The sequence below is a fragment of the Coptis chinensis genome, chromosome 9 (genome assembly GCF_015680905.1).
Source record: "Coptis chinensis isolate HL-2020 chromosome 9, ASM1568090v1, whole genome shotgun sequence".
Lineage (NCBI taxonomy): Eukaryota > Viridiplantae > Streptophyta > Magnoliopsida > Ranunculales > Ranunculaceae > Coptis > Coptis chinensis.
The window spans coordinates 29,738,510-29,810,598 of NC_141464.1; the positions used below are offsets into that span (position 1 = coordinate 29,738,510).

At 36.4% G+C, this 72,089-nt stretch overlaps 3 protein-coding genes and 1 pseudogene across 28 annotated transcripts; 3 read left to right on the forward strand and 1 right to left on the reverse strand.

The window, feature by feature from the left end:
* Positions 1-12,648: 12,648 nt before the first annotated feature.
* LOC147475497 (putative LRR receptor-like serine/threonine-protein kinase At3g47570 pseudogene) lies at positions 12,649-13,143 on the forward strand (annotated as a pseudogene).
* Positions 13,144-15,634: 2,491 nt separating this feature from the next.
* LOC147475498 (uncharacterized) lies at positions 15,635-20,471 on the forward strand. 6 transcript variants are annotated; one of them, XM_086581861.1, is made up of 8 exons: positions 15,758-15,908; positions 15,978-16,120; positions 17,349-17,510; positions 17,792-17,936; positions 18,048-18,101; positions 18,315-18,383; positions 18,468-18,571; positions 20,201-20,471. In XM_086581861.1, the coding sequence occupies exons 5-8, from the start codon at positions 18,058-18,060 to the stop codon at positions 20,212-20,214; spliced, it is 231 nt and encodes a 76-aa protein (XP_086437987.1). In that variant the 5' UTR covers positions 15,758-15,908; positions 15,978-16,120; positions 17,349-17,510; positions 17,792-17,936; positions 18,048-18,057; the 3' UTR covers positions 20,215-20,471. The 6 variants fall into 6 exon arrangements, 3 of the variants coding, with proteins under 3 accessions (XP_086437986.1, XP_086437987.1, XP_086437985.1); XR_015207336.1 differs by having other exon boundaries at positions 15,759-15,908; positions 18,186-18,383; XR_015207335.1 differs by having other exon boundaries at positions 17,349-17,936; positions 18,186-18,383.
* A 1,779-nt stretch (positions 20,472-22,250) lies between these two features.
* LOC147475499 (uncharacterized) lies at positions 22,251-49,590 on the reverse strand. Of its 12 annotated transcripts, XR_015207326.1 has the most exons (13): positions 48,669-49,590; positions 48,427-48,576; positions 48,243-48,311; positions 46,387-46,543; positions 44,892-45,211; positions 44,592-44,703; positions 44,134-44,301; positions 43,855-44,020; positions 43,271-43,338; positions 42,560-42,687; positions 41,653-41,777; positions 41,325-41,421; positions 39,677-40,402 (listed from the first exon to the last, which is right to left on the reverse strand). XR_015207326.1 is itself a non-coding variant. In XM_086581857.1 (6 exons), the coding sequence occupies exons 2-6, from the start codon at positions 43,898-43,900 to the stop codon at positions 22,895-22,897; spliced, it is 465 nt and encodes a 154-aa protein (XP_086437983.1). In that variant the 5' UTR covers positions 43,901-44,040; positions 44,134-44,341; the 3' UTR covers positions 22,251-22,894. The 12 variants fall into 12 exon arrangements, 4 of the variants coding, with proteins under 4 accessions (XP_086437983.1, XP_086437982.1, XP_086437980.1 ...); XR_015207328.1 differs by lacking the exons at positions 39,677-40,402; positions 41,325-41,421; positions 41,653-41,777; positions 43,855-44,020; positions 44,134-44,301 and adding exons at positions 22,251-22,983; positions 23,904-24,000; positions 24,232-24,355 and having other exon boundaries at positions 42,560-42,697; XR_015207330.1 differs by lacking the exons at positions 39,677-40,402; positions 41,325-41,421; positions 41,653-41,777; ... (1 more) ...; positions 43,855-44,020; positions 44,134-44,301 and adding exons at positions 22,251-22,983; positions 23,904-24,000; positions 24,232-24,355 and having other exon boundaries at positions 44,985-45,211.
* LOC147475500 (DNA (cytosine-5)-methyltransferase 3-like) lies at positions 33,024-37,891 on the forward strand. Of its 10 annotated transcripts, none has more exons than XR_015208424.1 (7): positions 33,024-33,315; positions 33,385-33,527; positions 34,754-34,915; positions 35,454-35,507; positions 35,592-35,790; positions 35,875-35,978; positions 37,621-37,891. XR_015208424.1 is itself a non-coding variant. In XM_086583582.1 (7 exons), the coding sequence occupies exons 3-7, from the start codon at positions 34,890-34,892 to the stop codon at positions 37,706-37,708; spliced, it is 342 nt and encodes a 113-aa protein (XP_086439708.1). In that variant the 5' UTR covers positions 33,030-33,315; positions 33,385-33,527; positions 34,754-34,889; the 3' UTR covers positions 37,709-37,891. The 10 variants fall into 10 exon arrangements, 3 of the variants coding, with proteins under 3 accessions (XP_086439708.1, XP_086439710.1, XP_086439711.1); XR_015208420.1 differs by having other exon boundaries at positions 33,025-33,315; positions 35,397-35,507; positions 35,862-35,978; XR_015208418.1 differs by having other exon boundaries at positions 33,025-33,315; positions 35,397-35,507.
* Positions 49,591-72,089: the final 22,499 nt, after the last annotated feature.

Here is a 72,089-nt window from a genome sequence, read left to right on the forward strand (position 1 = left end):
GGCTTGGGTGAGGTCGCCAGGCCGACGGATGGATGCACCGTGAGCTTCTAGTTGGTTGCTTTCGAGCTCCATGATGCCTCGGGATCGGAAATCACAGACTCCAGTGTAGGTTGATGGAATTGCTTGAATCTTGGGAATCCATCACGGCCCTAGGATGGCAGCAGAGGAATCGACATCGATCACAATCGGGCGAAGTTGAAGTTTTGACCATGTCTTCCTTGTCGCCAATAGAGAATGGTAGATAACGCTTCCGATGGCATCCCGCGGCGACTCGGGCTGAACCCATAGAGGGTGCATTTGACTCTATCATCACCGAAGTCCGGGCAGTGCATGTTCTGTAAGTTTGATAGAAAAGTATGTCGACGAAATGCCTAGATCTATAAGGACTCTTTTGACCGCCTACCCATTGATTTTGGCGCAATTACTAGTAGGGCATCATCAAGGGGTAGGCACAACCTTGTCTAGATCCTCTTTAGTGAATGAAATTGTTGTTATTATTTGAGGGTTGGTGGGATTGATGCGCTACTCCAATGCTGCTCGACGAACTCCTAAGAGTTGGTAAACATCGGCCCAACGGATTAAGTCATCTCAGCCTACTCAAGTATATGAAACGGGTTGGTCTCTCGATGCCACCTTCCACAAACGCTATAGACCAAATATTGTGATCCCGATGTTCAGATACACCTAAGACCAGAGCACAAAGCCGGTCCTTTGAAGCTCCACGGAAAAGTAGAACGGTCACGAACACTTTCTTCCTCGATATCCCATTGTACCAACTTGTTTAGGTGCCCATGGCACTTCAACACCCCCTCGCCCACTTAAAGCAACAAAAACTTAGTATTAATGTATGCACAAGTTTCAGAATACAAAATTTAAATACTAATAGACACTATATGATAATATTAATACCGCCTCCCCAAACATCAAGCAGCCAGCCAAGTAACGCGATAGTCATACAACAGATGTGACACACAAGGGCCACCTCCATAAACACCTCTCTTGAACTCCAAGTCATTGTTTAGACTTTCTCACAATATTCACCGGAGGTACAGTACATGGACTTCGGCCATCCTCCTCCTCCTCCGCCCTCCGCCCTCCTCTTCCTCCTCGTCGGGTCTCTTCTTCGCATCATCAACACCTCTTCTTCACTATCAGCATGACTTAGAACTACACTCATCCCAATGATCCATATTTACGCCATTGTCATCTACATGTACATGTACATGTACATGTACATCTACATCTAAATCTAAATCTAAATCTACATCTACATCTACATCAATTAACTGCCCCTTTCTTCTTTTTTTGATTTCTAACTCTACACCACTTACAACATTACTAGGATCATCCGCTTTCCGATCCCTCTACGAACTGATGCCGGCGGTTGTTCTCCTTCTTCTTTTTCTCGGTTCCTCATCGCGAATCCAACTACTACTCCCCCCACCTAACAACTTCTTAGCACCTTGTGGAAAAACACTTTTTTGCTGCATTCTTCACATTCGTGATTCTTTGTTCGGGCATTGCTACAAAATAAATAGGAGTTAAAAATAAGACATTCAACTAATTCAAATTGTTGCAATACCAACGTGAAAAACAAAGAACGAAATAAGGCGTGCATGCCAATCTATATCTAAGGTGTGCATGTATCTAGGCAAACTATAATCCTCTATTAAATCCCTCCACACACACTAACAAAACCCAATCTAATTCAAGCATGCTAAATCGACTAGGAAAACTTTGGCAGAACGACTCATGTAAAACTTTAAAGCCGCCATGGAGATAATGAACATCGAAAAAAGAAGCACATTTGTAAAAGCGAAAATAGTCGACGCGGCAAAGAGAAAGACAATATAAGACATCGTGATTCGAAAACTAGCAAGTCGGGTAACCTCTTTTAGTTTGTACGGCAGTGAGTTGAAGTTTTACAACATCTAAACTTAAAAGAATTTCTTAGGCCATAAGCTTTTTATTAAGGGGGGGACTTTTTCAAAGCCTTTAAAGCTTTGTGGAATACTGCGCTAGCAATCAAGGTATGTCATCAAGCATCAATAAACCAACTTTGAAAGCCCAAGGGCGAAGTTCCGGTTATTTCTTTGAAAGCCTGCCTAATCACTTGAGATGCCGGGGTGCCCTTAGAATAGAATTCTAAACCAGCGTGGCGCTTTTGATCAATAGGAAGAGGATCACTCCGCCATGGTGAACGTAAACTCTTGGAAACTTCCATCTGCCGAGCAAAATGACCTTCCAAGACAAGATAAGAAATAGGGTCGGCCAACATCGCCATTCCTCTTAATTCGAATGGGACTATACTTGGTCATTGCAGACAAAAATCGGATGGATAGAACATTTGTCTACCCCCGACTCGGCGAAAGTGATAAATGTTAAAGCGAATCTCGATTCTAGATAACATAAACGACGGTAAATAGGCGCGTTATTTCGAGAAGCATGGCGACGGTCGAAGCTCTCTCCAACACGAACAACCGGCCTCCCCGAAGGACTTAAGGACAAATGCCCAGCCTAGGTCGAGAGGCATATGTTTATCTAGTCCAAGTAGGCTATATGAAAGAAGGGAGAATGCCACTTGCCGTTACTAAGTAATATACCTTTAACGCCGCTGCCGCCGAAAACCCAACCAATTCTACAAGAACCCGCTACCTATCTCAATCAAGATTTATCTCTCCAAGGAGGAGCCTACTAGGCCCTTCACTCCCCGAATGGGTATAGAGATGTCTTCAACAAAGCATGTCCCCGAAAAGACGACTTTCTGCACCTACCCGCCCCTCGCCTAAATTAGATATAAGTTCGGCAATGGTTGGGGGTAAGGCTAAGCCAAACTACCACCTACCCCTCGCGAGGGATGTTGTGAGAGGTAGTACCCTTCTTGGCCGAGCCGCACATAAATGATGTGGTCCCCGGATTACGAATATTAGTAACAAGAGATTGGTCTTTGTAGTGTGATGAGTAACTATAGAGATCGAGGTTGAGATAAAATCACATACTATTTTACTAAGGCTTGGCTTTCAATCGAAAAAGACAACTCTTTCCCTCTTTTGTTTTCATCCCCGCTTGCCGGGTATGTCGCAAGACCCGGCTAAAAGCGAATATAATCCTCATCAAGTTCCCTCGGGGACTCTCTTTACTTGTAGTTTGTAACTTTAAAGGCAACGACAACCGCCGGTGTAAGCACCGGTTCTAACCGTGACTTAGAATCAGACCTTGGTTACGTTTTTGGAATTTTTGTACTTAAATCATACAAAAATGGGGTTTATTCAACAATTTTGAGTATATATGCCATCGTTTCCAGATGCAAGCTCATGACCTACGAAGTCTCGAAGCTCGAAAGTCGAAGCTTCACTCGAGCTCGCTTTGTAAAACGAAGTCGAGTCGAGCTCGAGCTAATTATAATTCAAATCGAAGTCGAGTTTGAGCACAAAGTGGAGCTCGACATCGAGTTTGACCTCGCTCGAACTCGACTTCGAAACTCACGAGTTTAATATGAGCATGCCAATGCTCTCGCCGACTTGATGACCACCCCTAATCAAAGGGGAACAACCGTCGATACTGATCTTAAGTCTCTAACTCAAAAACTAAATTGATTTATCAAGATACATTATTTTTATTTTTATTATTTTGGGTAAATTTTATCAAGAATTTAGTATACATGAGTATGTACTGTTTTGCTATTGATGTTGTTCCAAAGGATGTGTAAGCTAATAAATCAAAGGAACACTTATATGAAGCTCAACATCATAGAGTTACTCATGACTTTTGGTGAGGATGATCTACACATCGTGGTCTCGTGGAGATCGTCGTAGCAAAAACTTATTACTTACCTTGTTTTGACCTGAAAGGTGTCAGTACTATTAACATGAATTCTATAAGAATTATTTGTACTTATATTATATATATTTCTTATAATAAAAGAACAGATTGGATGACATGGATTCTATAATAAAAGATACCATCTTGGCATCTTCCATATTCCAATCATTAACGACTTTCATAGAGTTCAACCACCAGTAACATAACTAGTTCAGAACTTTAGATAAGTGAGAGCAAAAGTAAGAGTCAATTGAAGCTCCGCATATCATTGTTTATTATATTTTTCTTAATAATCAGAAATTAGATGTTACTTGGTTTGTGACAAACCGCCTCCGGCCCACATTACATCCTTTCTTGTGAAGTGTGACTGGAACACTACTAACAAAGTTCCCCGAGGAAAGTGCAACATGAAAGCCCTATAACTTAATGGAGACTATGAGCACCTCAGAAAGGATTATGGGATGGATGTGGATCTTACTTTAACGATCTATATATATCCGCTTATACTTTCTTAAAATATAAATTTTGTTATACTCGAAATCTTGTGAAACTTGTGTTAGATGGATGACCACTAGCTAGGTTAAGCTTTATTTTGGTTTTCATGCATTCTTAACTTCATTTTAAGAATGGGTGATATCAACAGGGAAAGTACAAAATGGGTGTCTAGAATTCAAAAGAATTGAATTAAACATAACATTATATATATAAAAAAAAAAAAAGATAGAAAGATAGAATAGTTACCTGAAACAGAGCTATATATTTATTTTGAATCAAGCAAGCAGTACTCCAGTCGATATGGCCTCAAATAAAAATCTAGTGATACACATACACACACAAAAGAGAAAAAGGAAACGAATAACTCTTCTATTAATTAGTGTATTTAGCTACTTTGAAAACTCAATTTTCTGCACTTTGTTGCTAAATAGTGGGATATTATGTATCAAGATTGTATTGTGTGGATAAGATTTTGGGGTGTTTGCTTAGTTGGATCTGCTATTGGATTTCTCTTGTTCTCTATGTGTGAGTTACCTAAATCTACTTTGCTTAACAAACGCTTTTTTAGTAATAATGTACTAACATAAAAGAATGAGTGTTTACATTTGGTGTGTGAAAAGGATGTTGTTCTATGATATCCTTCCTTTTGCCATGAATGCCAGCCTATAATCGTCAAGGCTTTGCTAGAATGCTACCCTACATTACTGAAAAATATCCCAAATAAATAATATATGTGATGTCAATTAGTGCTCAAGTGGTGTCTTGTCATCTTTTCACCTTTGATCGATCCGTATGAACTCTATGTTGAATTTGGTATTGTTTCTACATTTCTCTTGATCACATCTTTGTTGGAAGATTTAGACTTTGATTCGGTTAGCTTTTGAGAAATATTTCGAATAAGGTTTGTGACTTTGTACAACTTAAAGATTTAATTTAGTTGACCGAGATCGGTACCATAAACTAGTAATCGATGAGAATTTGAAGAGTAGTAACTTCGATTAGTTACCTTTGAGAGTTTATCCGACGTTGAAGTGTTCGATTTACTATGTATTGGTGCCGATCGGGTTAACCTAAAACACAATAAGCATCTAAGTATATTGGTTGTATATAAAGCACGACGCTTTGGCTTGATTCGGGATAATGAATTGGTCATTAGTTCACATAAGGGTTTGTTGTACTTTCGTGAGTACCTAGCCTTATTCACCGCTCCTCGAAGGAAGTACTTCAAGTAGCAGGATTGACTCCTCGCGATAAGCCAAAGTGATGATGAAACATTCAATCGAACGCCCAAGATATAGCCCAAATAAGTCTAATTTGGATTGGCAGTCCAGTTTGACAACATACGACAAAATGATCATAACTTTCTCTAGAAACCTTTGTTTTGCGAACCGTAAATTTGGTTGGAAACTAGACTTCATGAGCTTTCTAGTGGTGTGTGTTATGTATGGAGAAACGTCTTGTTCATATTCAAGTTTGACTTTGAACTTAGAAGAAAATCAGGAATAGTTTTAATGCTTGTCTCTTCGCATCCGAAGTTTGTATTTAGCTATAAATTCTCTAAGACTTGTAATGGAAGTAGAGCAGTATTTGAATGAAGATATAGGACTTTTATTGAGAAGAAGTGGTTCTTCTTGGTGAAACAACTCTTATCTCTTTGGTGGATTCCATAGAGTGGTGAGTTCTAGTAACACAACTCTTATCCCTTTGGTGGATTTCCATAGGCAGGCGAAGTTCTTTGTTTTCTCTTAGTTTGTGCTTGTATTTACTTCCTATTACACCATTCTAAATGGTGTCACAAAGAGCTTGTCTAACTTCACTTCTCTGATTATCAACTGATTTATCCTTCCCCGAAATTGGTGAATGCAAAACTTCGATATCATTTGATGTGGATCTTACGAACGATATATATATATATCTGCTATACTTTTGCGAAAATATAAATTTTGTTATACTCGAAATCTTGTGAAACTTGTGTTAGATGGATGACCACTAGCTAGGTTCAACTTTATTTTGGTTTTCATGCATTCTTAACTTCATTTTAAGAATGGGTGATATCAACAGAATGGGTGATATCAACAGGGAAAGTACAAAATGGGTGTCTCGAATTCAAAAGAATTGAATCAAACATAACATTATATATATAAAAAAAAAAGATAGAAAGATAGAACAGTTACCTGAAACAGAGCTATATATTTATTTTGAATCAAGCAAGCAGTACTCCAGTCGATATGGCTTCAAATAAAAATCTAGTGATATCAACAGGAGAGACAATAAGTTCATAACTTCATTGTTTGATTTAATGATTTATTTATTTTGAACTTGGATAAACATAACATTGATGTCTCTGTCTCCATTTCTATAAATCAAAAAAATTAAAAATATAAATAACTTAAACAGTCAAAAATCCCAATGTACATAAACAGTGTAAATAACTTAAACATCAAAACTATGACAGAGTTCACCGAATATGCTACTTCACCGAACTCTGATAGAGTTCACCAAACTCTAACAGAGTTCACCGAATATGTGTTTGTCACCGAACTCTGATAGAGTTCAAAACTCTGATAGAGTTCGGTGAACTCTGACAGAGTTCAAAACTCTGATAGAATTCAAAACTTCGACAGAGTTCATCAATATGCTAGTTCATCAACTCGGGCAGAAGTTCAAAACTCGATAGAGTTCATCAACTCGATAGAGTTCAAAACTCGAAGAGTTCACGAACTCCTCGACAGAGTTCAAAACTCGATAGAATTCAAAACTCGACAGAAGTTCGTGAATAGAGTTCACCGAATATGCTAGTTCACCGAACTCGACAGAGTTCAAAACTCGAAAAGAGTTCAAAACTCGACGAGTTCACCGAATATGCTAGTTCATCAACTCCGACGAAGTTCAAAACTCGATAAATTCAAAACTCGACAAAGTTCACCGAATATGCTAGTTCACCAACTCGACAGAAGTTCAAAACTCGAAAGAGTTCAAAACTCGGGCAGAGTTCACCTAATATGCTAGTTCATCGAACTCGACAGAAGTTCAAAACTCGAAAGAGTTCAAAACTCGAAGAGTTCAACTCGACAGAGTTCAAAACTCGATAGAATTCAAAACTCGGCGAGTTCACCAATATGCTAGTTCACCTAACTCGAGAAAGTTCAAAACTCGATAGAGAGTTCACCGAACTCGACAGAAGTTCAAAACTCCCACAGAGTTCACCGAATATGCTACTTTATCGAACTCCTTCAGCGAGTTCAAAACTCTGACGTAATCACGGCATGAAGAATATTTTTTCGGCAATTTAGGATTTTGATTGCATAGCATAAAAGGTTTTCCCAAAGATAGATATATGATGAACGAAAGTTATCATGCTTATGTTGGTTGTCGCTCTATTAACTTTGGTGGTTGCCCAAAGCAAGCGTATGTCTCTCTTGAACATAGTGGATCCAATGGTCCGACACTCAGACTCGAATTGTATATATGGTTCTACTTTTTAGAACCCCAGGTTGCATACACGAAACCGCCTAGAAGAGGAATCAACTCTAAGGGTACCTCTACCATGTTGTTTGCTTTATCGCTTAGGCACCAATCAAATGTGCCAATTTGCTACCATATAAGCATATAGGTAGATTGGCTGCAGTTTCTTTTCCTCATCGGCTGCTAATGTTCCTCAAAATCTTAGTTATTACTTACTACTACGGATTTTCACTATTGCAGTTTGATGGACAAATACTGGCCAAAATCATCTATCCGCTTAGTATACTCATACGTAAAAAAAAATGGTTACTCCAAATCCTCAAAATGCACAAGTCCGAAATGACTTACAAGTTTACAAGGACTAAAATACTACAAGATACAATGCACTTTTTTCTGAACCAATTGATACAATGTACATCAAGTAACTAACCAATTTATACAAATACGATTTCCATCGCCAAAGTAGAGAATAAAATGTGTTAATGGAAGCATACCTTAATTGGAACTCGAGAGAGAGTGAAGTTTAGAGAGCTCAGGTGGTCGTTAATGGCGATGGAAATATGTAATTACTATAGTCGATCTGTTTTTTTTTTGCTAGATCTGTTTTTTTAGGTGGTTGTTAATGGCGATGGAATTGGGTACTGATAAAGTCGATCCCTCTTTTTTTTTTACTAGATCTGTTTTTTAGGTGGTTGTTAATGGTGATGGAATTGGGTACTGATAAAGTCGATCCCTCTTTTTTTTTTGTTAGATCGGTTTTTTTTTCTTTTTTTGAGAAGATGATGAGGAAAATACGTTTTTACCCTTATTGAGATCTTCAGATCTTGAGGGCGAGATCCGACGGCTCAAGAGAAGAGTGAGATAAGAGTGTCACTATAAGAGTGGCACTCTAGACAAACCGAGACAAACCGTATATATATATATATATATATATATATATAAAATAACAAAATAAGAAACATAAATATGGGTACCAACATTCATTCAAGTATTCATTTCATTAAACACATGATAAACTTGATTGAATAACAAACATAAACATAGACTTCATTGAACATGAAACAACATAACATGAAACATTCATTTGATTACATCAAGTCATTTGATTGAACTTCATTGAACATGAAACAACATAACATGAACTTTCATTTGATTACATCAAGTCATTTGATGAACATAAAACAAATATAAACATAGACAACATCAAATGAAACATAAGCTCTAGCAGCCATAACCTCATCCCTTCTTTTGCCTTAGACCCTTACCAATTTTAGCCTTTATACCCAAACCAACCTTCATTAACTCCTCCTCTTCATCTTCTTTTTCGAAATGAACATGGTAGTCCTAGCCTACATTAAATTTGTCTTTCCATTCAAACAAATATAAGATAATCCCTATGCTTATCCATTTCATCCTTAGAGCAATTGTTATAAACCCTTGGAATCCCTTTAGAGAGCAAATTGTTATACCCAAACCTTCACGCGACACATTAAATGTCTTGATAATCCTTACCTCTCCTATGATGTGGAGATTCTCCAACATTACTAATCTTACCATTACCCTTAGCATTACTTTTTCCCATCTGTGTGAGACAAGTGATTTTCAACATTGAACAAAAATTAGATAACAACAATTAGGGTACGCATGCATGGTTGGGTCAAGACAATTCAATACAAACTGAACACAAACAAAAGTTCAGTTGAACATTTATTTCATGGGTATTTCATTAAAACAAATTAAAAAACCCCAATTTTTAATTAAAAATTAGGATTTGATCACAATTTTTAATTAAAATTTAGGGTTTGGTCCAATATTTGAATTTCAAATTTGAAAGTACATGCAAAAAACGAATAAAGTACAAACATTCAAAAAATAGTAAGGAATCAAGCATGGCAGAAAGGGAGCCGATGAAATATACCAGCAAAGCAACTCCTTTTCGTATTCAAACAGATCGATCTTCAACTACTTCAGTACTTCGTTCTTCAAACTATCATCTTTCACTTCAAGTCTGCTCCACCTCCACCTTCTCACTCTCTAAACCATTTTACTGAACTAATGCAAGATGATGATGGTTTAAGTTTACTTCTCCAACCTTTTAACTTAAAACCTTAGATTATCAACCCTAATTCTTTGAAGATAAGCAAGAGAGAGAGAGACAAAGAGTGATAGTTTCTGTCTGAAGTGAGGTGAGAGAGTGGTTAGGGCTGTCAATTCCCGCTAAAAGATCAATGACCAAGATTTAGACACGCGTAACTAATCTACGGTCATCTCGAGCACTCGTGGGCGAACATGAGCCATCAATCTAAAATGAAGAAGTTGATATATGATCAAAACATGACCGTTGATTAGTTTCATGTGCAATACTGCGTTAAAGGGGTAATTTGGGTATTAAGAAAGTATAGACGGACCTCTCACAATTTGGGACCAAACTACAATAAACGATTAATTGTGGACCAAATCCTAATTTTGCTATTAATAGTAGGACCAAAATGCAAAAGACCCTACAATCTAACCAAATTTTTATTTTGTTCTCTCTACAAATCATTCAATTTTTTTCTCCACAAATCTTTCATTTTTTGTGTTTCTATAAAAATAAAATATAAATTTCAATTAAAAATTGAAAAGTTGCAACACAAAAATTATTATCAAAAAAAAAAACCAACACAAAATTATAAATTATAAATAGGATCCAAACACCCCTTATTATACTAAACTCATAACATCTCACGCCAACACCTACTAAATTTAAAAGCAGCTTGTTGACAGCTTTTGACTTTTTGGGAATGATTCATTAGCCGCAAAATGGGTCATTATCTAAAGAGATAGACAGAGTGGCAAGACCAAATTTGAAGTCCGCTCCTAAACGCTTACATGTTCTTCCTACTGAATTAGCAAAGATGATTTCCAATTACTCAACTTTTACATCATCTTCCTACTCTTTAACCAATTGTCACAAACAAAACCTTCTGCGGCCACCTTAGGAAATGAGACAGATCTCCAGTGTCTAATGGCCATTAGAGATGGAATTGAAGGTTTAAGCAATCTTTTCATTTCTGCAGTGGCAAGGCATTACATGCGGCAAGCGTCATCAAAGAGTTGTAATTTTGAATCTGCCCAGCCAGAGTTTGGTTGGATCGATGTCGCCTCATATTGGAAACCTCAGTTTCCTTAGGGTCATCAACCTACAAATATAATAAACTTTTACGGTGAGATCCCCACAAGAAACCGGTCGGTTGTTTCGCCTTGAACAACTCAATCTGTGGGATAACACTTTCCAAGGAGAAATTCCAAATAATATAACTCAGTCCATTGATTTAAGTTGGAACAAATTGTCGGAAATATTCCGCAAAGCTTGGCTCATTGTCAAAGCTTGTATTGTTGGTTATTGAAAAAACAATCTGACAGAGTGCTACCCCCTTCTTTAGGTAATCTTTTCGTTTCAAAGCTTCTATACACGAGAAAAATTGGTTGGAAATATTCCACCCAACTTTAGTACACCGCAAGCTTAATATACCGATGTTGCAGTTAATAGGCTGTCTAGTGAGGTCCCTTTATCAATTTTCAACATCTCATCCCCTCTGAATAGATTACAAATTGCCATTAACCAATTTAGAGGTAGTCTTCCACAAGACATGGGCATCACCCTTCCTAATCTTGTTGATTTCTTTGGGAGTGGAAATCAACTTTCTGGACAACTCCCAGCTTCATTAGCTAATGCTTCTAAACTTCTAAACTTTGCTATTTCAACAAACAATCACTCAAACTATCGAAACTATAAGTTTTGAAAAAGAAATTGTCTAGGAACAGGAGAAGCTCATGATTTGAGTTTTATCACTTATTTGACCAACTCTAGTAATCTAAAGTCATTGGCCTTGGACCAAAACAATTTTTGGAGGTGTTTTCCCCAACTTAATTACCAATCTCTCCAACCAAATGGAGAAGTTGTATCTAGGAGGCAATCATATATCTGAATTATCCCGAAAGGGATTGGGAACCCGTCAATTTGTTTGTATTAGGTCTCGACTCTAATAACTTTTACGGTAGTATTCCATCTTCTCGTTGAAAAACTCCGTAGTTTACTGAGGATTAGCTCTGTCTGAAAAACAAATTGTCCGGACGGATCCCATCTTCTAGCAAACAATACTAAATTGAATGAATTGTATTTGGGAAGGAAATGACCGAAGGAAACATTCCTTCCGGGTCTTGGTGCTCTTAGCCAATTGCTACAACCGGATCTAGAACAAAATAATCTAAATGGTACCCTACCTAAAGAGATCTTTAATACTTCCTCTCTTTTCAACTTTTCTTCTCTCTCGACTCCTTCACCGGTTCCCTACCCTTACTAATAGGAAAACTTAAAAATCTTGGTACAATGGATTCGATGCGAAATAAGTTATTTGGTTTATTGCCTAGTACTCTTAAAGTGGGTGTGAGAGTCAATAAAAGTTATACTTGCATGATAATTTGTTTGAAGGGATAGTTCCTCAATCTTGGAGCTCTTTAGAGAATGTCCAAGAGTTAGATCTATCAAGCAACAATCTGTTACGTGAAATTCCAAAATATTGGGAGGACTTTCCGTATCTCCAAATTTGAATCTATCCTTCAATAAATTTGAAGGTGAGGTACCGATGAAAGGAATTTTAAAATTGCGGTAATTTTTCAGTTGTTGGAAATGCCGATCTTTGTGGGGTATACATGAACTGCAATTGCCACCATGCCGAAGTTAACAAATCTGAAAAGCAAGATGAAAAAAAGCAAGGAAGGTCCGATCTGTCCAAAATAGCAATTATGATCAGTGTGGTCATGTTTATTCTTTTGGCATCATGTTCTCTAATATTTTACTTGAGAAGAAAAAGTAAACTTAAAATGACTTCTTTGCAATCATTCAGTGAGCAGCATGTTAAGGTTTCTTATGGAGATCTTTCTCAAGCGACTGGTGGATTTTCTCCGACTAATTTTGTTGGTTCAGGTGGTTTTGGCACCGTGTATAAGGGAATGCTCAACCAATATGAAACCGTTGTTGCTGTTAAGGTCTTCAAACTTCAATTGAAAGGAGCTTCAAAGAGTTTCACGGCAGAGTGTGAATCGCTAAGTAATATCCTCCATCGAAATCTTGTTAAGATTCTAACTTCTTGCTCTAGTATGGATTATGAAGGAAATGAATTCAAAGCACTAGTCTTTGAGTTCATGCCAAATGGAAGTCTAGAGAAGTGGTTGCATCCAGAGATCAGTGAACAAGATGAAGAATCGAATTTGAACCTACTTCAAAGACTAAATGTCGCCATTGATGTTGCTTCTTCGCTTAGCTATTTTCATCACGAGTGCCACGCTTTGGTTATTCATCGATCTAAAGCCAAGTAATGTGCTTCTTGATAATGATATGGTAGCCCATGTTGGTGATTTTGGTTTAGCAAAACTTCTTTTCGGGATCGATAGAGAACTTGCATGACAATCAAAGTACCTCAATAGGGTAAAGGGATCTATTGGCTATGCAACTCCAAGTAGGAATTTAAAGATTGACATAAGTTGATTTCAGTCCTTTTTTCAATTCATAAATGCATGAAAATCAATATCTGGTATACTGCATTAGTTATAATATTTATGTTCCGCCATATTTTAGTGACACTCAAATGCTTTTATTTGCCTCTTTTTCCCCATGTTAAGTTAGACACCATTAACAACCCAGTTATACGAGCTGATATAGGTACAAGAGGGTCTTGGATAGTTAGATGTTTTCAGCTCCGGAGCTTATAGCATAGTTATTTAGATATCTTTAAAGAGGACAAATGAATTGTTAGTGCAAATGAAAAGCTGTTAGACTGAATAAAAACTATCAACTTAATCTAACTTCTTTTCTGTCCATGTTAGTTGAGTTAGAATTGAAAAGATCGAGGATGATGAAAGAACTATGGTTGTAGTAGTAATTAAGCCGGTTTCTTTTACTTCTATCAACTTCTTAACCCGACGATTGTGAGGACCTTTTTTCAATTTCTATAATATATATATATAGAGTGCCACTCTAATCTCACACTTCTCCTCACCCGTCCGATCTTACCTCAAGATCTGATGATCTAACACTCCAAATTTCAACCAATCAAGTGGGGGTAAAAACGTCTTTTACGACTCATCTTCTCAAAAAAAAAAAAAAAAATAGATCTACAAAAAAAAGAAGAGAGGGATCGATCTCAGAAAATATCTCGTGGGATTGAAGGGTTCGGCAGCCGGCGAACAGTCTTACATTGGGGATGGGAATCAAGGGAACCTTCTTTTTCCAATTTTAACGAGCATGAGAAAGATTAGTTTCTCGTTCTTAGATGCGTGTTTCAACTAATTAGAATGAAAATACACTATTGAATCACGAAGTTCGGCAATTCGCACCTTTACATGCAAAACCAAAGTCCAAGGCAAATGGGATAGTTCCAACAAAACAACCAACCTTGCTTTGCTTTTTGGAGCATTGTTACATCTCAATTACACCGAGAAGCCAGTTTTCAGAAGGGGCGGTATCATTTGGCAATTCAACTACCAGTTGCATCAATTCAAATTTAAACTTCTTTTGACTGTCTTTTTGTGGATAGAATTGATAGATATTTAATTACTATAGTGCACTTTTAGTTATGGTGCTTGCTTATTGGAACATTTTAATTGACACTTGGATTGTCATTATACCATAAAAACTTGAATTTTGATTTAATTTAGGTTGCTATGATTATAGTTATGATTGATACCCTCGTTTAAAGACGGGCGACAATTTCGTGAACTCGTCGAAGTTTTGAATTCTATTTGCACGAGTTAACGTGAACTCGTCGAGTTCGGTGAATTAGCATATTCGGTGAACTCACGAGTTGATGAAATAGATATTCGGTGAACTCATTGAGTTTTGAACTAGTATATTTGGTGAACTCTGTCAGAGTTCGTTGAACTAGCATATTCGGTGAACTCTGTTAAAGTTTTGAACTAGCATATTCTATTTAACTTTTGTTTGTTCATTTGTTTTTTAATGTTATTGTTTTAGGGTTCCATAGTTATTACATATTCATGTGATTTTACATTTGCATATTTTGATATTTTTTAATTTTTTCTTTATACAGTGAAATTCGATCTATAAATGAGGTGCCCTTATTATGGAAGCTCAGTTCTTAATAGAGTCTCAAATACCCAAATGAATCCTGGACGATCTTTCTATGTTTGCGAAAAAAATGACAAACGTTTGCCTAAGGATAAGAAATGTAGGTATTTTAAGTGGGCGGATGAAGAAAATAATTGTGGAAGCTCATCGTCGTTGAATATAAATGAGAGTCGAGCTCCCACATTTTCCCCAACTGAGAGTCGAGCTTCTATTTGCACAAGGAGGATAACGACTGATTCGGAAATTCACTCAATCGGAATGTTAATATTTAAGTTGTTGTTGGTCTATCTTCTCTTAGCGGTTTTGTGTATTATCAAGTGGCTGGTTAAGGTGTTATTGGCTTAAGTTACTTTGGATGTCGTGTGGCGTTGTCGATGATGAGTTATCCTAAGTTGCTTTGGATGTAGCTTCTGCTTTGAATGATGTTGCTATGGAGGTAACCATCATTTTCTTTTTGCTAGACTTCGGGTTTTGGAACTGTATCTTCGGGAAATTGATGTGTGTATTTGGTTAGTAGTTTGAATTTAGTATGTATAAATCTTGGAAGGATTTTGTATGTGTATTTGAACTCTGTCAGAGAATTTGGCATGTGTATGTGAATTTAGTATGTGTCAGAGAATTTGAACTCTATCAAAGAATTTGGCATGTGTATGTGAATTTATTGTGGAAGTTCAATCTTGGAAGGACTTGCGCTCAAAGTACAATTCTTTCGAAACTTCTCTCTTAGTTCTCTGCTTCTCTCTTAGTATTGGTCTATCGTGCATATGAATGTATCAATTGAAATCAGTACAAGGTTTACTAACACGACTTTAATAATCTCTTTCTCTCTCTCTTTCCCCTTCTAACTGTGCTTGTAGTATTGCATTTAATATTTAATATTTAAGCAGCTGCACAAGCTAGGAAATTCTTAAATAGTTTGTTGATCATTGTACATTCAATTCAACACAAATAGCTCTTGGAATCGATGATTTTCAGAAAATTCCTAATGGTGCTAATGGTAATTTTCAATTCTTGTCACATAAAGAGTGATTTGAAAGTTAAATAGGTTGTACAGGGTAATTTTCAGGAATTGAAGAGAGAATGCATCTTATCTGGACACATTGGTTGTAGGCTTTCATGGATTCTTAGCTTCTGAAGAAAATGTCTGGCGATGTTTCTACTCCCGATAACCTTACTGTTTCAATTGATCTGATGCTGGAGTACTGAATGGTATGCATATACTCTGGCTTCTTTGTTGTCTTGGCATGTCATACCAGATGGTGTACCTCTGTATTTGTAGTAATGATAATAAGTCAAATTGGGATACCAGGGACAACGTATTTTATTTAATTGTTAAAAAAAATGGTAAGCCTAACAGTGTAATGGCTTCTATTTTGGAGTACCAGTGCAGTAAAGTAAAGAGTTACATTTCAGTTGTATGGGTGTTGACTGAAGCATGGAATCTGAGAGTCATGATCTCAGATGACCGTTGGGGTTTTTTTTTTGCTTGGTCAGAAGAATATATTGATTTTTTAAAAAAGGAAGAAAGAAAAAGAAAAAGAAAATACAAGTGTGTCAGACTGTGTAAGCTCATACACATCTAACCAAAATCAGAAAAATCTCAAGTACTTTTGGTCCGGCACCTCCAAATTAAAGAGCCAAGGAGGTCGACCATCATAGATTACAGAAACATCTCTCTATTGTCCCTCTTTTTGCCGCTGTATCTGCAGCAAAGTTCGATTCTCTCCAAGTATGTGAAACTAGGAGATATGTAAACTTCCTCTTACAGCTGGTCCATCTTGTGCTAACCTTCCACGGGACTTGATCCTTTACAAAAGCCATGACTTAACAGTAAACTTTCCTCTAGGGTCAGGATTCCATATTCATGCGTCTACAACTTCTGAGTTAGGGCTAGGCAAGAGCAGCACATTCACTCCTTTTGCTGCTAACATGTCTTTAAATCTACTAGTCATATTCCAATGCCCATCCTGAATAATTAGAAACAACTTAGTTGTGTAGTTCTTCAGTTGAAACTCGGATAGACCAAAAATTTGTTGTATAGATCTTCCATTTGGATTTATCTCCTTCAAGGCGTTCTCAATCCCTTTCCAAATTGAAGACGGCTTGTGAAATCTGATTTTAATACCCTCTTTGGAGAAGAATTTTCTCTTCATAAACAATGCAAACTCATCTTCACCATTTAGTATATTCCATCCCAGTTTCATGAGAAGGGCTAGATTAACCTCCTTGAGTGTTCACAGCCCTAAACCTCCTTCTTGTATATACTAACAAATGACAAGTTTCAGCTTAGCGAATGTTTGCCTTTATATATTTGACACAAACGGGACGTTGTAAGATTGATAGTTTACATTTTAGCTACTGGTTTCTATTATATCTATGACTGAGTTGAATGGTGCTATCTGTATATTAAAGGACTCAACATGAATGAAATTTGCAGTGCTGTATCAAGATATTCAAAATCTGCACAAGAGAAGGAGCAATTCTTGCTGGATCCGATGCTGTTATAATCATCGTCAACCCAAATTCAAGCTTCGAAATATCATCAAGGTCCCATCATTCAAGATCAGACACAAATGTGTATGAAGGAAGGAGAGGAAAGGTATTTATTGTAATACTTATATAGATATCTTTCTTGGTTAATGAATTGGCTAAATTACTATCAGTAAATCTGACCAGTGAAAGATCTATATCAATTAGGGTATTGTAGTCACTGTAATTCATGATGTACAATTTGATTGTTGCAACAGACCTATGACAGACTTGAATGCTTTTATTGGATATTTAGACGTTAAGAACTTAAGATGAATAAAGCTTGTCAGATTTAGCATCAGTATGTTGAAAACAGTCCGTTAATTAATAGTTTCTTTTGAGCCTTCCTAGTTTCTACCCTCATAAAAGTATGTGAGAAAAATAAGCTACTAAATGCAAGCAAAAAACGTGGGCATTACTCGTGAAAACGAATTTCACAGAATTCCGTTGGAACCACCTCCTCGATCAACAGTTTGAAGAATAAGTACCGTTACAGGTGATAACCTTATTTATATGTTTTTGACATCTATGATATATTTGGTTTTGTTAGGGTGCAAACTTTACGTGATCTTAATCTTGCGGTTTAATTATCCATGGTAATAACCAGATTGACTTTGATGCTTCTGTTGAAAGACCTACAGTCTCTTCAGGAAAACCTTTGGTAAATACTTTTTTGAGTATTTACATTCTTATGTCTCAACTGTGCTTTGATTTCTTACTTTTCCAATCGATATCTTTGTTTTAGGTCCCTGATTATGCAGTTACCTTTAAGGATGGTTTTTCCAAAGAGTGCCGTTTTCTGAGATCTCATGTGCTTTTAACTACTTAAAATCTGTTCTCTAATTTTTTCCTAAGAATGTTCAAATATGTGCAGGCCTTTCGAGTGCTTGTGGTGGGATGTAATTGTTCCCATCGTAGTCACCGTGCCGAGCCACATAACCAGGTATAATTTGTGCTGTTAAGGTTATATTTGTTGTATTTATTGTGATTTCTTATATGCATCTGTAATAATAGTCATTGTCAATAGATCATTCTTCATCCAGAGCAGGACAGAGTGCTTACAGTCAGAGAAAACGCACGTCTTCAGGGTTTTCCAGATTTTTATCAACTTTGTGGCCCAACTAAAGAAAGGTAGATAATTAATTGTAAACTGGACGTTTGACTGAATGTTTGTGATTGTACTGTTTCTTTTAGTGTATGCTTTCTTTAGATCTGTAGAAGTTTATGTTATTCTATACAGGTAGTATACTGGCATTGTTCAAAAGCCAGGCATCATGATCATGGAATTCATTGGCTTTTGAATTTGGTATCTGTTCTTAATGCAATAGATGCTTCATTGAGTCACATTCGATGTGCTTCATTCATGCACGATAGTAGCAACTGCAGTTGTATTTGTATAATGATATCTTCCCTGGCTTCGTAGACACCTTTCAGTTTCCTTTCTGCTTGATTCTTTCCTAATTAGTGTTTATCAGGTCGACAAAAAACAACACTCATTTTTTTTCTTTTGAAAATAAAGATATATTTCTATGGTTTGTTACAACTTCTCATATGATCAGTTTAACTCTTCTCCCTCATAGGCATGTCTAAATTTATTCTATTGGTACTTAGTTGTACGCTGATGAAATATTCTCTACTCGTTTGTCTAGTACTTTATCAAGAGGAAAAGAATTCACCTTAGATTAGTTGCTCAGAAATTCCTAGATCTGATCAACACTCTGAACCTACACGTCCTTAAAATATAACTTAGACACCATAGAATTGCCTAAAGTTATTCCTGAATCCTTTTCATGTCTGCCAGAAAAATAATTAACAGTGTTTAATTCTAGTGTGTAGGCTTTAATACCTGCCTAGCCACCTACCTTGCCACTGTTCGAATCCCTAGCTTGGGGGATAAATCATTGAACTCTATTCCTTCCAATTATTGGCTCTTTACTGAGAATGGGGAGACTGTGCATGAATCATTTTCAGTAACAAACCCATCATATGCATAGGCATTGGTGAGGCTTCCTTTTTGTCACTCATCAGCAAGTTATCGTGGGCTTCTTTGATGGGTTACATGATAGGCTTCACCTCACGAGATATCAATAGAACAACAAATGATTGTATGTATTGTTGAAAAGATGAAATAGTATAGTCAATGTGTTAGGTTTTTGGTCGTCAAACTTATTTGATTTGTACTGGTGAATTTTTGATGAAATCCTCTTCAAATATTGGAGTCTAGACGGAGCGGAACTTTTTCTTTTCCTGTTTTTTAGAAGGAAAATTGTTGAGGGTGGAAATAATGAAAGTATAATTATCATAAGTTTGTCTTGCATTGATTTCCAGGAATCATGGTCATGGTATTCATTGGCTTTTGAATTTGGTATCTCTTCTTGATGCATACATTAGATGCTTAATTTAGTCACAGTCGATGTGCTTTATTCCTGCGTGATAGCAGCAACTGCAGTGGTATACTGTTTACTGGATTTATCTGCCTTGGCTTCTAGACACCTTTTTGGATCTGTTTTCTACTTTTCTTTAGTTTATGTTTTCTTTAGACCCGTAGATGTTTATGCTTTTCTATAAAAGCAATGTGAGTGGCATTCTTTATGTGTTATTTTCTCGTTGTTTTTAATTAATATATAGTGACACTTGAACAATATACAACCAAATACAATATATTTATCGTTATGTTGTTTTTGCTTCCGAGTACAATCTTACCATAGCTTAATTGCTTCCATTGTTTTATATTGATATTTGATTTATATTTCTTTGAAGGTACACACAAGTAGGGAATGCAGCTGCAATCCCAGTTGCACGTGCCCTTAGGATATGCCTTAGGGTTGGCAATCCAAGGCATTGGTGATGATTGACCGCTGTGCACCCTTCCAACTGTTTTCTCAAGCTTCAGTTGAGGACAATAATTTTCTTCAGAAGAAGTTGATGAGGTTTCACCCCTTGAGTGAAGGAAGCTCTTGTAATTGCTACATTTGTACTATGACGAATATTTTATCGTACATCTTTATTAAATAAATCTTGTTAATATTTACTTTTGTTTTCGTTCAATGTTCTTATACCTGTTTTTATTTTTTCATATATATTTATATTATCTATTCCTTCTTGCTATTGCTTGAAATGCCCTTAAACTTTGCTGTATGCTATATGTCTCCAAAATTGTACTTATCTGCTAGTTGATTTCAAAGTGTACATTGAAAAGAGCACATTTTGAGTTTGTAATCTAGAAAATTTCTGTCTGAGGATTGTCGGCTCATCTTCTTTAGAAGCATTAGCATAGAGGTTGGGATAATATATGGTTGGTTGCTTTGGATATAACTAGGGAGCAATGGGATCCCAAATCCGATAAAGCTATTGGGAATGTTATTATTATTATTATTATTATTTGATTGGTAAGCCTGGTATCATCACTCAAAAGTTTTACCTTATTGTTATTATTATTATTATTATTACTTTGCTAGTCGGCACCTCCGGAATGTTATGACCTTGGTTTATATATATTTTTTATGTCTGGTTGAATTGTTGAATCTCAACTTCTATCTTATTGTGTTTAAAAGTACCGCCACCCACGACTTTTGGCTGACCGGGACCCTGTTGGCATTCCCATCGGACTCGGGCGTTTTCTGTGGTACAGTGCATGACAGTATGGGACTAGTCTTGTGAGTGCTGTTGTATGTATTTCCAGGAGTTACCCTTTGTATGTTCATACCTAATCTTTTTCGTGTCATGATAATTGTCCATGAAATAAACCTTGTGTGTCAAACTGGCCTTCTGTGGGATTTTTGGTCTTGATTGTTGTCTGGCATTAGTATGCAGCCAGAAAGATCAACACGTCTGCGTTATACTTTTGAATGAATATGTTGAGGTGAACAAAACTTCAAAGGTGGCTCTTAGGCTATGAAAGCATGTGTTTTCTGTGGTATTGTGACTGCTGGTGCTCAGTAACTCTGTTGGGTCCTCATTCCTCAAAGCATAGCTGGGAACCTTTACAGTGTTGACTACATGCTTTGTCTGTATTTCATTGGTGTGCTTAGCTGGTGCATGTATTCCACTCATCCCTTGTAGCTTGATGTTGGCAGGTTTACAGGGTGCTCAACACTTCTTTGTTCTTACAGGACTCTGGATCTACATCCCACCTTACAGGCTCGTGTTTACAGGGCAACAGTTGCTTAGAGATAACTGGTTTGTGTTTTTGTGACCCTCCCAGTTGGCTCTCCTTGTTACAGAGTAGGTAAGCTTGTGAATACTTGGTGTTCAGGTTTCAAGGACAGCCAGACTCTTGTATATAACCGCAATGTTGAACTGTAGGTGTCACCACACTCGGGTTGTAACATCCAATATTTACAAAACCTGCTTCCAGCACAATTACTACCATAGTGGATTGATCAGATGATATATCAGTGAGGAATTCAACAATAAGGAGTTGGTGGCATTACTCCATAGATGACTATCTTGGACCACTTAATTTCTAGTATCTCCGTTACAGTGTCCGAATGGTTAGTCAGCTCTCATGTTGACTTTCAATGTGAATCCTAATTGTATTCAATACTAGCCAATTAGCCCGCTTGCGGCCGGGCATGCTACATTGATAGTTCACACTTCACAATGAACAAAATATTATCAAAGTTTGAAAGCTATACCTTGGTGAGGGCAATTCAAGATCAAAAGCTATATAGAAACCAACTCGTACTAAAATTTAAGACTACGATTTCTAATAACATTATAGAAGGCTTTAATAGAAGTTTCCACTGCTACATTACAACATGTTAGATCAGTTACAAACCTGCAAAGATAAAATCTAGCGCAATGGAAATACTAAATGAAGCAAGACCTCCAATATTCCACTGAATATCCAAAATAAAAATTACAAAACTTGCACAGAAACATTGTGGAGAGAACTAACAAATGTTAACAATTGAGCTGTTATATTTTCTTGTTGATCCCTATTACAGATGTTAAACTTCCTTGAAACCACCCGTTCGCAATTTACACTCCTAATAAGTTTCCAAAACCATTTCTCCTTATAGATCACCTGTGCCACTTCAAGCGTATGACCCATATCTCTGCAATGGAATTAGTAGGATTGCCAAAGTTTTGTCAAGGTCCTCAACTTCCCAAATACATCTCTCATCTCAATACTTGAATGGTCTGAACAACCCGTTAGCAATTTACACTCTTAATGAGTTTCCAAAACCAATTCTCCTTATAAATAACTTGTGCCACTTCAAGCGTATGGCCTATATCTCTGCAATGGAATTAGTAGGATTGCCAAAGTTTTGCCTAAGTCCTGCACTTCCCAAATGCATCTCTCATCCCATGTAGAAATTTAAGCACTCGGGTACTGTGATTTTTGTTCAATTCTCTTGAATTCAAACAAAGACCGTTGGATCCGCATCAATTGGCCTGAGCTCGGTCTCCCCCAATGTGGTCTTCAACCCTTTCCCTTCTGCATTAGCCTTAGAATGTATACAATGTACTGGTCCTTCCATGTATGCCCTGTTCTCCCTCTCTTTTGCAAAAGAGATACCATACCCACCTTTCACAATCTGCATATAATTTATAATTTAGATGGCCAACACATGGGTATGTCAAAATATAGTCAAAATTGAAATTTGGATCCCATTTATGTTTTTTGGAGGTGGACTTGAATCTTTATGACTGGTATATATCGTAGAGCATCTAGACATATTAAGCACGTACTCTTATTTCATTTTTCGATAAAATCGATTATCTTAAATTTAAACATACAATTACACAATGTCGTTGTTTTCTCCCATCATCTTCTTCAAATAAAAAAATTCCTGACCATAATTGGACCACAACCGTCAGTTAGATTCATTAAAAGATAAGAGCCCAAGTTTCTAATTTGATAAAAATGGACACCTTGATCGTTATAGGCACTTACCACAAATCTAAGTGTTCGATTGTCCCCAAAGCGACCAATGATTAACATCAGATGCAATTTAAATACTACAATTACACCACAAAGTTGCACCTACGCACTATTCTATTTATGGGTGTCCATATTGGCAGTAAATCTCCATCTTTGGGGCGTCAGGTAACATGTAATCATATACAATTCTTTATGAAAATGAGGTAGCTAGAGTAGAATTAATGACAACGAATTCCAGATACTTAATAGAGTGAACGCTTAGGATGTCATAAGTATCTACACATTTCACCTTATTATTTGGTTTAGTCAAACTTTAGACGACTAACATCATCAGATTGAGCTGATTCCTAATGAAGAATAAGTCCTTAGTAAAGGTACCCTACAATTTTAATTTTAAGGTTGGAATTCCATTGACGGTAGGGCTTCAAGGAGAGATAGCTCCATGCATGTACTGGTACCTCGCTTATGAATACATTCCTTTTCCACTTCTTCTATAACAAAACTTTAAACAAAATGCAGTGGGAATTGGGAACTTATTGATTAGATCTCTGAGCAAAGCCTAAATTCACATACCTAATTCAGTGATGCTTGATGACCACTTATACAGTTACACTTCCAAAGAATGTGGCAATTGAATAGCATTGATGTCAGATGGGTGTGCGTTATGTTCCTAGAGATGACATACTTGCATTAGTGAAGGACACAGTGAAATTATGGGCAAATCTCCCCATGGGACTATGTAAGTGTTTTAATGTTAATGCATATGATTTCAGGCAGTGATTAAACATAAGATGCACAATGAATTCCATGCTTAACTAATTTTAAAGATCATATTTTTCAAAATAAATTATTGGAAAATATAAGCATGTACAAATAACAATATGAATATGCAAATACTAACATCGAAGGGATTGTAGCAAATCTTCAATTGGACATCGGCCTTGGTTTAGATAATCAGCAAATACTTCGATTGATTCGTCAATGAACTCGGCTCTAGTTTCAGGCACAAAGTTTTCTTTGGATTCCTAAAAAATTCACAAAGAATGTTAGTATTGCATACTAACATGTAACTGAAATACTAACAGGACCCACTTGTTACTATAATATTACTTACAAAATATGAAACAGGAAAAAATAAGATGTGAAATGCAAACAATTAAGATGCAGGTTTAAGATCAGTTGATAATGGGATTTCTCCTTCAGTCCTTGAGCTGAATATTTAAGGATCTGCTTCAATCAATGTGCTCCAATAGTGCATTGCCCACAAACACATCTAACATTAACCCTTTGAATGCTCATGTTTAACGCTTTATGACATTCCCATCCCCAAATCCCCAAATCAAGCAATGCATCAATCTCAAAGCAAAAAAGCAAAACTCTGATAGAGTTCACCGAACTCTGACAGAGTTCAAAACTCTGACAGAGTTCACCGAATATGCTACTTCACCGAACTCTGACAGAGTTCAAAACTCTGACAGAATACGGCATGAAGAATATTTTTTCGGCAATTTAGGATTTTGATTGCATAGCATAAAAGGTTTTCAAAGATAGATATATGATGAGCGAAAAGTTATCATGCTTATGTTGGTTGTCGTTCTATTAACTTTGGTGGTTGCCCAAAAGCAAAGCGTATGTCTCTCTTGAACATAGTGGATCCAATGGTCCCACACTCCGACTCTGAATTGTATATATGGTTCTACTTCTTTAGAACCCCGGTTTTGCATACACGAAACTGTCTAGAAGAGGAATCAACTCCAAGGGTACCTCTACCATGTTGTTTGCTTACTTATCGCTTAGGCACCAATCAAATGTGCCACATTTGCTACCATATAAGCATATAGGTAGATTGGCTGCGGTTTCTTTTCCTCATCGGCTTGCTAATGTTCCTCAAAATCTTAGTTATTACTTACTACTCACGGTTTTCACTATTGCGGTTTGATGGACAAATACTCGTCAAAATCATCTATCTGCTTAGTATACTCATACAGAAAAAATGGTTACTCCAGCTCCTCCAAAGCAGACAAGTCTGAGTCGCATTACAAGTTTACAAGGACTAAAATACTACAAGATACAATGCACTTTTTTCTCGAACCAATTGATACAATGTACATCAAGTAACTAACCAATTTATACAAATCTGATTTCCATCGCCAAAGTAGAGAATAAAATGTGTTAATGGAAGCATACCTTAATTGGAACTTCGAGAGAGAGTGAAGTTTAGAGAGCTCAGGTGGTCGATTAATGGCGATGGAAATATGTAATTACTATAGTCGATCTGTTTTTTTGCTAGATCTGTTTTTTTAGGTGGTCAATAATGGTGATGGAATTGGATGTAATCGATAAAGTCGATCCCTCTTTTTTTTTTGTTAGATCGGTTTTTTTTTTTTCTTTTTTTGAAAAGATGATGAGGAAAATACGTTTTTAACCTTATTGAGATCTTCAGATCTTGAGGGCGAGATCCGACGGCTCAAGAGAAGAGTGAGATAAGAGTGTCACTATAAGAGTGGCACTCTAGACAAACCGAGACAAACCGTATATATATATATATATATAAAATAACAAAATAAGAAACATAAATATGGGTACCAACATTCATTCAAGTATTCATTTCATTAAACACATGATAAACTTGATTGAATAACAAACATAAACATAGACTTCATTGAACATGAAACAACATAACATGAAACATTCATTTGATTACATCAAGTCATTTGATTGAACTTCATTGAACATGAAACAACATAACATGAACTTTCATTTGATTACATCAAGTCATTTGATGAACATAAAACAAATATAAACATAGACAACATCAAACTGCAAAACATCCCACAAACAAGGGCTACATAGCACAATCGCTTCTTCCACTTATTCTTGAGTGAAAGCTGAAAAGCTTCATACTCTTGAGGACACATTAAAGCCTGCACTACCTCCACAGGTTGGCTTGATCCTTCTTTTGCCTTAGGCTTACCCTTACCCTTACCCTTACCTTTAGCCTTAGCCTCAGGACTATCAGGTGCACTGCAACACTCCCTCATATAGTCAAACCAACACTGCTTCATTAACTCCTCCTCTTCATCTTCTTTTCGAAATGAACATGGTAGTCCTAGCCTACAACAACCCTTTGTGCTTCTACTTTGTCTTTCCATTCAAACAAATAAGCATGTAGTTATTCAAGAGAAACATCATCCCTATGCTCATCAACATAAGCTCTAGCAGCCATAACCTCATCCTTAGAGCAATTGTTATACCCAAACCTTACTGCACACATTAAATGTCTTGGATAATCCTTACCTTTAGAGCAATTGTTATACCCAAACCTTACTGCACACATTAAATGTCTTGGATAATCCTTACCTCTCCTATGATGTGGAGATTCTCCAACATTACTAATCTTACCATTACCCTTAGCATTACTTTTCCCCATCTGTGTGAGACAAGTGATTTTCAACATTGAACAAAAATTAGATAACACAACAATTAGGGTACGCATGCATGGTTGGGTCAAGACAATTCAATACAAATTGAACACAAACAAAAGTTCAGTTGAACATTTATTTCATGGGTATTTCATTAAAACAAATTAAAAAACCCCAATTTTTAATTAAAAATTAGGATTTGATCACAATTTTTAATTAAAATTTAGGGTTTGGTCCAATATTTGAATTTCAAATTTGAAAGTACATGCAAAAAACGAATAAAGTACAAACATTCAAAAAATAGTAAGGAATCAAGCATGGCAGAAAGGGAGCCGATAAAATATACCAGCAAAGCAACTCCTTTTCGTATTCAAACAGATCGATCTTCAACTACTTGATTGCCGTTCTTCAAACTATCATCTTTCACTTCAAGTCCGCTCCACCTCCACCTTCTCACTCTCTAAACCATTTCTTGAACTAATGCAAGATGATGATGGTTTAAGTTTACTTCTCCAACCTTTTAACTTAAAACCCTAGATTATCAACCCTAATTCTTTGAAGATAAACAAGAGAGAGAGAGACAAAGAGTGACAGTTTAAATGCGAGAGAGTGAGGTGAGAGAGAGTGTTTAGGGCATCAATTCCAGCTAAAGATCAATGACCAAGATTTAGACACGCCGTAACTAATCTACGGTCATCTCGAGCACTCGTGGGCGAACATGAGCCATCAATCTAAAATGAAGAAGTTGATATATGATCAAAACATGACCGTTGATTAGTTTCATGTGCAATACTCGTGTTAGGGTAATTTGGGTATTAAGAAAGTATAGACGGACCTCTGTCAATTTGGGACCAAACTACAATAAAAGATTAATTGTGGACCAAATCCTAATTTTGCTATTAATAGTAGGACCAAAATGCAAAAGACCCTACAATCTAACCAAATTTTTATTTTGTTCTCTCTACAAATCATTCAATTTTTTTCTCCACAAATCTTTCATTTTTTTGTGTTTCTATAAAAATAAAATATAAATTTCAATTAAAAATTGAAAAGTTGCAACACAAACTTATTATCAAAAAAAAAAAACCAACACAAAATTATAAATTATAAATAGGATCCAAACACCCCCTTATTATACTAAACTCATAACATCTCACGTCAACACCTACTAAATTTAAAAGCAGTTGTTGACAGTTTTTGACTTTTTGGGAATGATTCATTAGCCGGCAAAATGGGTCATTATCTAAAGAGATAGACAGAGTGGCAAGACCAAATTTGAAGTCTGCTCCTAAACGTTTACATGTTCTTCCCTCTTGAATTAGCAAAGATGATTTCCAATTACTCAACTTTTACATCATCTTCCTACTTTTTAACCAATTGTCACAAACAAAACCTTCTCAGGCCACCTTAGGAAATGAGACAGGATCTCCAAAGGTCTAATGGCCATTAGAGATGGAATTGAAGGTTTAAGCAATCTTTTCATTTCTGCAGTGGCAAGGCATTACATCGCGGCAAAAGCGTCATCAAAGAGTTGTAATTTTGAATCTGCCCGACCCGAGTTTGGTTGGATCGATGTAAGCCTCATATTGGAAACCTCGGTTTCCTTAGGGTCATCAACCTACAAATAAGAATAAACTCTACGGTGAGATCCCACAAGAAACTCCGGTCGGTTGTTTTAAGTCTTGAACAACTCAATCTGTGGGATAACACTTTCCAAGGAGAAATTCGAGTCAATATAACTCGAGTCCATTGATTTAAGTTGGAACAAATTGTCGGGAAATATTCCGGCAAAGCTTGGCTCATTGTCAAAGCTTGTATTGTTGGTCATTGAAAAAAACAATCTGACAGGAGTGCTACCCCCTTCTTTAGGTAATCTTTCGTTGCTTCAAAGCTTCTATACACGAGAAAACAAATTGGCTGGAAATATTCCAGCCAACTTTAGTACACTGTCAAGCTTAATATACCTGGATGTTGCAGTTAATAGGCTGTCTAGTGAGGTCCCTTTATCAATTTTCAACATCTCATCCCTGAATAGATTACAAATTGCCATTAACCAATTTAGAGGTAGTCTTCCACAAGACATGGGCATCACCCTTCCTAATCTTGTTGATTTCTTTGGGAGTGGAAATCAACTTTTCGGACAACTCCCAGCCATTAGCTAATGCTTCTAAACTTCTAAACTTTGCTATTTCAACAAACAATCACTCAAACTATCGAAACTATAAGTTTTGAAAGAAATTATCTAGGAACAGGAGAAGCTCATGATTTGAGTTTTATCACTTATTTGACCAACTCTAGTAATCTAAAGTCATTGGCCTTGGACCAAAACAATTTTGGAGGTGTTTTCCCCAACTTAATTACCAATCTCTCCAACCAAATGGAGAAGTTGTATCTAGGAGGCAATCATATATCTGGAATTATCCTAGAAGGGATTGGGAACCTGGTCAATTTGTTTGTATTAGGTCTCGACTCTAATAACTTTTACGGTAGTATTCCATCTTCTGTTGGAAAACTCCGTAGTTTACAGGGATTAGCTCTGTCAGAAAACAAATTGTCCGGACGGATCCCATCTTCTCTAGCAAACAATACTAAATTGAATGAATTGTATTTGGGAAGGAACAGACTGGAAGGAAACATTCCTTCCGGTCTTGGTGCTCTTAGCCAATTGCTACAACTGGATCTAGAACAAAATAATCTAAATGGTACCCTACCTAAAGAGATCTTTAATACTTCCTCTCTGTTTCAACTTTTCTTCTCTCTCGACTCCTTCACTGGTTCCCTACCCTTACTAATAGGAAAACTTAAAAATCTTGGTACAATGGATTCGTCTGGAAATAAGTTATTTGGTTTATTGCTTAGTACTCTTAGTGGGTGTGAGAGTCAATAAAAGTTATACTTGCATGATAATTTGTTTGAAGGGATAGTTCCTCAATCTTGGAGCTCTTTAGAGAATGTCCAAGAGTTAGATCTATCAAGCAACAATCTGTTACGTGAAATTCCAAAATATTGGGAGGACTTTCCGTATCTCCAGCTGTTGAATCTATCCTTCAATAAATTTGAAGGTGAGGTACCAGTGAAAGGAATTTTTAAAATTGCAGGTAATTTTTCAGTTGTTGGAAATTCCGATCTTTGTGGGGGTATACATGAACTGCAATTGCCACCATGCCGAGTTAACAAATCTGAAAAGCAAGATGAAAAAAAGCAAGGAAGGTCCGATCTGTCCAAAATAGCAATTATGATCAGTGTGGCCATGTTTATTCTTTTGGCATCATGTTCTCTAATATTTTACTTGAGAAGAAAAAGTAAACTTAAAATGACTTCTTTGCAATCATTCAAATGAAGCGATGTTAAGGTTTCTTATGGAGATCTTTCTCCGGCGGTAGTGGATTTTCTCCGACTAATTTTGTTGGTTCGGTGGTTTTGGCACCGTGTATAAGGAATGCTCAACCAATATGAAACCGTTGTTCTTTGTTAAGGTCTTCAAACTTCAATTGAAAGGAGCTTCAAAGAGTTTCATGGCGAGAGTGTGAATCGTTATGTAATATCCTCCATCGAAATCTTGTTAAGATTCTAACTTCTTGCTCTAGTATGGATTATGAAGGAAATGAATTCAAAGCACTAGTCTTTGAGTTCATGCCAAATGGAAGTCTAGAGAAGTGGTTGCATCCGGAGATCGATGAACAAGATGAAGAATCGAATTTGAACCTACTTCAAAGACTAAATGTAAGCCATTGATGTTGCTTCTTCGCTTAGCTATTTTCATCACGAGTGCCACGCTTTGGTTATTCATCGTGATCTAAAGCCAAGTAATGTGCTTCTTGATAATGATATGGTAGCCCATGTTGGTGATTTTGGTTTAGCAAAACTTCTTTCGGGATCGATAGAGAACTTGCATGACAATCAAAGTACCTCAATAGGGGTAAAGGGATCTATTGGCTATGCAACTCCAAGTAGGAATTTAAAGATTGACATAAGTTGATTTCAGTCCTTTTTTCAATTCATAAATGCATGAAAATCAATATCTGGTATACTGCATTAGTTATAATATTTATGTTCCGCCATATTTTAGTGACACTCAAATGCTTTTATTTGCCTCTTTTTCCCCATGTTAAGTTAGACACCATTAACAACCCAGTTATACGAGCTGATATAGGTACAAGAGGGTCTTGGATAGTTAGATGTTTTCAGCTCCGGAGCTTATAGCATAGTTATTTAGATATCTTTAAAGAGGACAAATGAATTGTTAGTGCAAATGAAAAGCTGTTAGACTGAATAAAAACTATCAACTTAATCTAACTTCTTTTCTGTCCATGTTAGTTGAGTTAGAATTGAAAAGATCGAGGATGATGAAAGAACTATGGTTGTAGTAGTAATTAAGCCAGTTTCTTTACTTCTATCAACTTCTTAACTGACGATTGTGAGGACCTTTTCAATTTCTCTATAGTATATATATATAGAGTGCCACTCTAATCTCACACTTCTCCTCAGCCGTCCGATCTTACCTCAAGATCTGATGATCTAACACTCCAAATTTCAACCAATCAAGTGGGGGTAAAAACGTCTTTTACGACTCATCTTCTCAAAAAAAGAAAAAAAAATAGATCTACAAAAAAAAGAAGAGAGGGATCGATCTCGTAAAATATCTCGTGGGATTGAAGGGTTGGTTTTAGCCGCAATGTGTCTTACACCGGATGGGAATGCAGGGAACCTTCTTTTTCCAATTTTAACGAGCATGAGAAAGATTAGTTTCTGTTCTTAGATGCAGGTTCAACTAATCAGAATGAAAATACACTATTGAATCACGAGTTCGGCAATTCAGACCTTTACATGCAAACCAAAGTCCAAGGCAAATGGGATAGTTCCAACAAAACAACCAACCTTGCTTTGCTTTTGGAGCATTGTTACATCTCAATTACACCCGCTGACAAGCGAGGAGAAGGGGCGGTATCATTTGGCAATTCAACTACCAGTTGCATCAATTCAAATTTAAACTTCTTTTGACTGTCTTTGTGGATAGAATTGATAGATATTTAATTACTATAGTGCACTTTTAGTTATGGTGCTTGCTTATTGGAACATTTTAATTGACACTTGGATTGTCATTATACCATAAAAACTTGAATTTTGATTTAATTTAGGTTGCTATGATTATAGTTATGATTGATACCCTCGTTTAAAGACGGCGACAATTTCGGTGAACTCTGTCAGAGTTTTGAATTCTGTCAGAGTTCGGTGAACTCTGTCAGAGTTCGGTGAATTAGCATATTCGGTGAACTCTGTCAGAGTTCGGTGAAGTAGCATATTCGGTGAACTCTGTCAGAGTTTTGAACTAGTATATTTGGTGAACTCTGTCAGAGTTCGTTGAACTAGCATATTCGGTGAACTCTGTTAAAGTTTTGAACTAGCATATTCTATTTAACTTTTGTTTGTTCATTTGTTTTTTAATGTTATTGTTTTTTTAGGGTTCCATAGTTATTACATATTCATGTGATTTTACATTTGCATATTTTGATATTTTTAATTTTTTCTTTATCTGATGAAATTCGATCTATAAATGAGGTGCCCTTATTATGGAAGCTCGAGTTCTTAATAGAGTCTCAAATACCCAAATGAATCCTGGACGATCTTTCTATGTTTGCGAAAAAAATGACAAACGTTTGCCTAAGGATAAGAAATGTAGGTATTTTAAGTGGGCGGATGAAGAAAATAATTGTGGAAGCTCATCGTCGTTGAATATAAATGAGAGTCGAGCTCCCACATTTTCCCCAACTGAGAGTCGAGCTTCTATTTGCACAAGGAGGATAACGACTGATTCGGAAATTCACTCAATCGGAATGTTAATATTTAAGTTGTTGTTGGTCTATCTTCTCTTAGCGGTTTTGTGTATTATCAAGTGGCTGGTTAAGGTGTTATTGGCTTAAGTTACTTTGGATGTCGTGTGGCGTTGTCGATGATGAGTTATCCTAAGTTGCTTTGGATGTAGCTTCTGCTTTGAATGATGTTGCTATGGAGGTAACCATCAGTTAGACTCGGGGTTTTGGAACTGTATCTTCGGGAAATTCAGGTGTATTTGGTTAGTAGTTTGAATTTAGTATGTATAAATCTTGGAAGGATTTTGTATGTGTATTTGAACTCTGTCAGAGAATTTGGCATGTGTATGTGAATTTAGTATGTGTCAGAGAATTTGAACTCTATCAAAGAATTTGGCATGTGTATGTGAATTTATTGTGGAAGTTCAATCTTGGAAGGACTTGCGCTCAAAGTACAATTCTTTCGAAACTTCTCTCTTAGTTCTCTGCTTCTCTCTTAGTATTGGTCTATCGTGCATATGAATGTATCAATTGAAATCAGTACAAGGTTTACTAACACGACTTTAATAATCTCTTTCTCTCTCTCTTTTCCCCCTTCTAACTGTGCTTGTAGTATTGCATTTAATATTTAATATTTAAGCAGCTGCACAAGCTAGGAAATTCTTAAATAGTTTGTTGATCATTGTACATTCAATTCAACACAAATAGCTCTTGGAATCGATGATTTTCAGAAAATTCCTAATGGTGCTAATGGTAATTTTCAATTCTTGTCACATAAAGAGTGATTTGAAAGTTAAATAGGTTGTACAGGGTAATTTTCAGGAATTGAAGAGAGAATGCATCTTATCTGGACACATTGGTTGTAGGCTTTCATGGATTCTTAGCTTCTGAAGAAAATGTCTGGCGATGTTTCTACTCCCGATAACCTTACTGTTTCAATTGATCTGATGCTGGAGTACTGAATGGTATGCATATACTCTGGCTTCTTTGTTGTCTTGGCATGTCATACCAGATGGTGTACCTCTGTATTTGTAGTAATGATAATAAGTCAAATTGGGATACCAGGGACAACGTATTTTATTTAATTGTTAAAAAAAATGGTAAGCCTAACAGTGTAATGGCTTCTATTTTGGAGTACCAGTGCAGTAAAGTAAAGAGTTACATTTCAGTTGTATGGGTGTTGACTGAAGCATGGAATCTGAGAGTCATGATCTCAGATGACCGTTGGGGTTTTTTTTTTGCTTGGTCAGAAGAATATATTGATTTTTTAAAAAAGGAAGAAAGAAAAGAAAAAAAAAAAAAGTGTGTGTCAGACTGTGTAAGCTCATACACATCTAACCAAAATCAGAAAAATCTCAAGTACTTTTGGTCCGGCACCTCCAAATTAAAGAGCCAAGGAGGTCGACCATCATAGATTACAGAAACATCTCTCTATTGTCCCTCTTTTTGCCGCTGTATCTGCAGCAAAGTTCGATTCTCTCAAGTATGTGAAACTAGGAGATATGTAAACTTCCTCTTACAGCTGGTCCATCTTGTGCTAACCTTCCACGGGACTTGATCCTTTACAAAAGCCATGACTTAACAGTAAACTTTCCTCTAGGGTCAGGATTCCATATTCATGCGTCTACAACTTCTGAGTTAGGGCTAGGCAAGAGCAGCACATTCACTCCTTTTGCTGCTAACATGTCTTTAAATCTACTAGTCATATTCCAATGCCCATCCTGAATAATTAGAAACAACTTAGTTGTGTAGTTCTTCAGTTGAAACTCGGATAGACCAAAAATTTGTTGTATAGATCTTCCATTTGGATTTATCTCCTTCAAGGCGTTCTCAATCCCTTTCCAAATTGAAGACGGCTTGTGAAATCTGATTTTAATACCCTCTTTGGAGAAGAATTTTCTCTTCATAAACAATGCAAACTCATCTTCACCATTTAGTATATTCCATCCCAGTTTCATGAGAAGGGCTAGATTAACCTCCTTGAGTGTTCACAGCCCTAAACCTCCTTCTTGTATATACTAACAAATGACAAGTTTCAGCTTAGCGAATGTTTGCCTTTATATATTTGACACAAACGGGACGTTGTAAGATTGATAGTTTACATTTTAGCTACTGGTTTCTATTATATCTATGACTGAGTTGAATGGTGCTATCTGTATATTAAAGGACTCAACATGAATGAAATTTGCAGTGCTGTATCAAGATATTCAAAATCTGCACAAGAGAAGGAGCAATTCTTGCTGGATCCGATGCTGTTATAATCATCCTCAACCCAAATTCAAGCTTCGAAATATCATCAAGGTCCCATCATTCAAGATCAGACACAAATGTGTATGAAGGAAGGAGAGGAAAGGTATTTATTGTAATACTTATATAGATATCTTTCTTGGTTAATGAATTGGCTAAATTACTATCAGTAAATCTGACCAGTGAAAGATCTATATCAATTAGGGTATTGTAGTCACTGTAATTCATGATGTACACTTTGATTGTTGCAACAGACCTATGACAGACTTGAATGCTTTTATTGGATATTTAGACGTTAAGAACTTAAGATGAATAAAGCTTGTCAGATTTAGCATCAGTATGTTGAAAACAGTCCGTTAATTAATAGTTTCTTTTGAGCCTTCCTAGTTTCTACCCTCATAAAAGTATGTGAGAAAAAATAAGCTACTAAATGCAAGCAAAAAAGTGGGCATTACTTTCGTGAAAACGAATTTCACAGAATTCGTTGGAACCACCTCCTCGATCAACAGTTTGAAGAATAAGTACCGTTACAGGTGATAACCTTATTTATATGTTTTTGACATCTATGATATATTTGGTTTTGTTAGGGTGCAAACTTTCGTGATCTTAATCTTGCCGGTTTAATTATCCATGGTAATAACCAGATTGACTTTGATGCTTCTGTTGAAAGACCTACAGTCTCTTCAGGAAAACCTTTGGTAAATACTTTTTTGAGTATTTACATTCTTATGTCTCAACTGTGCTTTGATTTCTTACTTTTCCAATTGATATCTTTGTTTTAGGTCCCTGATTATGCAGTTACCTTTAAGGATGGTTTTTCCAAAGAGTGCCGTTTTCTGAGATCTCATGTGCTTTTAACTACTTAAAATCTGTTCTCTAATTTTTTCCTAAGAATGTTCAAATATGTGCAGGCCTTTCGAGTGCTTGTGGTGGGATGTAATTGTTCCCATCGTAGTCACCCGTGCCGAGCCACATAACCAGGTATAATTTGTGCTGTTAAGGTTATATTTGTTGTATTTATTGTGATTTCTTATATGCATCTGTAATAATAGTCATTGTCAATAGATCATTCTTCATCCAGAGCAGGACAGAGTGCTTACAGTCAGAGAAAACGCACGTCTTCAGGGTTTTCCAGATTTTTATCAACTTTGTGGCCCAACTAAAGAAAGGTAGATAATTAATTGTAAACTGGACGTTTGACTGAATGTTTGTGATTGTACTGTTTCTTTTAGTGTATGCTTTCTTTAGATCTGTAGAAGTTTATGTTATTCTATACAGGTAGTATACTGGCATTGTTCAAAAGCCAGGCATCATGATCATGGAATTCATTGGCTTTTGAATTTGGTATCTGTTCTTAATGCAATAGATGCTTCATTGAGTCACATTCGATGTGCTTCATTCATGCACGATAGTAGCAACTGCAGTTGTATATGTATAATGATATCTTCCCTGGCTTCGTAGACACCTTTCAGTTTCCTTTCTGCTTGATTCTTTCCTAGTGTTTATCAGTTTATCAAAGTAAAAGAACTGTGACTAAAATACAACAACACTCATTTTTTTTCTTTTGAAAATAAAGATATATTTCTATGGTTTGTTACAACTTCTCATATGATCAGTTTAACTCTTCTCCCTCATAGGCATGTCTAAATTTATTCTATTGGTACTTAGTTGTACGCTGATGAAATATTCTCTACTCGTTTGTCTAGTACTTTATCAAGAGGAAAAGAATTCACCTTAGATTAGTTGCTCAGAAATTCCTAGATCTGATCAACACTCTGAACCTACACGCTTAAAATATAACTTAGACACCATAGAATTGCCTAAAGTTATTCCTGAATCCTTTTCATGTCTGCCAGAAAAATAATTAACAGTGTTTAATTCTAGTGTGTAGGCTTTAACACCTGCCTAGCCACCTACCTTGCCACTGTTCGAATCCCTAGCTTGGGGGATAAATCATTGAACTCTATTCCTTCCAATTATTGGCTCTTTACTGAGAATGGGGAGACTGTGCATGAATCATTTTCAGTAACAAACCCATCATATGCATAGGCATTGGTGAGGCTTCCTTTTCGTCACTCATCAGCAAGTTATCGTGGGCATCTTTGATGGGTTACATGATAGGCTTCACCTCACGAGATATCAATAGAACAACAAATGATTGTATGTATTGTTGAAAAGATGAAATAGTATAGTCAATGTGTTAGGTTTTTGGTCGTCAAACTTATTTGATTTGTACTGGTGAATTTTTGATGAAATCCTCTTCAAATATTGGAGTCTAGACGGAGCGGAACTTTTTCTTTTCCTGTTTTTTAGAAGGAAAATTGTTGAGGGTGGAAATAATGAAAGTATAATTATCATAAGTTTGTCTTGCATTGATTTCCAGGAATCATGGTCATGGTATTCATTGGCTTTTGAATTTGGTATCTCTTCTTGATGCATACATTAGATGCTTAATTTAGTCACAGTCGATGTGCTTTATTCCTGTGATAGCAGCAACTGCAGTGGTATACTGTTTACTGGATTTATCTGCCTTGGCTTCTAGACACCTTTTGGATCTGTTTTCTACTTTTCTTTAGTTTATGTTTTCTTTAGACCCGTAGATGTTTATGCTTTTCTATAAAAGCAATGTGAGTGGCATTCTTTATGTGTTATTTTCTCGTTGTTTTAATTAATATATAGTGACACTTGAACAATATACAACCAAATACAATATATTTATCGTTATGTTGTTTTTGCTTCCGAGTACAATCTTACCATAGCTTAATTGCTTCCATTGTTTTATATTGATATTTGATTTATATTTCTTTGAAGGTACACACAAGTAGGGAATGCAGCTGCAATCCCAGTTGCACGTGCCCTTAGGATATGCCTTAGGGTTGGCAATCCAAGGCATTGGTGATGATTGACCGCTGTGCACCCTTCCAACTGTTTTCTCAAGCTTCAGTTGAGGACAATAATTTTCTTCAGAAGAAGTTGATGAGGTTTCACCCCTTGAGTGAAGGAAGCTCTTGTAATTGCTACATTTGTACTATGACGAATATTTTATCGTACATCTTTATTAAATAAATCTTGTTAATATTTACTTTTGTTTTCGTTCAATGTTCTTATACCTGTTTTTATTTTTTCATATATATTTATATTATCTATTCCTTCTTGCTATTGCTTGAAATGCCCTTAAACTTTGCTGTATGCTATATGTCTCCAAAATTGTACTTATCTGCTAGTTGATTTCAAAGTGTACATTGAAAAGAGCACATTTTGAGTTTGTAATCTAGAAAATTTCTGTCTGAGGATTGTCGGCTCATCTTCTTTAGAAGCATTAGCATAGATGTTGGGATAATATATGGTTGGTTGCTTTGGATATAACTAGGGAGCAATGGGATCCCAAATCCGATAAAGCTATTGGGAATGTTATTATTATTATTATTATTTGATTGGTAAGCCTGGTATCATCACTCAAAAGTTTTACCGACTTTGCTAGTCGGCACCTCCGGAATGTTATGACCTTGGTTTATATATATTTTTTATGTCTGGTTGAATTGTTGAATCTCAACTTCTATCTTATTGTGTTTAAAAGTACCGCCACCCACGACTTTTGGCTGACCGGGACCCTGTTGGCATTCCCATCGGACTCGGGCGTTTTCTGTGGTACAGTGCATGACAGTATGGGACTAGTCTTGTGAGTGCTGTTGTATGTATTTCCAGGAGTTACCCTTTGTATGTTCATACCTAATCTTTTTCGTGTCGTGATAATTGTCCATGAAATAAACCTTGTGTGTCAAACTGGCCTTCTGTGGGATTTTTGGTCTTGATTGTTGTCTGGCATTAGTATGCAGCCAGAAAGATCAACACGTCTGCGTTATACTTTTGAATGAATATGTTGAGGTGAACAAAACTTCAAAGGTGGCTCTTAGGCTATGAAAGCATGTGTTTTCTGTGGTATTGTGACTGCTGGTGCTCAGTAACTCTGTTGGGTCCTCATTCCTCAAAGCATAGCTGGGAACCTTTACAGTGTTGACTACATGCTTTGTCTGTATTTCATTGGTGTGCTTAGCTGGTGCATGTATTCCACTCATCCCTTGTAGCTTGATGTTGGCAGGTTTACAGGGTGCTCAACACTTCTTTGTTCTTACAGGACTCTGGATCTACATCCCACCTTACAGGCTCGTGTTTACAGGGCAACAGTTGCTTAGAGATAACTGGTTTGTGTTTTTGTGACCCTCCCAGTTGGCTCTCCTTGTTACAGAGTAGGTAAGCTTGTGAATACTTGGTGTTCAGGTTTCAAGGACAGCCAGACTCTTGTATATAACCGCAATGTTGAACTGTAGGTGTCACCACACTCGGGTTGTAACATCCAATATTTACAAAACCTGCTTCCAGCACAATTACTACCATAGTGGATTGATCAGATGATATATCAGTGAGGAATTCAACAATAAGGAGTTGGTGAAGGCATTACTCCATAGATGACTATCTTGGACCACTTAATTTCTAGTATCTCCGTTACAGTGTCCGAATGGTTAGTCAGCTCTCATGTTGACTTTCAATGTGAATCCTAATTGTATTCAATACTAGCCAATTAGCCCGCTTGCGGCCGGGCATGCTACATTGATAGTTCACACTTCACAATGAACAAAATATTATCAAAGTTTGAAAACTATACCTTGGTGAGGGCAATTCAAGATCAAAAGCTATATAGAAACCAACTCGTACTAAAATTTAAGACTACGATTTCTAATAACATTATAGAAGGCTTTAATAGAAGTTTCCACTGCTACATTACAACATGTTAGATCAGTTACAAACCTGCAAAGATAAAATCTAGCAAACCTGCAAAGATAAAATCTAGCGCAATGGAAATACTAAATGAAGCAAGACCTCCAATATTCCACTGAATATCCAAAATAAAAATTACAAAACTTGCACAGAAACATTGTGGAGAGAACTAACAAATGTTAACAATTGAGCTGTTATATTTTCTTGTTGATCCCTATTACAGATGTTAAACTTCCTTGAAACCACCCGCTATTAATTTACACTCCTAATAAGTTTCCAAAACCATTTCTCCTTATAGATCACCTGTGCCACTTCAAGCGTATGACCCATATCTCTGCAATGGAATTAGTAGGATTGCCAAAGTTTTGTCAAGGTCCTCAACTTCCCAAATACATCTCTCATCTCAATACTTGAATGGTCTGAACAACCCGTTAGCAATTTACACTCTTAATGAGTTTCCAAAACCAATTCTCCTTATAAATAACTTGTGCCACTTCAAGCGTATGGCCTATATCTCTGCAATGGAATTAGTAGGATTGCCAAAGTTTTGCCTAAGTCCTGCACTTCCCAAATGCATCTCTCATCCCATGTAGAAATTTAAGCACTCGGGTACTGTGATTTTTGTTCAATTCTCTTGAATTCAAACAAAGACCGTTGGATCCGCATCAATTGGCCTGAGCTCGGTCTCCCCCAATGTGGTCTTCAACCCTTTCCCTTCTGCATTAGCCTTAGAATGTATACAATGTACTGGTCCTTCCATGTATGCCCTGTTCTCCCTCTCTTTTGCAAAAGAGATACCATACCCACCTTTCACAATCTGCATATAATTTATAATTTAGATGGCCAACACATGGGTATGTCAAAATATAGTCAAAATTGAAATTTGGATCCCATTTATGTTTTTTGGAGGTGGACTTCGGAATCTTTATGACTGGTATATCGTAGAGCATCTAGACATATTAAGCACGTACTCTTATTTCATTTTTCGATAAAATCGATTATCTTAAATTTAAACATACAATTACACAATGTCGTTGTTTTCTCCCATCATCTTCTTCAAATAAAAAAATTCCTGACCATAATTGGACCACAACCGTCAGTTAGATTCATTAAAAGATAAGAGCCCAAGTTTCTAATTTGATAAAAATGGACACCTTGATCGTTATAGGCACTTACCACAAATCTAAGTGTTCGATTGTCCCCAAAGCGACCAATGATTAACATCAGATGCAATTTAAATACTACAATTACACCACAAAGTTGCACCTACGCACTATTCTATTTATGGGTGTCCATATTGGCAGTAAATCTCCATCTTTGGGGCGTCAGGTAACATGTAATCATATACAATTCTTTATGAAAATGAGGTAGCTAGAGTAGAATTAATGACAACGAATTCCAGATACTTAATAGAGTGAACGCTTAGGATGTCATAAGTATCTACACATTTCACCTTATTATTTGGTTTAGTCAAACTTTAGACGACTAACATCATCAGATTGAGCTGATTCCTAATGAAGAATAAGTCCTTAGTAAAGGTACCCTACAATTTTAATTTTAAGGTTGGAATTCCATTGACGGTAGGGCTTCAAGGAGAGATAGCTCCATGCATGTCTTGGTACCTAAAACATATGACTACATTCCTTTTCCACTTCTTCTATAACAAAACTTTAAACAAAATGCAGTGGGAATTGGGAACTTATTGATTAGATCTCTGAGCAAAGCCTAAATTCACATACCTAATTCAGTGATGCTTGATGACCACTTATACAGTTACACTTCCAAAGAATGTGGCAATTGAATAGCATTGATGTCAGATGGGTGTGCGTTATGTTCCTAGAGATGACATACTTGCATTAGTGAAGGACACAGTGAAATTATGGGCAAATCTCCCCATGGGACTATGTAAGTGTTTTAATGTTAATGCATATGATTTCAGGCAGTGATTAAACATAAGATGCACAATGAATTCCATGCTTAACTAATTTTAAAGATCATATTTTTCAAAATAAATTATTGGAAAATATAAGCATGTACAAATAACAATATGAATATGCAAATACTAACATCGAAGGGATTGTAGCAAATCTTCAATTGGACATCGGCCTTGGTTTAGATAATCAACCAAATACTTGATTGATTAAATCAATGAACTCGGCTCTAGTTTCAGGCACAAAGTTTTCTTTGGATTCCTAAAAAATTCACAAAGAATGTTAGTATTGCATACTAACATGTAACTGAAATACTAACAGGACCCACTTGTTACTATAATATTACTTACAAAATATGAAACAGGAAAAAATAAGATGTGAAATGCAAACAATTAAGATGCAGGTTTAAGATCAGTTGATAATGGGATTTCTCCTTCAGTCCTTGAGCTGAATATTTAAGGATCTGCTTCAATCAATGTGCTCCAATAGTGCATTGCCCACAAACACATCTAACATTAACCCTTTGAATGCTCATGTTTAACGCTTTATGACATTCCCATCCCCAAATCCCCAAATCAAGCAATGCATCAATCTCAAAGCAAAAAAGCAAAAATCATAATAAGTACACTTAAAGGCACCTTCATATTTAATTACAAATTAATTTAATGTATCTTACGTGCTAACTAATGACCTTTTAAAGTACATTTGAGTTCTTATTAATTGGAATAGAAAATCTAACAGAGGTCACTTAATTTAACTCATATCATTAACTTATCCAGCAAGTCTCAAGACAGAGTTGGTGGGAAGATGATCATATCTAGCCATATAACAAAACCTAATGATGCCAACATTACAAAATTATACATATCTAGTAGCTTTTAGAATCAATTTCCATTTAAGTATGCCTCAAATAATCCAGCGCATCTGTAGCTTATTTATGTGCCTGGCCATACTTCTTTGAGTAAGTGTGACACTTAAAAAACGAATATCAAACTACAAAACTTCTAAAAAAGCTTAACTATAAAGTTTTTAAGTGTGCTTACTATTCTTGAGAACATTGTTTGCTCCATGCATAGTTGCCTCATTGTCATTATGTATTTGATAGGATATATACATTGCATAGAAATATCTCTACAAAGTCCAGGCTCTAGCGAAAATCTGTAGTCAATGCCTACAGAAAACTAAAGTCCTCATAACAAATCAAATAATGCTACATGCTAAAATGTTAACCTTTACGCATATCATAAAAGAAAGATCCGGCTTGATCGAAACTGTTCAATGGTGCTTATTCTTATTCTTCAAAATCTTGAGTGACCAATGTTCCAATATACAGAAAATTGGAGATTTATATGTCATATGGAGTGTCCTTCGTTTCTATGTGTACCCATTACTAAGCCGTGTTGCTCATAATTATGGAGATTTAGATTGTTTGTAAGCCATTACAAAACCATTCGAGCCAAAATCAAAGTTGCCTCTATTAGAAGACCAAATCCTATTCTTTCCTATGTATAATTGGCATCTTCTACAGGTGAAAAGAAAAGTATTCATATCAGAAACCTTTGTATCTCAGAAGGTTCTCAACTGAAAGCCCTATAATTTTAGATTTTTAAGAGTTGGAATAGGTTTTTTGGGATTGGTATGGGGTTTATAATAAATCTAAGATTTTGATAGTTTTTACATATTTTTTTTTTCCTGATCAAAGTATCAACACAAACAACCCTAACTACAAAAGCAAAATAGAGCAAATATCTTACCAATAAAAGATCAACGCAAGTCAGGTATATTGTTGTCAATCTGGTTTTGTTTGGCCTCCTTGAATCAACTGCGTAAATATAATTAGATGTTGGTGAGTGATGAGTCATGGATAAATTAGATTTTACCTGGAGAAGATCAATAGTGCGACAAAAACCTTTTGATCAATCATGGGTTTTTCAGCGAGGGGAAATTTTGGATACGTAGAGATGGATACCAAAAAAAAAAGAAAATAAATGATCAAACAATAGATGGGGAAAAAATATTCAATGTAGAAGCCAAAGAATTAACACGGCAAATAGTGAAGTGGGTAGAACGCACATTGGGAAAGGGATAATTAAATTAATATGGACATAAGAAAACACACAATAATCTAACTGAACTAAAACAACTATAACAAAGGAAGAGATACCTAAGAAACAACTATTTTGCAAGAAGCATTTATTGCTTATATTCATGGGTAATCAAGAGCAAAATAAGCATTCTCTTCAAACTCTTCTTATTTGGTCCTAATAATCGGTAACTATTTTACTTAAAAAAAAAACTTTGAAATTACTTGGAGAAGAATATCGCTTAGAACCTTAACCTGTGTATGCATCTTCAGGGAGGCAAGTCTGAATGAGTGAGGGCATAATAAGAGCTATGAGCTATCACATGCCAAAATCACGGCATTGACCTTGTGCAACTTCACCTGAAGCTTAAAACTTCCATCTCTCTCTTCTTTTCTTTCAAACTATGCCTCCCCTGCTATTCTGCAAAGTTGACGGTCAACCTGGTAAGCCACCAGCTCAAGTCCCAAAGAAAAATCATGTTAGACTTGGGAGGAATTTCACTCCCCTCAATCAACCAATGAGTGTAATTCTACCTCAACTCCTCAATAGGGGTTGCTAACTTTGTTGGAGCACAGGCCTGTTCGTTCCTGATCCTTTGCCTAGGTGGTATATATAATCCGAAAGCTAGAAATATTATAAGCTAGTCATAACACAAACTTGTTCCCTCAATCCCTCAAACCGATCAATATGCCTCTGACTTGCTAACAAATAAATCAATGTTATTGCAGGGTGGATAATGACAAAGGGAACTAACTACATGCACGTAAAAGAAAAGAAAACAAACACGGCTTTAGGTGTTCTTTCCACACTATGGAGTTTTTTTTATTCTCAAAGTGACTTGTATATACATATATTTCAAAAGACAATGGTTTGCATTCTTAATTCACCTCATTAATTGACATTTGAAAATCAATTTCCTACTATAAAATACGCAAATGCACATAGCTTCCGAAATCATTTGATCTAAGAATCAAATATAAACAATACCCACCACTATTCTGAAATGGGAGAAGGCTAAGCAGCTGAAAGAATCGCTTTCAAACAATCCGAACAACATAATGCAAGCAAGTCCTTCCTTTGATCAAATCAAACGTCGTCAAAATCTAAAAAATTCAAAGACACCCCAAGATCAAAATCTACATTATAATTCACAATAAAGTAACAAAAACAGACCAAAAGAAAAATTAATCAACCATTTTTTATCAATGGGTATAGCAGTATAAGGTACCTTTACTTTCACTATGCCATCAAAATCTACATTATAATTCACAATAAAGTAACAAAAACATACCAAAAGAAAAATCAATCGACCATTTTTTATCAATGGGTATAGCAGTATAAGGTACTTTGTCTCCAGAGAATTAGACCAGAATTAGACCAGTACTTGTAATGAGAGTACTTAGGGTCATCCAGATCTTCCGCTATTCCATGAGAGAAGTGACCCTCTGCATAGTGCATCATCTTTGGTGCTACAAAGCGAAGTAGATCAAGAAAGGATTTAGCTGTGTAAGCCTTTTTCCCTGCAACTTCCCTGATGCTTTCCTTGCTCATCTCATCATATTCAGTCCACACTTCTCCACATGAGGAGCTATGTTTAATCTGTGCCTGACCCTGGGAAATATCAAGTTAGTGTCTCAATCAGATACTGAGATTTCGAGAAGAAAGAAATAAAAACTCATAAAATTGAGATCACATAGACAAACCATAATGAGTGTCAAAATGAACTATTTTAAGATAATGCATGCATCTAATAACAAAACACGTAAAGCTCCTAGAAAATCATTTAACAACACTGACTTGTTAGTTAAACAAATGTCTATAATCATTTTAATGTAATGATTAGCAGTAGTATTGTTAAAAAAATTAAAAATGTGACGTTAGGGTATGTAAAGTAATTAGTTTAACTAACACCACTTTCCCTCCTCTCTGTTAAACTAATTTTAGTATTGTTAATTTCGTGACTAACCCCTTTAATTTGAAAAAAAGGGGTGCTAATTGCCCAATAGTTGCAACGTTTATCTAATCAACTAAGCTTAAAGGAAAACCAATCAACATTCTTTAGCATAAGATTCCACCAATTCCTTTTTTGATCCATCATTCTATAGTCTTTGTTCTTGTGTAATCCTCAAACACATCCAGTCAACTTATTCTATTTGTAACATTTAAGCCAACTCTTTTGCATTTAGTAATGGACATTTGTACGGGGCTTGTCTATATATTATACTTTAGCGAACAAAGGAAAATCAAGTAATCACTGCAACTTTCAATGGTCATAGATGTTTTCAAGTTTGTTTTTGAAAACTAAGTAAAATGATCATAGATGTTAGCGAACAAAGGGTTTGTTTGTGTTTTTTGGGTTAATATGGGGCAAACGTACAATTGAAAGAGACTTGTCAGGTAGTACCGATAAAGTAATTTTACCTAACCATACTTAGCTTATTCTTTACCTTGAAGATGCACACAACATACTTTTGGTCAGGATATTATTTTATCAACAATACAAATCAACTTTGAGCAATTACTTTATGAAAGGTAATATGATTCCCTTTGTTTCAATCCTCATACTAAAAAGTGTAACTTCAACATTTCTTAAATACACTACCAATTAAAAAAACAATAGAAATATTAAAAGAAAAAAAATCAAGTACGTAACAATTCTAATAGAGTAATAGCGACCATAATACTCATTAATGTTGCGATTCTTGGTTTTGGTATGCAATTTAATCATACACTTCTTATGCAACTCTATCAAAAAAAAAAATTACATGTGTGGTTGGAAAACACACCTGGCCTTTTGGGCTCTTCTTCCTCCTCTCAAGAACTCTCTTAAAAAATGGTCTTGGGTCCAATAGTGCACCAACTGCTGAACCCAGTGCACCAGATGCCTGCTGCCACCCATTAAGCCCCACCTGCTAGCATTTTATCCTCTTGTAATAACCAAACCTGCCCAGAAGAGATGAATGCTTTAAAATTTAGTAAATGCCTGGTTCATCACTTAACTACCTAGAGTATGGACTTTAAAGGCTAGTGAATGTCTAGTTCATCATTTAGATATATGGGCCCATAGATATTAGATTTACTTCCTCATCTTTCCAAAATACATTAGAATGTACATCAATTTAAAATAAGAAAATAACAGCAAAAGGGCATCAAATATTATGAAAATAGTCAATAAAATCAAGCAGAGTAAGTCAAACAGAAAGCATCCTTTCTGTCTCTTGTGATCCACTAAAGCATCCAAGGTTAAGTATCATATCATCAACAAAACCACGTACAAAAGACTAAAAAAAATGAAGGCTTGGCGCACCTTTCACAAAAGAAGAATCTCGCAAAAAACATAAACTTACAGTCGGTGTTGGATTGCCATTAACCTGGGAGATGAGAGAGAGAGAGGTTTTTTTTTGTTTTAATTTGGTGATTTAAGTCAGGTGGGTTTTTGTTTGGTTTTGTTCTTAGCATAGGAAGAAGGGTTGGTTTTTGTTTTGTTTGGGATTCTTCGCGAACAATGGAAAAATTAGAAAAATGGCGTGTTTATTCCATTTATTTTGAGCAATCAAAATGTGGAGAATCCCATTTATTTATTTTTTGATAAATCCAGCCTTATTATCTATGGCATCACTCAGAATTCTATTCGAAAATCTTCCAAATGTGCTAACCCTTCATCATTACCCAATGTTCAATGGAAATAAAAATGAAGCTTAATGAAAAAGAAGATAATAAACCCCTTACTGAAGTAAAGGTTGTTGATTTAAGATGGTTGACTGTGATAGTCGTTCAAAGTTGTGCTTCTCAGCAGCGACATGCTGAAAAGAGAGACATGTGTATTAGAATACCTATATAGAATTTGAACCTCTCAGGCTCTCAGCTCATGGTGACCTTTTTACATTATTAAGGTAAAAGTTGGGACTTCCTCAAAATTCTTAGCTCAACTTGAATGTTCAGCTTGGATGAGAATAGTCTTGCAAAAGCATGTCCCTTAACTCCACAATTTTGGCCGTTGAAACTTCTTATCATTGTGGTGAGTAGTTCGAATTCTAAAAACTATTAGGAAATCAAATTGTGATACCCCAAGTCCCCAAGTATATATTGCAAAAGGGATGCTGGAAGGCGCATAAGTCTAAAGTGGTGAAGGTTGGAACAGGAAGTTTAGTGGATTCATTTCAATTTCAAAAGTTACAAAGATATACAAGTAGTGGGGCATGTAGCAAGTTACTACATGGCATCCATACAAAGGAACCCCATTAGAAACATAACATCAAATTACAAACATATCCCAGTCACACATGAAATCCACAAATGTTACTCTCCTAAAAGTAGGACAGTAAGTTCCTCAATCAAATAGAATCTCCTGTAACACTAAAATTTTATGATTAGCCTTTTTGGTCCCTTTTTTCCTTTTATTATTAAATATTTAAAATAACCTTCAATACACAAACTGTCAGTCTGTCACCATCCAAATGCCTTATCCTTGCAAAGTAGGTTTATAGCTTAGACATAAACATGGTAAACTGATAAGTATGATGGGTATTCATAGTTACACACTGAGTGCCTCATCCTTGCAAAGTAGGTTTATAGCTTAGACATAAACAAGGTAAACTGAGAAGTAGGATGGGTATTCATAGTTACACATTGAGAAACTTACCTGATCTATGATGAATAGATCTTGATCTAACCTCCCTATGATAAAGCCAAGATTAAACTGCCCAATGACCTGTGAAAGAAACAAAAGAGGTATCCATGTCGTCAGTGATATCGGTTGACTGAAGATCAAATGTACTCAAGCAAAAATGCTAGTTGAAAAAACAAAACAGAAGCTATTAGATTACATGTAAACGAAGTGGCCAACAACCTTCATTCTACCAAAATCTTGTTTGTTGAAGAGCCTTTCCAACTCAGTGGTTGCTGCAGCTAGAGCCTTTGCTTTTCGATCCTCATTATCTGGTTGAGAAAACTCTAATGTTGCAGCTGTAAAGCACCTGTAGCGAGATCAATCGATAAATAAACATTAGGTACATATTGTTGTATGCAAGTCAAGACATTTAAATTCACACGACAACATAATACTGACCTATTAATCTTCTGCTTTCATTGCTGAATCCATTGGATCATAGTCTTAACAGCTTTTGCCTAGACATTATTAGGTCTTTCATACTAAACTACAAAACTGAGCACAAATCTAAGCCAGAAGATGGCACTGGTGGAGCATCTAAAACCGCATTAGAAGTGTCAGCAGTAAAAGAACTTGCTCTTCTCAGTTGTTTATTACAATTTAACGATGGCCACAATTTAATGACAATTTAACTTAATTCAATTGTGAAAACCATCGTGAAATTGGGGGTCGCTAGTTCACGGGCATCTTCCAACAATTCTCACCTTTATAGAATCCACTAAAATTTTAATCGGAAAAATCTTTCTCCTTCTCACCGTGTAATCAACATATTTAACCCTTTCTAAACAAATAAGAGCCTTGAAGGAGTGGCAGAGGCCAACCTTGTAGTCAATAGGGTTTTGCTTGACTATTGAAGAAGGTTTTTTTTGTTATACTTAACCCTCGTAGGGCCAATTTCATGTCGAAAAATTCCCAACTGGACCTAAGACCATGTTTATATGCCATGTGAAGCGATTGAAGCATCTGTGTCTGTAGGTGAGTGCCTAGTATCATCCTTTATGGAGTAAAATCAATCACACCCACTTTTTGGTTTCTCTCAAAAACAGTTACAAATTTTGAACGTTAAATTCTAGAGATTCCAAAGGCTAATTCGAGCCTTCCTTTAATTGCTGATTTCACTATTTGCTTTAGGGGGGCTTAGATTTGGAATTTGAACCTTAATTATTAGCTTGTAGGGGAAGCGATCTACTGCTACTGATATCTTATAGTTTTCAACTGATAGCGTATAACTCCTGACAATTAACAACAACAGCAGCAACAACAACAACAACATCAATAGTAATAATCATAACAATATTAATAACAATTATAGTAAATCTAATTGTGGCAGTAGTAGCAGCAGTAGCAGTAGTAGTAGCAGTAAAAAATTGAATATAATAAGATAAATATAATCATAATGACGATGAGGATAATGATATGTAACAATATATATACAACCAGGCAGCATAGCAAACATTCAAACCTTTTGTATCTCTTTTTAGAACCACATGGGCAAAGTGCATTCCTACTTATTTGCCCACTCTTTGCTAAATTAGACCTAGCAAGATCCATTGGTGTCGAACCCATCAGCTTTTGTATCTACATGATACCATAATACTAATCATATTTTGCACCTTGACATGTTCTCAGTAAATAAGATTAAGTGGATCAAGTGTTTGAACTCAGATTTTACTCCTAATAACTCAAAAAGGTAACCCCCAAAGCATGAACTTGCCTACATTGGAAATTTTAAGCTTCTTTTGTCAGACTTTGTCTATCACACTCCTTACATAATCTCCAGTACACACAAAAGTAAATAAGAAGCAGTTGTATTATTGGTAGAAACTCTAATGGAAAAAGCAGGTTCTAGATTCAGTTTAACCAAATGCACCTTAAGGTCAACACCAAGCCTGGAAATTCTTAACATTCCAACATTCTCATCCTAACATATTTTCTAGCTAACAATAACACTACCATCCAATCTGCGCTCCTTATAAATGTACACGAATAACAATCTTATAGATAACCAAATCATTCACCTTGACCTAGAAGGCCAACCAGGTAATACTCTTTTTTACCCCCTCTTACCTATTCGTATTACCAAAAGTAAATATTTTCAAAGGTATTTACCTCAGAAAAACTCGTCGGTATCGATTTCCCTTCAGCCTGCAACTTCTCTATCTTCTTCTGTGCCTCTTTCGCCCACATAAACTTTGACAATGCATTCTCAACATCTTGTATCGTATTGCATCCCCTACACAATCCACCTAATATATGTGAAGGTCTTGCTCCTGCTTATGCATCAAGTCATGTGGGATTTTCAGTCCCCTCATGCAAGTCCTTTTCACCTTCCTATGGTAATGCTAAATGAATTTTCATAAGTAAAACAAATGCTTAAAGAATTTCGATAGTCCACCAAATATAGAGCCATGTAGCATGCTAACATAGCGCTCGGTTAGAGTCAACTTGGATCAAAGATGCTGAATCTCTTCCATCGCCAAAGATAATTTTTTATCTATCTCTGCCAACCGTCCTGGTTCCTCATCTTGTATTCTTGCTTCTTCACCAGCAAACTCCAAAGCATCCTGGAAGTCCTCATCCAGTGGTGGCCATCATCACCACTGCGAGGGAGCATAACCGGTATTATTACCACTTCCAAGAGCACCACTCCTTCTAATGAGAACAATATGAAAAAATCAATAATAACAATCAAAAGACAAACCTGTTTCCTAGATATGATATGAGGATCGACAGTAAAGTGAATTTCATTCATAAGCCTTCCAAGCTTCAGTGATGCTAATGATATATGAATGTTTAGTCTTGGGATTGATGGTGTTCTGCATTTGTTGCAATACTCCCATACCTTCAATTCCCTGCAGCAAAATCTGAAATGAATTAAAAAATATAAAAATAAAAACTAATGTAAAAAAACATCAGAACTGATTAAACACTTGTAATATGTTGTGCTGGGTTACGCTCGCCAAAATAATAGTGCAATTAGCCTAATTGCTTATACATAACTATTTTGTTGCATATATTGCTTGAAGCTGATTATCCCAAAAGAAATTTAGACAGGGAATGGAATAATGGATATATAGGCATATATTTATATATCTTTGATTTTGATTACATCCCGCTTATAAATTCAATTAATAATCTTACCTCGAACTGGAAGCAAAGTTCCAAGGCAGTGTTTTGACAGACCATAGCCATTCACAGCCTTAGAGTTGATTCGATAGTCCAAGAGTCAATTCAATAGTCGATTACAGTTGGAACTATAAGCTAGAAGAGGGTAGAGAGAGGCTTTTGATTTGCTGCTTCCCGATTGCTGCCCGGTATCAGTCGCCAGATAAATTGAAATTGAAGACTTTCATTGTACTATTTTGGTTTATTTTATTGCGGGAGAATTCTCAGGGGTGAATCTCAATTTGAGCCAACAAAAGCAAACTCATTAAATTTACATAGAAGATAGATCTTATTTCTGGCATTGATGATGCATTGTGACGACTCCTTGTAACCTTCTAATATATAAAAGTCGGAGTTACAATTTCTGAGTAAAATAAGAATGGATATAGTCTTACCTTGAAGTGAAGAGCTATCAATGACAGATCGCCATGTTTTGCATACACAGCGGGATTGAAGGATGTCTTTGAATCCAAATATAAACTTTGCAAACTCAGAAAAATCACGCAAGTAAATTTAATGGAAGAGTCGATTTCTCACTCTTACTCTCTGGAAACACTTAATAAATCTGTGGGTGAACTACAGTCCTATTTTCTGATGAGAGGAAGTTTTCGAGCAAAAGTCGGGAATTTTGTTTTGTTTTATGTGTTTTTGTTTTTTCATTGGTTTTAATATGTTGACAACGGCGAATAATTGAAATTGGGAAAAGGAGAATTCTTTTTTTTTTGCCACGAGGTGTCCATATAAAAGAGGTGCTGATTTGGCTTTCTGGGAGCATTCTCAACTATTAATGTTTTTTATTTCGATCAACATATACGTGACCTTTTTTCTTATGTGCCTGATAATCACGGGCCTCTATCTCTACTAGGGGTGGGAATTTGGCCCTAACGACCCTAATCCGGCCCTGACCGACCCGACCTTAAGTCCTATAAAGCCCTCACAACTAAAGCCCTCACAGAGTTTAGGGCCGGGCCGGGCCGGCCCTAATGCCTTCTAGGGCAGGGCTAGGGCTAAGATTCTAAAACATAGGCCCGACCCTAATTCAGCCCTCATTAGCCCGACCCTAACCAAGCCCTAACCGGCCCTGTTTCACACTTTCACTATAAATACACATACCATAATTGTCCAACTCTTTGTTAAATATTTTCAATTAAAATAACATTGTCCTTTGTAATTTATCACTTACACCCAAGGGTACTTCCAATAACTTGTCTTACATAACAAAAACTTGTCAACTTAACAGCCATGAAGAACAATGAACACTAGCCTAATAAAAAATAAGACTTTATTCCTTTGATCATCAAGTCAAAGTCCATAACTTATTATTCTCAATTTCTTTTCTCACTTATTTCTTATAAATTATATTTTTATTCACATCCAAGCCAAGTCTAAAACTAAAGATTTCCTTCCACACCATTAAAGCAAAATACAGAGCAGACATTTGTAACATAAAAACCAAAAAACAACCTTTGTCAGAAAAATGACATTTGTAATCTCAACCTTTCTCCATCACTTGTTCAAAAGCCAATATTTTCATTTCCATATACAAAGCTTGAATCAATTTTAAATTAGAAGAAAGGTAATATTATATTTGTTTGAATCTATTATAGAAATAATTTATGATATTACAAATAGTTTAACAACTTCCATGACCCTTAACCAAAACTATTATGTTTCTTCTTTATATCTATTACTTCTTCCTTTAAAATGATAATATAATTATTTGTCTATGTATTTCAATTTAAAATGTAATTTTAGTGAGGTTTGAGTACAAGGAAGAACAAATTCCGAACTCTCGATGTACTTCAGTTCATTAGATTTTGGATGTGCATTTAAAATTTTTGGACTTATACAGGATTATTACTAGATTGGTTGGACTTTGAGTTTGTAGATTATTGTACATTTTTGTAATATAAATGAGTTTTAAAGCTGATGTAGTAAAAAAAAAGAAAATATATAGGCCCGGCCCTAAAGCCTTTAAAGAGGGCTTAGGGTAGGGTAAGGGCTTGAGGTTTAGACTTGTGACCCGGCCCTAATATTTGAAGAGCTTTAAATGTTTAGGGCCGGGCTAGCCCGACCCGGCCCATTGCCCACCCCTAATCTCTACGCTCCAAATTCTACGGAACCATCAAAGATTGATAGTCTGATCCGAAACAAATTGGAAAAATAGCTAATAGAATCATATATAACAAGTATGCGAACATAAATAACGACGAGGCACATGCACTAGCAAAGTTGGCTATCCAGACTCAGGATGTCAGTCTACTGCCAAAATATATGCTTGATTGTAGTATGGTACTCCTTATGTTTTAATATATACAAGACATGTTTCTAGCGGAAAAAAAAAAAAAAAAAAAAAATTGCGAACCGCGCTACGCCATTGGTTTTTTCAAGTATTTAAACCCGTTGCCTCTAACATCTTTAAAAAACAATATAAAAACATTAGGAGGAGTTTATTATAATTTCAGTGACGTGAAAGAGATTTTCTAATTATTTTAAATAATATGTAAACTAATTCTAATTTCAGGGAGGTGAGAGAGTTTTTGTAAATTACTTAAAACAGAGGGAGCTGATTAGAATAATTGAGGAAGGTGTTTCTAAACAAAGATTTAGGCCCAAACACTTAAATTGACCAATAATTTCGGTTTTAGGCATGGTTGACCAATACGTACGATTTTAGGACAAAAACGGGCTAACATCACCATCTATTATTAATAATTTTGCTATAAAGACATTTTCGAGCTGACGTCAGCAAATTATTTTTTATTAATACCAATTATGACCTTCTCTGATATACATGCAAACACCACTATGCATGTATGATATGAATTGTATGTGTATATCAACATGTACACACCATTATGTATGTGTATAACACACATGCAAACATCATTATGCATGTGTATACATGTGTATAACACACATGCAAACACTACTATGAATGTGTATACCACACACGCAAACACTACTATACATGTGCATAACACACATGCAAACACTACTATACATGTGCATAACACACATACAAACACTATTATGCATGTGTATACCACACATGCACACACCATTATGCATATGTGTAACAAATATGCAAACACTACTACCACACATGCACACACCAGTATGCATGTGTCCAACAAACATGCAAACACCACTATGCATGTGTACAACATGAAATAAATGAAATTTCTCATGTTAGTCCTAACATAAAATGTGAGTGTGCTGATTGAAAAATCATGTGGGATTTTGATTTAACTGATAAAAACTTAAATGAGGGGTAGTATCGTCTTTAAGCAGTGATCAACCCAGTTTGTCCTTAAGCCATAATTATCTGCCGACCCAAACTAGAAGCTAAATTAATCCCCAATTCTGTCCTATGGTCCTGTTCTCTGGTTTCTAAATTGTAAAACATGAGAGATTAGAAATAGCCTATTCTGTTGAGAAGTGTGGTTTCGGAGCTATCATATATTGTAGAGATAACTAAGGTTACATGGTTTTCTTCAGATTTAGTGGAAAGAGATCTCTATGTAGCAGTTTGGTTTCTTGAATCTGCACGTACTAGCTTAGTTTCAACATCAAAAGCAATCCCATACAAAGAACAACTAATATGCCTCATGGTGATAGATATAAATGTTATCGTCATCGTAGGGCTCATCGTATACTTACAGAAGTCGATAAATATTATGAAAGGCCTTCTAGATATATAGAAGCAATTGAATATGGTTTTAGACATCGTCATCGGTGTCATTACCATAGACCCGAGAAAATAGCACAGACAAACTATGAAGAAACCAACTCAATTCAATCCGTTGAGCTTCCTTGTGATATCATCTACAACATACTGTTTAGACTACCTATAAAGTCCCTTGTACGTTTCTTGACAATATCCAAGAGTTGGTATAAGCTTGTGAGGGATCCTCACTTCATTGACTTGCATCTGAACAAAGTTTTAGATCGTCCCCGTCGCTTTGTCCTTGCCAAACAAGATAGGCTTGATATCGTACAGGGCCTAGGAAAATATGGGTGGGAGGCTATAAAGATTTGTTTCAAGGGCGAGTTGCGAGGACAAGAGCTGGGAATTGTTGGTTCATGTAATGGTTTACTTTGTTTAGCTGTGAAGTCATTTCCAAGTGTAGGGTTTTTACCGATATCCCATGCATGATTCCTACGATATGTACAATTACGCTATATCACATGCATAAAATAGCGCAGCGGAAACAAAAGATCGTACCTTGGTCACAGCTTTCAATTCGAAGTTCCAAGCTTTGATCTACCGGAGAAGATGATGTTCTTCGCACACTCAAGATCTTCTTCTTCTCAACTTAGCTAGAGTCAAGTTCCAACCACGAACGGGAAGCAACCTTTGTTCACGAACCAAGAACCAAGAACCAAGAACTGACAATGGCTAGCAATGGAGGTTACCACCTATGGAATCTCCACGAAAAACTAGCTTCTACTTTAGAAAACATTGGAGGCCACCATTAAAGGGAGAGAGAGCTTTGCTTGTTTTTGGGATGATCAATATGTGAGGAGGGGGGGTCTATTTATAGAGCTCTCCCACCTCCTCAAAATTGGATAGGATAGAGTCTCATACTTATCCAAAATCAGCTAAGGATAGAGTCATATACTCATCTAATATAGGCTAGGATAGAGTCCTACACTCATCCCAATACCTGGTGGTTATCCTTATCTCTGTGGGCGTTTATCCATATCAAGTTTGATCCTTATTTCCAACATCTCCCACTCGCCCACAAAGGCGAAGAAGGTTTCTAAGAGAAGTGTTTAAGTAGAATGCTCAGCCATTTGTGTGTCTCACATGGCAAATGGTTTGTGTGACCCTAGCACACGTATCATGATATCTGTGAAGTAGCAAGTCGCAATGAAAAGCACGACACAATGATCTACCATGAAAGTGATCTTAAAGAAGATGAATCCGGAAACCTAATATCCAGAGAGTGTGTGTATGCCCCAAGATCTGTTTGTTTCATCATTTTGACAAATAGTACTCATCCCTATGTGTCCACACTATAAAATAAAAAACGTATCACATGATTCACAATTATCATCAATTGTCCTGGCCAGGTAGAATCCCAGTGATTGTGTGATAAACCTTCAGTTCTTTTACCCTTTGCACGAAAGTCATTATCGTTAGAGTTCTACCAACTTCCCAGTATGCATCCAGTAAACCTTATAGTAAGAGCTTGTGGGGAGCAAACCAAAGTTATGAGTAGTCCTCTTATTTTCTTGACAAGGTCAAAAGTTCAAGGAGGGTACCATTTGATATGTTTTAAACAAAAAACCTATCAATTGAGCTCACATAGTAAGAATTTTTAGGGATATTTATTTTCTTGCTCTCAGGTGGTCAACTATACACATGTTGTGTGAAAACATGTCATGGCAAGAGTATTTAATTTGTTTACTCAACAATAGATATTTGTATGTCCACTTATACCATGCAAGTGTTGTCATCCCTAATGACAATTCCAATGATACTCTGCTCCCACTTAGCAACAACCGTTTATAGGTTTAGACAGAATCTTCCCTATGAAGCCTGTTTCTTCTTATCCAATTATAAGAAGGGACATGACTTGGCACTAAGTCCACCCTTCCCATAAGGTTTAGTGACTTGTCAAGCTAAAACTCCCACTATTTAAAGTGGAAGTGATTGTTCATGTGAGTGAACCAGTCAACCCTACTGACATACATATGAGATGATTAACAGTATAATGAGAATGCAATCGATTTGGAAAGAATGCACGTTTATTCATTAAACCATCAAAGTGTTCTTAGCATAATCACATCCTCTTTAACCCAATCATTTTTACATGTGCAAGAAAGAGTTCCTTTGGAATAGGTTTGGTCAATGGATCCACAACCATTTGATCAGTGGATATATGTTGTAGAACCACTTTCTTCTTCAGTATTATTTGTCGTACGTAGTGGTACTTAAACTCTATATGTTTGGTTTTTCCATGGTACTTTGGATCTGTAGTATATGCAAGAGCAGCCATGCTGTCAGTCCAGATGTGGACTGGTTTAGCAGCTCTTGAGAATACTGACAAGTGTTTGATGAATCGTCTGAGCCACACAGCCTCCTGTGTGGCAGAGCAGCATACAATATACTCAGCTTCCATAGTTGAAAGTGCTATGGAAGTTTGCTTCTTGCTGCTCCAGGATATAGCACCTCCATTCATTATGTAGGTATATCCTGAAGTTGACTTCCTCTCATCAAGGTCTTCAGCCCAGTCGGCATCGAAGTACCCAATCAGCTTAAGATCTTTCCTTTGGTAGACAAGCGAGTAGTCCGCGGTGCCTTTGAGATACCTCATTATCTTCTTGATAGCCTTCCAGTGTGCGACCCCATGATTTGTTTGGAACCTTGATACTAACCCAACTGCATAGCAGATGTCTGGCCTTGTACACAACATTGCATACATAAGGCTTCCGACTGCGTTTGAGTATGGTACATTTTTCATAGCTTGAGTTTCAGTAGGATTCTTGGGAGACATTTCAGAACTCAAAGACTCTTCTAAACTTACTGGGAGATTCATTTGCTTGCAATCAGTCATGTTGAATCTTTCCAAAACCTTCTTGATGTATGTCTCCTGAGATAAAGACAACAAGCGTTTGGGTCGATCCCGAGTTATTTTAACTCCTAAGACATAACTAGCTTCACCCATGTCCTTCATTTCGAAGTTTAATGACAACCACTCCTTAGTGGAATTTATCAATGTCTTGTTGTTACCTGCTAACAAAATGTCATCCACATATAGAGATATAATCACAAAACCATTTTTAGATGTCTTGACATATACGTAATGGTCCTCATTTACCATTTTGAATTTGTCTGGAAGCATAGCTTCATGGAATCTCAGATTCCACTGTCTAGAGGCTTGTTTTAAACCATATATGGATCTGTTCAGTTTACACACTTTGTGTTCCTGACCCTTGATTAAAAAACCAGTGGGTTGATCCATATATATTTCCTCTTGCAATTTTCTATTGAGAAAAGTAGTTTTGACATCCATCTGGTAAAGCTCTAAATCTAAGTGGGCAACCATTGACAAGAGGAGACGTATGTAGGCAAATCTCACTACTGGTGAGAAGGTGTCCTCATAGTCTATTCCTTCTTTTTGGGTGTAACCTTTTGCAACAAGCCTAGCTTTGAATTTGTCTATGTTCTCTTCCGCATTTTTCTTGATCTTGAGAACCCACCTGTTCCCAATAGATCTCCTGTTTGGAGGTAGATCAACTAAGTCCCATACTTTGTTTTTCTTCATCGACTCCAATTCTTCTTTCATAGCTTCCATCCACTTACTTGTATTGGACCCAGAAATAGTCTCCTTATTTCTGCAAGTGCATGCATTGGTCATATTTATCTCCACTTCAATCTCAAATCGACGTTTGGGGATATGGCCTCTAACACTCTTACGAGGTTGGGATTGATCAATCAGTTGACCAATGCCATTGTCACTGGAATCAGGGTTGATGAAAATTTCATATTCGCCTTGTTCAATAGCATTTATAAGGTTGTTAACTTCGTAAAGTTGTAGATCCTTATCAACCTCACCCCTCATTGGGTATTGATCCTCTAAGAATCTGACGTTACGTGCTTCTGTGACATGCCCTTGAGTATCCTCCCCTAGGAAGACATACCCCTTAGAAGTCTCACTGTATCTTATAAAGACACACTTCTTTCTAGGAGCACTCAACTTCCCAAATTCTCAATTTTAAGAAGTGACAAAGGTTGTACACCCCCATGGTCTAGGTAGTTCAAAACGGGTTGTCTACCAGTCCATAGTTCATAGGGTGTTTTGTCAACAGATTTTGAAGGAACTAGGTTAAGTATGTGCGCAGCCGTTAACAATGCATCACCCCAAAATGAGATGGGCAAGTTAGCCTGAGCCATCATAGACCTAACCATGTCCAGCAGGGTTCTATTCCTTCTCTCAGAGACACCATTCTGCTGAGGGGTATAAGGAATAGTTAGCTGTCTAGCTATACCCTTATTTTCACAGAGTTCCTTAAACTCATCATAAAGATACTCACGTCCGTGGTCAGTTCTTAAGGCCTTTATTGTCCTATCAAGTTGATTCTCAACAAGGTTCTTGTACTTTTTAAAACAGTCCAAGGCGTCTGATTTGTGAGACATCAAGTTCACGGTCCCATAACCTGTATAGTCATCTGTGAAAGTAATGAAATACAAAGCCCCATGCCTTGCTGTTATATTCATTGGTCCACAGATGTCTGAGTGCATAAGTTGTAAATGATAAGTTGCCCTTTGGGCTTTCCCAAAAGGTTTCTTGGTGGCCTTTCCAGCAAGACAACTTTCACAGGTTTCCATTTTAACAGAGGTTAAGTTACCTAACAACCCTCCCCTTGCTAAGCGGTCTATCCTACTGTGTCAAATATGTCCTAGTCTAGCATGCCACAATTGGCAACCAACCATTTTAGACATAAAAACTTCAGTTTGTGCTAAGTGTAATGTGATAAAAGAATCCATTAAATAAGCATGACCTATCAAACTGTTATTCAAAGATATCTCAAGCGAGTTCTAGGAAAAATTAAACACATAGGATTCTTGAAGTAATTTCAAAACTGATAAAAGATTTCTCCTAATTGAGGGTACAAAGAGTACTTCTTCAATAAGGATGGATCTCCAACTCGCAAAATTCAACCTACAAGTGCCTGTGCCTAAAACATCAGCTACACTTTGGTTTCCCATGTGGACTCTCCGAGTTCCTTGTGGAAGTTTTCGGAAATCTTCAAACAGGGACCTATCCCGCTTATGTGGTCTGTCATTTCGAATCTACAATCCAATATTGTGATGAATCGATAAAGATGACAAGATTTTTATCACATTGACAGTATTTAAAGTAAAACTTACCTCAGGAGAAGGACATTCCCTAGCATAGTGTCCCATCTGATGACAACGGAAGCATTCAACACTAGTCATGTCTATCGACTTCCTAGGTTTCTTTTGCTGTGGGTTAGGCTTGGCCTTTTCCTTGTCTTTCCCTTTTCCACTTTTCTTGTTCCAAGGAGCCTTCCTCTTTTTGGAGTTGACAACATTTGCTTCCGTTTGAACAACAGGTTTTTCATTGAGAAGCCTTTGTTCCTCAAGCTCACATTTCCTCTGCACCTGTGCAAAGTTTGTGATACTGTCGTCATGCGTCAAGATAATACGAAATTGTTCCCAAGTTTTAGGTAAAGACCTAATGACAGCTTGAATTTGTTGTTCATTTGACATGACCTGTCTTGCTTGGGATAACTCAGCAACCATGTTCCTCATCACCGTGCAATGTTGTGTCATAGAGGTATGGGGTAGCTTGATAAATTTGTCAAAGCTCATTTGTAGCCTCCTCAGCTGTGCAGTAGTCGTACCCCCAAGGTCCGCCTTTATTGCTTCCCATAGCTCTTTAGCTGATCCAAGGCCATCATACCGCATCATGCATGAAGTCATTCCTCATGGTGCCAAGTATGGCAATTCGGGCAACATTGTCTCTGCTTGTATACTCATTGTACTTCCTAAGTGCAACAGTATAATCAGCTTGTGTTAATCCTTCGGCGGGTTACGCATCGTCTCCGCTTATTACGTCAATGACCTTCCTATCTTCCAGAATTAGCCTAATTTTCCTAGACCAAAGTTCGTAATTCTTATCGTTTAACAAGTCTTTTTCAGGTAACATGGTAAACGGGGATTTTCCATCGGGTGCCATTCTATCAAGTTTGAATTCCAAAAATAAGATACTACGAATAAGAATCATCTCTTAAAATGAATCTAAGTAATCCACATTTTTACATATGAGATGATCATGATAATCTACTAGCATGATTGTAACCATTATATAAAAACAATGCATTTGACTATCAATAACATAGAATATGCAAAAAATCTACTACTTAAATTTCCATTTAATAAAATTGTTTCAACAAAAAGGAGTTTTCTATCTTTCAAAAACAATGTGGAACTAAAAAGAGCCAGTCAACCATGAACATAGAAACGTCTTGGGTGCCCAGGGGGGTCATCCTCATCCTCACAGTCACTATCAGCTATTTGAAAATTACTAGCCACTTCCTCGATCTGTTTCCCTGTGAGGTGGGAAAATAAACCCTGATGACACATCATATGGATTTGGTTCCTTAGCATCGTCTCATAATCGATGTATGAGAGATTTAAGTGGTTGAGCCTCATTCCTATCCTGAATAGGACTGGGGCTCTTTGGTGTATATTCTGGTGATATCCTATTAGATTTCAAGATAGTACGCTTCAAAACTCTCCTATATTGCTTTGCAGTCATGCGTTTCTTGGAAGCCCGTCTCCCAAGATCTAGTTTAGTTTTCCTACAAGTCTCGGGTCTATACGACTTAGGCATTGTGCCTTAGTTTTCATATGACCGTTGATAGAAAACAGACAATTTTATTTACATGCAATAGTAAAAATCCAAATTTAAATAATTACTGCATGGTAAAAATAAACATCCTAATGTCAATTTTTAATCATGAAAAAATACATGTGAAAAATCCTAAAATTTCTAGAGAAATAATCTCAGAAAATAAATTTCCATAGATAATTAAAAATTTCTAAGGAAAAAAAATTTTCTAGAAAAAATTTCCACTAAAAATTTAATTAAAAATAGCCAAATTATTTCCCATAGATAATTTATTTTGCAAAAAAAAAATAATAAATTTTAAGCAATTTCTAATTAATTTTAAACAGCCTAATTATTTAAAAATTAATTAAAAGATTTTGAAAAAAATGCAGTTTTTTCAAAAAAAATATAGATCACAAGATCAAAACTACAAACAAAAGCATGCAAACCATAGAAAACCTGGCTCTGATACCAATGTAGGGTTTTTACCGATATCTCATGCATGATTCCTACGATATATACAATGCATAAAATAGCGCAGCGGAAACAGAAGATCGTACCTTGGTCACAACTTTCAATTCGAAGTTCCAAGCTTTGATCTACCGGAGAAGATGATGTTCTTTGCACACTCAAGATCTTTTTCTTCTCAACTTAGCTAGAGTTAAGTTCCAACCACGAACGAGAAGCAACCTTTGTTCATGAACCAAGAACCAAGAACTGACAATGGTTAGCAATGGAGGTTACCACCTATGGAATCTCCACGAAAAACTACCTTCTAGTTTAGAAAACGTTAGAGGCCACCATTAAAGGGAGAGAGAGCTTTGCTTGTTTTTGGGATGATCAATATGTGAGGAGGGGGAATCTATTTATAGAGCTCTCCCACCTCCTCAAAATTGGATAGGATGGAGTCCCATACTTATCCAAAATCAGCTAAGGATAGAGTCCTATACCCATCTAATATAGGCTAGGATAGAGTCCTACACTCATCCCAATACCTGGTAGTTATCCTTATCTCTGTGGGCGTTTATCCATATCAGGTCTGACCCTTATTTCCAACACCAAGGAAAAAGGCATACCCAATAGTCATATATAATCCAATTACAAGAGAATCAATTACCATGCCTAAACTGGAGATGGAAACAATGGATGATATTGTAATTTCTATGGGATTTGATGCCAAAAGCAAAAAGTACAAAGTCGTTTTGATATATGATATCTTTTCGAGGAATATTGCTTTGGAGGGTTATATCATTACCCTTGGAGAAAATTCTTGGAGAAAGCTAGATCTTTCTTATGAGTTTAGGTGTGTTGCCGTGACAATAAAAATTCAGCATTCTTCGATGGTGCTTTCTATTGGATCGTCCGAAGGCATTGCATCAATATAATTCTTGCAATGGACATTTCCGAGGAAAAATTTAGAGTAATAAAGTTCCTTGATACTCATACTAATTTTCATCATAGGTACACTTTAGTTGAATTTGAGGGTTATCTTGCATTAATTGGAAATAAGTTCTATGATAAAAGTTACGATAATCGACCAATGCCAATTTGGCTTCTGGATAGAGGAACTTGGATTCAGCACCCCACACAACATATGTTGCTGTTGGAAAAGTTCAGTCTTGATTATTTTCAGTACGAGTACGCTGTTGTTGGTAGCGTGGGCAAGGATAGTTTATTGTTGGCGCTTTTTGATGATTGCCAAAGTCCTGACTATAATTATTTCGATAATGGTATAGAGGAGTATTATCACCTGGCCATCTATACTCCAAGTTCTGGAAGTCTTCACATTGATTTCGTATCAGCTGGCGTTTTTCCAAGAAACTTTAATGTGTTTTCTTTTGTTCCAAGCTTTGTCTCCCTCAACTTTTAAGACTTTAATTTTAAGAAACATTTTTAGTTTCTTTTGTATAGTTGCTTATTTTTTCTTTTAACAGGGCATTGGAAGAAGAAGTTCACTCTGTTTTACAGCGCAATATATATATAAGAAGTGTTTAACTTTCCCTTTGGATAACTCCAAGCCTCGTTAATCCTTCCTCTCTTGAATCATTTATGAATTTCCCAACTATAGCTGTGTTTAGTTCAAACACTAATTTAGCAGATTTTGCTGTACGAAACAGGTGTAAAGATTTTCTATGGCTTCCATGTGTCTGTGGGAAACTCGATATCAATATGCAGGGCATGTATGTCGTTGTAGCCTCAGTTTGGTTAGAATTGCTTCATAGCCTTGTGCCCTTGTACGTATTCGTTATCCACCAAAGGAACTGCACAAATAGACTTCATATCCACCATATTAAGAGCTGCCAAGGCTAAAGGAAGTAAAGTGTGGTGGGACTGCAAACCTGCTTTTCTCACCAATTTAGTTGTTGTAAAGGTTTCCGACGATATCCACTACTTAGGTGTCACCCTTTCTCTTTCTCTTTAACTTTCTTTCTATTTTCCTGTACTGTTTTTTTCTTCTACTGTACAATATTTACTAGTAAGCAAAAGACTACGAGCGCAACACCTTGTGTATTGACTTGCATATATTTTTACAGGTCACAAGTCCAATCTTTTCACTTGTAATTGTGGGATTACCGGCATATATACTATAGTGAATTTTGAATGTTTAATTTGCTGAGTTTTGACGGCACGTAAATCTAAGGTAAATGGGTTGATATGTTTCCTGATCATTTTTTGTAAGAGTACTTCTGGTACTTCTTGTAGTTCATCCCACAAAAGCCAAATTCTGCCCCAAAAAATGCATAATTAGTAACAAACTAAGTTGACCGTGTGTTTAGGGGGGAGACCCTAATTTCCCATCTAGTGGGGAGGGAAATCCTAATTGGCTTATCTAGGGGGGCAATACTAGTTAACCCTAGTATTTTTTTGCTATATTATATTCCAAAAGGTCGTCTACATACTTTATGCTAAGAGCAAGTCCAATGGGGTGTTATATGGGCTGCTAAATGGCCATATACCACCCCAAACACCAAAATGTCATTCTAATAGGGCTGCTAGAAGGGTCCTAAATATGGCTGGTGTGATAAATCCAACCAAATTTGTGGCTTTGTCTAGCAGCTTCCATAATAAGTTCCGAGAGACAGACATCATAGTTTCTACCGTTCGTGTGTTAAATTTCGACGAACGGAAGAAACTATGTCATCCGTCCAAAAAAATTCAACTTAAGTGCACCTTTTAGCAGTCCAATTTAGCAGCTCTCCATTGGACTTGCCTCTAAGCCTAAACTTGTACCTTCTGAAAACTCGGATGCTTTCTTTTGAACTCTTGTTCTTCCTTCATGCCTATGAAATGGCATTGTTTGGCTTATATTTAGAATATGACCATTAAAGAGCTCTCTTCCTTCTACTAACTTATCATTCGATCCCAATTTCTCTTTATTACTTGCAACTAAGGCATCAACATGCATGATTCTTTTCTCTGTTGTACTACTTCTATTGCTTCGCTATTAAATAAAGAGACAAAAGTATCTCTTTTGAGTTGAGGGTTGAAACATAGATTTTTCGTCCTAGTTTCCTTATCAACTCGCTTAATTTATCTCTTAGCTCTCTCTTGGAAACATGCAACTAAAGAATTGCACGTTATTTGCATCAAATGCACAGATTGTTATGTTGGACTGGATTCATTGCAAAAAGATTTTCAATAGGAAATAGATGGGCGCACGCCTATGGTTTGGTCTCAAAGAATGGGTGCATGCCTATGGGCTATTTGATATATAGTTTATTATTTCCATAGGGTTTTAATAAGTGAATTTTAGGGTTACTTTAGTCTTTATTTGCTTATGTTTTGGACCCCATTTAAGATCTCTTTAGGGTTTGTAAAAGACACTTCTTTTTTATTCAATTTATTTCATAGACTCTTGATTAAAGATAGACTTTTTATCGTTTCTTGGTTAGAGAGCGATATTCAGATTATTTGAGAGCTAACGCTACTACATCAGTTGGTATCAGAATCAGCTACGGACTAAATACGTATGATAAAGAACGCATGGCCGAACTTTCTAAACAGGTAGCATTGCTAACCCGCCAGGTCATCACCACCTTTACTCGGCAGCTTGACCATTCTTATGAGCGTCAGACACCAGCAGTGGAAGACACATTGAAGGTAAAAAGTTTTAAAACTTTGAACTTTGTTGATGTGGTTGAAAAAAAATCAATTTTTATTTTTGAAGTTGAGAAAAAAATTGAATTTTGTTAATTGGGATTTACCCCATGTGTTTAATGAGAAGTCTGTTGACGAGGAGATGTATTATCAAGTTGGTGATAAAAAAGAGTTTATCTACTGGGATTTACCACCAGTTTATGATGTTTATTATGACAATGAAGAATTATTTGTTTTGTGTTTTGTTGATCCGAGTTTGTCTAACTTGGAGGAAAGATCTGGTTGTGTTGGTTTGGTGCGTTTGTTTGAAGGTTTCGCAGATCCATTCCTCAAAGACTTTTAAGATTTATTAATGGAGAAGAATCATTGCTTTCTTTTCAGAAAATGTTTGTTTGTGCACGTTGTGACCGCCGCGAGTTACTTTCGTCAAGCTATGCAAGTTAGTAAATATCGTGGCAAAGTTTGAGGACGACTTCAATCTATTTTACTGTTCTTCTGTATTCGTGCTAGTAACATTCGAGGAAAATTAAATGTCCTCCAAGAGGGAGAATGATAGTGAATAGATGGACGCACGCCTATGGTTTGGTTTCCAAGAATGGGCGCTCGCCTATGGGCTAGTTGATATCGAGTTTATTATTTCCATAGGGTTTTAATCAGTGAAATTTAGGGTTACTTTAGTCTTTATTTGCTTATGTTTTGGACCCCATTTAAGGCCTCGATCTTTAGGGTTTGTAAAAGACACTTCTTGTTTATTCAATTTATTTGATCGACTCTTGATTAAAGATTGACTTTTTACCGTTTCTTTGTTATAGAGCGATATTCAGATTGTTTGAGAGCTAACCCTGCTACATCATTTGGTATCAAAATCAGCTACGGACTGGATACTATGATAAAGATCGCATGACTGAACTTTCTAGGCAGGTAGCATCGCTAACCCACCGTCAGGTCACTGCCTTTGCTCGGCAGCTTGACCATTCTTATGATCGTCGGACACCAGCAGTGGAAGTCGCATTGAAGGTAAAAAGTTCTAAAACTTCAAACTTTGTTGATGTGGTTGAAAAAAAATTCAATTTTTATTTTTGAAGTTAAGAAAAAATTAAATTTTGTTAATTGGGAACCCCCTGTGTTTAATGAGGAGTCTGTTGATGAGGGGATGTATTATCAAGTTGGTGATAAAAAAGAGTTTATCTACTATGATTTACCACCAGTTTATGATGTTAATTTATCCTGACAATGAAGAATTATTTGTTTTGTGTTTTGTGTTTTGTGTTTTGTGTTTTGTGGATCCGAGTTTGTCTACCTTGGAGGAAAGATTTGGTTGTGTTGGTTTGGTGCGTTTGTTTAAAGGTTTTGCAGATCTGTTCCTCGAAGACTTTGAAGATTTATTAATGGAGAAGAATCATTGCTTTCTTTTCATAAAAAATTTGTTTGTATGTGCACGTTGTGACCACGACTAACTTTCGTCAAACTATGCAAGTTAGTAAATATCTTGACAAAGTTCGAGAACGACTTCAATCTATTTTATTGTTCTTCTGTATTCATGCTAGTAACATTCGAGGACGAATGTCCTCCAAGAAGGGGAGAATGATAGGGAATAGATGGGAGCACACCTATGGTTTGGTCTCCAAGAATGGGCGCACGCCTATAGGCTATTTGATATCTAGTTTATGATTTTCGTTGGATTTTAATCAGTGAACTTTAGGGTTACTTTAGTCTTTATTTGCTTATGTTTTGGACCTTATTTAAGGCCTCTTTGTAAAAGACACTTCTTGTTTATTCAATTTATTTGATCGACTCTTGATTAAAGATCGAATTTTTATCGTTTATTGGTTAGAGAGCGATATTCAGATTGTTTGAGAGCTAATGTTGTTACATCAATATTGCACTAGCTTAGCATAGGTGGTATATTGAAAAAATTATATCACTTCGCTGGGTCATACAATATACATGCATTAGATTTGGAACAAGCTAACTGATAAATTAGAGAGAGAGAGATTTGAGAATATTTATTTGATTGATTTCTAGGTCTCATACAATGATTTATATAGAGATTACAAGTTCCTAAATAGAAACTAAAATAACAAAGATCTAAGATCTGTACAAACACAAACGGTGTGAGTATAGCAAACAGGACGCGAGGCGCAGGCGCGCTCTAATTGTGCTTGAATAGAGCGCGGGTGCGCTCTGCACTCTTACATACAAAACAACTTCTAATACTCCCCCTCAAGTTGGAGAGTGGATGCCAAGAACTCCCAACTTGCGAATTAATCTCAGAAAGGTGTCCTTGCCGAGAGGTTTAGTGAAGGCGTCAGCCACCTGATCTGAGGATGGAACGAACGTAGGAGATAGTAACTTGGCCTGTATCTTGTCGCGTAAGAAATGACAGTTGAATTCGATGTGCTTCGTTTGTTCATGAAAAAATGGATTTTTAGAGAGATGGAGGGCGGCCTGATTGTCACAGAACATGTTCATCGGAGAAGGATGAGAGATGCCTAAGTCATGCAGAAGATACTTCAACCATTGAAGTTCACACGCAAGGGTAGCCATGGAATGATATTCGGCTTTAGCAGAAGAATGGGATACAATGCTCTATTTCTTTGTTTTCCAGGATATAGGGCTAGAGCTAAGAAAAGTGCAATAACCACTAGTAGAACGACGAGTGACAGGGCAGCCAGCCCAATCAGAGTCACAGAAACCAGAAATGTGTAAAGAACTATTAGCGGATAAGAGAATCCCTTTGTTGATCAAACCTTTAAGGTAGCGGAGTATATGATGAGCAGCATCTAGATGTGGAGTCCGTGGGGACTGCATGAAACGGCTGAGATAATTAACAGAATAAGTGGTATCTGGACATGTAACTGTGAGATATAAGAGACTCCCAATCAAGATATGATAGACAGTAGGATCCTGAAGTAACGTGCCATCATCGGTATGGAGGTTGATGTTTTGTTCCATAGGGAACTCATAAATACGACCACCAGTGGTACCACAATTAGATAGAATGTCAAAAAGACATTTGCGCTGAGTAAGAAATAATCCTTCTTTGGAATGAGCCACTTAAATACCCAAGAAATATTTTAGACGTCCCTAGTCCTTGACATAGAACTTTGCCTCTAAAAATTGCTTCAAGTTCTTAATGAGAGATGGATTGTTACCTGTGATCAGAATGTCGTCCACATAAACAAGGACAAATGTAGAATTATAACCACGAATGTTAGTGAATAGAGAATAATCAGACTTAGACTGAGTGAAGCCGGCAGTGATAAGAGTGGCAGATAGTTTGGCAAATCATTGTTGAGAAGCCTGCTTGAGTCCATATAAGGACTTATTGAGGCGACATATCCTGTGCTCCCTCTGTTTGGTGAAGCCAGGAGGTAAGGTCATATAGACAGCTTCATCCAAATCACCTTGGAGAAAGGCATTGTGGACATCCAGCTGATGAAGGGACCAATGTCTAATAGCAACAATGGAGAGAAGTAATCGAACAGTGACTAATTTAGCAATGGGTGCAAAAGTGATAGGGTTATATACTAAAAGCATTACTTTTGTATTAACTCTAATTCTTTATATTTTGAATGAGAATCATATGGGCAAATGTTATGCATATTATATATGTTATTAGTTATATGTATGTGTCTAATACTTTATGTTGTAGATGATATGGTGTAGACACACAGAAGATCATATCATCAATACCTTATAAAGTATAAGTAATCGTTCACAACCTAGATGGATTTGGACAAACCATTGGTACGGTTGTAGTATAATCTGGTATTAGTCTATCTTGACTATAGGATTGCACTAGTACACTTTGTGTGTATTGATAAAAGTAAAATGAATAGTCTACTCACGAAATGAACGATGAAATCAAAACGTAAGTAAACTAAAACTATTCTTATGTGCCTACATTTATCAAAGTTTTCTCTACTCTCAAGTCTATGAGATATAGTGGAGTAGAGTGATTCGTTCCACTCTTAGTCCTTCCGCATGTTATGTTCTCAAGTGTAAGTACTCTAAACTTAAAGTCTAATGAGAGATTTACGAAAAAGGCAACTAGACTACGATGCAACTACCCACGAAATGCAACTAGTCGACGATGGGAATAACTAAGGGAATGCTATGTTGATTCTATGATAAGGAGTTAGAGGGGATTGATTCCACCTTAACTTCGACTTAATCCTATTAACGACATTTAATCGTCAGAAATCCGAATTGAATCTGCTTCGCGGAGAACAATTGGTTCTTCCTAATCCCTAATTACACATGGCATTCCTACCAATTCATAACTAGCATGTGAACGATTAAACCCATTCTCATGGTGAACTAATCGTTTCTAGAGTGGAAAGGAAATTACGGCGATTCTCTACGATATTCGAATCAAGCTTTCATCAAGGCTTCTCAACCCCTCTAATGGTGGTTTAGCCGAGAATCATTACGCTAATCATTTCCGATTACATTTAAACTAAACATGATATAAAGAATTGAAATTTACTTAATTAAACAATAATGAAATCTAATTTAATGACTCAAATGAAATAAAGACAGAATTGAAATTAGATATAGGAATGGAAATGACAAAATCGAAATTGATAAAAATACTACTTTATTGATCTAATCAAAATGAAGAACAAGATTCAAAGGTTTAATCTAATACAATAATTGAAATGGAACTAAACTTAATTAATCTACATGAAAACTAGATCTAGAATTCATTAATGGAGGCTACTAATCTAATCTATTTCTAGGTCTAACTATTTACCATTAACAAAGAGCTAAGCTTTTGTTTTATACATTCAGATCCAAAAATCGTGCATGGGCTTGGAGCCATGTTTTGGGGCCGAAGAATCGGGCCAAAACCCAATTCTTTCAAATCCAAAAGGCCTCTTCAGCTGCAGTTAGCTTCAACAGACTTTCCATCCACTTCTGCTCCTCTGATTGGGTCAAGGCTTAGACCATTGGAAAGATCTTTCCGAGCCGGTCGTTTTGACATAAGGTAGGCCCCATTCCGAGGTCCGAGTCCAAAGATATGTCCTTCGGAAGTTCTCATTGACTTTATGTCTTTGTTTTAAAAGCGCGACTTTTCAGCTTTTGACCGGGCTTTTAGAAAGGCTTTGTCTTCGAAACTTGGCCTTTAATCACGGAACTCCTTAGTAACCGACCTTTGCTCCTTTATCTCGCTAAAGTGACACATTTCTGCACATAATGGACTTTGAAGCCCTGAAATGCATAAAACACGAATCGTGTTAACTCTTAATTATTACTCACATAATTGGTCTAAAAAGTATGATCTGTTAAAGGGTTAAAACTACAGTTTTGGGCTCTTATCAAACCACCCCAAACAGCATTTTGCTTGTCCTCAAGCAAAGATGAGAAATTAACATAAGTGACCAAAAATGGAGTTCTATCTACTTCCGTTTCCGAAAGTCACGATTACATTGACCATATGCAACAAGGCCTTAAACCACTAGGAATTCCCTAGTGGACGAGTTATAGCCTCGTGAGAGTTTTCAAGTGAAGGTACTCACAAACTTCATCTATACTACAACGACTAAGAAATAAAACTATTGTTTCCTTATTCATGCTCCAAACTATCTATACATCTCACTAGCTATGAACAAGAATAACCAAGTAAAAAACCTAAGCTAATATATGCATAATAATCAATCATCTATAATAAATATATATACAATGAGTAATACTATGAAATGTCTAGCAGGTCCGTTTCTGAAACTCGGAATAGCGTCCTTAAGTAGGTTCTCACAATAATAGTCAAGATACAACACTCTGATTTTTCCACTCAAGTTTAGCTACTCTAGTGTGCAGTGGGCACACTTTACCTTACAATCTCAATGACAATAAGGAAGTCGGAGTCGATCAAACACATCTGCCACTTACTATCACACTAGCCTATTCCTAATTGAGCTAGAGGTCTTTATTAGGTGTTGCGGGGATTAGGAGATGGTTTAAGAAGGAAGGAAATGGATATTCAAAAAGGACAAGTCTGAGATAATAGAGTCTTCATATTATGTAACTAGAGAAAACCTTGTTATTTACTTTTGCTTCTACACTTTGTTTCCATCCTTAGCCATATTTTTTTCTTTTTCTTTTCTTTTTTTTTTTCTTTTGGCTTTTGACTCCCTTTTATTCTATTTTTGGAGTTTTTATTTTATTTCTATTTTTATTTTTC

What these genes read in the sequence shown, in the direction of transcription:
- LOC147475498 (XM_086581860.1), top strand. An exon ending in ATGAAGGAAGGAGAGGAAAG is followed by an intron (nt 17,511 to 18,314) that starts GTATTTATTGTA and finishes AAATATGTGCAG; the next exon opens with GCCTTTCGAGTGCTTGTGGT. An exon ending in TGTGGCCCAACTAAAGAAAG is followed by an intron (nt 18,572 to 20,200) that starts GTAGATAATTAA and finishes ATTTCTTTGAAG; the next exon opens with GTACACACAAGTAGGGAATG.
- LOC147475500 (XM_086583582.1), top strand. Translation starts at nt 34,890, where the DNA reads ATGTGTATGAAGGAAGGAGAGGAAAG. An exon ending in GTGCCGAGCCACATAACCAG is followed by an intron (nt 35,791 to 35,874) that starts GTATAATTTGTG and finishes CATTGTCAATAG; the next exon opens with ATCATTCTTCATCCAGAGCA. An exon ending in TGTGGCCCAACTAAAGAAAG is followed by an intron (nt 35,979 to 37,620) that starts GTAGATAATTAA and finishes ATTTCTTTGAAG; the next exon opens with GTACACACAAGTAGGGAATG.
- LOC147475499 (XM_086581857.1), bottom strand. Translation starts at nt 43,900, where the DNA reads ATGCCCTCACTCATTCAGACTTGCCTCCCTGAAGATGCATACACAG. An exon ending in AAACAATGTTCTCAAGAATA is followed by an intron (nt 24,356 to 42,559) that starts GTAAGCACACTT and finishes TGAATTTTTTAG; the next exon opens with GAATCCAAAGAAAACTTTGT. An exon ending in TTTGCTACAATCCCTTCGAT is followed by an intron (nt 22,984 to 24,231) that starts GTTAGTATTTGC and finishes AATTATATGCAG; the next exon opens with ATTGTGAAAGGTGGGTATGG.